Source organism: Amblyomma americanum, chromosome 7 (assembly GCF_052857255.1).
Source record: "Amblyomma americanum isolate KBUSLIRL-KWMA chromosome 7, ASM5285725v1, whole genome shotgun sequence".
NCBI classification, from domain to species: domain Eukaryota; kingdom Metazoa; phylum Arthropoda; class Arachnida; order Ixodida; family Ixodidae; genus Amblyomma; species Amblyomma americanum.
In genome coordinates, this window is record NC_135503.1 from 84,750,089 (window position 1) to 84,821,960 (window position 71,872).

Here is a 71,872-nt window from a genome sequence, read left to right on the forward strand (position 1 = left end):
GATGTGAAAGGCTTCCAAGAAAAGCCTCGCGTGCTTAATCTTCCTCCTGCCTAGAACCCTGGCCTTTTTCAATGTAGGTTCACACTTTCACGTGTTAACATGGCTGACCAAATTGCCATTTTTATCTTTTCTTTTTCTACATTTTTGCTATGTTCCCCAAGGCGTTTGTTGATGCACCTCCCCGTTTGCCCTATATAGGTCATTCAACATGTCAGGGGTATCTCGTACACCACTCCTTGCATAGAGAGGGTGAAGGTACGCTGATGTTTTATACTGCACCCAGGGCGCTCAGTGCCACAAATCTAAAGTATAAGCCTGTTCAACTTGTTTGGGGGTGAAAAAGCCAGCGGTATATTGTGTCTGTTGACCAACTTCTTCAGATAGCGTGACACTTTGTGCACATAAGGCATAACTTCAAGTTTTACCGCAGGACCCCCTTCTTCCGGACTCCTTGAACTGCTGCAGCGTTTTGTTTTTTGGAGGAGGATTTCAGCGACGGCAGTCAACACCACCGAGGGGAAGCCAGCAGCCAAAAGGCGGCCAATCTGATTTTTTAGGCCATCGTGCATTTGGTGCGGACAGGACTTTGAAAGCGAGTACTCAATGTATAAAGAGGCGATGGCGCGCTTCACAATTTTCGAATGCGCCGTATGTAAGGGCAGCAGTTCCTTGCTAGTAAGGGGAAATAACCCCAGCTTAAATGGACCTTTCAGAACGCTAAGGTTAGGTCTAAAATTGCAATTTTTTTCTTCCTTGGGAGGTAATGCGTAAAAACTAGGCCACAATCTTTCATGTTAAAAACAATTAAAATCTTGGACGCAATAGCTTCAAAATAATTGTCAAAACCAGTGTATAAAAGGATAAGAAAATCGTCACATATCGTCAACAGGCAGCTGTAAGAGTTAAAACAAAGTTTAATCATTTTTATAGGGACCTGCAACTGCCGAAGCTAGCGAATGATATAGCGAGAACTAAACGGTACTCTCCGTTTTCTTTACTGCTCAAAAACCCACAAACCTGACATACCGTTCCGGACTATAGGGAGCGAAATGGTTCCTGGCAGCATAATGTTAGCCGTTTCTTCCAAAGGAAGCTTAACTTTCTTAAACTGGGCGACCCGTTTCTAGTAAAGAACTCGTTGGAGGTTGTTCGTTATTCTAAACCCACCTAGAAATTAAATCCGCATTTTCTGTAGACATAGAGAATTTGTTTTATTCCATCCTGCATGCTGAGCTGCTGGCGTCTGTTATATCGTGTGTTGAAGGTACAGGTGAAATGGCTTTCCGGAATGCTGCCGGTGTATCTGTGGAAATATTTTTGAATTCATGAGAGCAATATATCTTAAGGTCGCTTTTATCGTTTTTAATCAGCAACCCTACTTGCAGAAAAAAAGGTGTATGTGTTGGTTCCTGTGTCACTCCTATATTAAGTGAAATTTTTTAGCTGCTTTGGACAAGGCACTAGCACAGTTGTTTCGTGTGAAGCTAATTCGTTTGAAGCTAATGTGTCCACGATTTTAAGGTGTTTTTAACCTCAAAGGTCGTGGTCTAGTGTTTATGCATGAATTCGTAAAGGGAGAAAAAATTTCACTTTTTAGATCTAAGCTTGGCGCTCCGGGAGGACTATTTATGCTGTGGTTACTTTCCCCCGCACCAGCAAGGAACTGCTGCCCTTCAATACGGCGCATTCAAAAATTGTGAAGCACGCCATCGCCTCTTTATGCATTGAGTCCTCGCTTTCAAAGTCCTATCCCCTCCAAATGCACGGTAGCCTAGAAAATCAGATTGGCCGCCATTTGAGGCCTTGGTTTCCCTCGGTGGTGTTGACTGCCGTCGGTGAAACCCTCCTCAAAAAAAAAAATGCTGCAGCAGTCCAAAGAATCTGGAAAAAGGGGGCCCAGTGGTAAAACCTGAAGTTTTGCCTTTTGTGCACGAAGTTACACACAATCTGAAGAAGGTGGCTAACAGACAAACGGTACCGCTGGTTTTTTCAGCCCCAAACAAGTTGAACAAACTTATATCCCAGATTTGTGGCACTGAGAGCCCTGGGTACAGTATAAAACATTAGCGTACCTTCAACCGCAGTATGGAAGGAGTGGTGTACAAGATACTTCTGCCCTGTGGAATGTCCTATACAGAGCAAACGGGGAGGTGCATCAACAAACGCATTGGTGCACATGGTAAGAAGGTAATAAAGATAAATATGCCAATTTGGTCAGCCGTGTTACACGTGCAAGTGTGAACCTTGACTGGAAAATGCGAGGATCCAAGGCAGGAGCAAGATTAATCACGCGAGGCTTTATTGGAAGCCTTTCACATAAATAATAAGTCAGCCTTGTGTGTTAGTGATACTTAGTTAAACTGTATGCGGCGGAGTACGACTTTCTCTGGAAAATTAATTATGCGAGGCGATAAGTTACGGCTGCGATAAGGCACGTGGAATGAAATAGGTGGGCGTAGTTTGAGGCTATAAATCTATGTGCTTTTCTTGTGCAATAAACAGTTGGAAGTTGTCGCCGTTCCGTGGTGTCCTTGTCTCTTTTGTCTGTGTGAATTTTATTTGCTCCAAGGTGTATTTTTTCAAGTTTCAAAATGCTAAACCAACTTTTCCAATCCCAGTCGTAGTCTCATTCTTTGCTAAAATCGGAAAAGCAAAGGCCAAATAAAAGCGGAACGAGAAAGTTACCTGCACTTACCCGGCATCAACAGGCTTAACTCAATCAAACAAAAAATGAACAGGGCCCATTCGGCAAAAAAAGTTAATTTCGTGTAAAAGGCCAATTGGAAAAATTAAGTTGGTCCTGGTAGCAATGTGTCCGAAGGGCTCAAAAGCGCACAGAGGGGTGACGATTCCGCGCAAAGCTCGTTTATTGATGAAAGAAAGATTTGTAATCGAGAGTGATGGAGGTGCCAAGAAACAAAAAAAGGAAAAAACAATGAGGATGAAGACAGCGGAAATAATCGTGTAGGAAAGGCATGAACAAATTATGGCAGTCATCGTGATACTCACGGTGCCCACGCACGTCCCACTGATACGCGCTGAGATATGCGCTATACCTTCCTTTCCCTTACCCAGTTGTGACATGCCATGTGACCATTCTGCCTGTATATATTGTGCGACGGAACATTAAAATGGGTCATTTCTTGGTCACCACCATGAGCGTCTGTCTTACTGGTCTGACACTGGGTGCTCACCACGTACCAGACACCGCCTTAACGTCGGGACGCCAGCCCTGTGCGCTTCGCACTGGAGGACTAGCCACCAGCTCACCAAGCCAGCCGACATCTCCACGGTGCGCAACCTGAGTTCGCGACCTTGCCGGACTAGACTCGACAACGAAAACACGCTGCAATGTCAACCATGGCGCCTCGTGACAGACCCCGTTCGTCCTGCAGCCGCACCGAATGTCGCCGACATTCAATGGCTCCCCAGGCGAAGACCCCACAGAATGCGTGGACCAATTAAAGCGCGCGGCATCATTCAACAGTTGGGATGATGCGACTAAAAGAGGACACGTCTTTTTTGTCACTGGAGGGCTCAACACTCACGTGGTATGAAAAGCACGAGTTTTCCCTGACAACATAGAGCCTACACAAGAGAGAACTTTTCAAGGCATTCACTGGTGTGGTAATGAAAGATGACCTGAATGACTTCTCGAGTCCATGATGAAGGTCCGGATCAAGCCCGTGCGTGGTTTTGTCGAACAAATGAAGCGCCGACTCAGCTATGACCGAGGAAAATAAAGCTCGGTTTTTAATGCGCGGCGTCAAAGAACATCTTTTTGCAGGCCTCACCCCCCCCCCCCCCCCCCAGCCGCCAAAAAACGGCCTAGTGCTTCATGCAATGAGCCTGTATCATCGAGAAGACCCTCGAAGTTCGAGACTCGGCAGTACAACCGCCCTGCTTATGTGTGTGGTATCCGTCCGGACACGATGACCACCACCACAGACAACTTGCAGGAAGTTATCCGCAAAAATGTACGCAAGGAGCTAAGACGACTGCTTCCATTCTCCCCCAGCCGCAAGCAGCGACTCTAATGGATGGGGTACGGGAATAAGTGCAACAGGCACATGACACCTCGACTCCGACGGCCACAGAACCACAAGCCATGACCTACGCCGTTGCAGTCCGCACTCCTCAGAACCGACGACATCCCTTACGTCCTCTTTGACACCAAACAGTTGTTCCAGAACGCTGCCTCTATGCACCCGCCCGCCCAGCCTGCAAGCCCCAGGAGACGAGACGCCTCGAGGACTTCCGAAAACTGGCCGCTGTGCTTCCTTTGCGGTGAGGCAGGCAATATTTTTCGGCACTGCTCTGAAGAATGGGTCTGCGTCGCTACTCAATTGACGCCCCACGACCCCGCCACTTTTCGCGCATCGCTGAAACACTCTGAACCAACTGACAAAGGCAGACTTGTCTTTTAAATGGGAACCGCCGCTAGCTTAAGCTTTCAAGGAACTTCAGTATTGTTTACAGTCTCCACCGATCCTAGTGCAATTCGGCGGAAACGCCGGTACTGAAATTTACACCGACGCAAACAACGTGGGCGCTATCCTCTTAAAGAAAACCGATTGACTGAAGAAAGTAATAGGCATACGCTAGGAGTTCTCGGCCCAAGGCTGCGGCTAACTATTCGACAACTAAGATAAAGTGCCTTTCCATCATCTGGGGTACATCGAAATTTCGCCCCTACCTGTACGGCCGACCGTTCAAGGTGGTCAGCGATCACCACGCGCTGTGCTGGCTTGCCAGTATTGAGGGCCCCTCCGGGCGCCTCACTCGATGGAGCCTTCTACTCCAGGAGTTTGACTTCACCATCGTTTACAAGTCCAGACACAAGCAATGCTCGGTCCCCGAATTAACACTTCTAATCGAGTGCTTCAAGGGCAAGGTTTCTTAACCCCCTACCCGTTCAAGCAACGATTGTCTGCATTCCTTGTACAGAATTATGTCATCGTGAATAAAAACTTCACAGCAATCAAAACAGCCTACCTCCTTGTTCTACGTGCCAGTCTTCGCGAAAATTTCTAGAGGCTGCACTCGGCGAAGCGCAGCTACACGTATCGAGATTTCTTCCACTCTCAGCCGCATTCAAGAAAAGGCCTTCTGTCCCTGACTGTCGGCCGATGTCGCAGATTAAGCGAAAAGTACCCGAGATTCTCAACGACGAAAGACCCCTCCCACCCGACCAGCAGGATTTCTGAAACCCATTGAAACCTCCTCAAGGCTCTTTCAGCAGATCGGCATGGCCTTGCTTGGCCCTTTCCCGAAGCCAACGTCTGGAAATAAGTGGATCATCCTAGCGACCGACTACCAGACCTGCTATGCCGACGCAAAAGCCCTACCGAACGGAACAGCAGCAAAAGTCGCAAAATTTTTCGTGCAGTGCATTTTTGTGTGGAACGGCTCCCCCGTGTGCTCACCATAAACAGAGGAATAGCGTTTAAGGCGGAACTGAGGCGTCATCCTGTGGTATAGCCATACAAGCCACCGGAGGACAACTGCATGCCATCCGCAGACCAACGGACTCACGGAGCGCCTGAAAAAAAAACATCTCTTACATGCTCGCCTCTTTGTCGATGCCTCGATGTCGGTGCCTTACATCGTCTACAACTCCGCAGAGCAAGAGAACAAACAGATGACACCATTTAGGATCGTCCGTGGCAGGCAGGCCATGACCACGCCAGGCGCCATGCTGCCCAGCGTTGCAGAAGATGATAACTTCGACTTCGATGCCTACCTTCAGCGCTCACAAGAAGCCCGAGGACTTTCCCGTTTACAAATCAAAGGCCAGCAGCGGACCGACGCCCGACGCTACGACCTACGAAGACGAAACGTGGAACACAAGCCAGGGGACCGACTCTGGGTTTGGACTCCCGTTCGCCGCCACGGGTTGAGTGAAAAACTTTTGCGCCACTTTTTCGGCCCGTACAAGGCTCTTCGTCGGCTACGGGAACTGGATTATGAAGTCATCCTTTACGCAATGACTGTATCCCAGCGACGCCGCGTGCGACCAGACGTTGTCCATGTCGTCCGTGTAAAGCCCTATTATGCGCGCTAAAGGACGCTGTGTTTCCGCCCTTGGTGTTTATTGTGCATAGTCCGTTCAGTTTGTTTCTAGTCACCTTATTTGTTTTAAAGCATTGGGTTGATTCTTCTTAAAGAGGTTCTGCTGCGGTGGCTCGGGTGACGCGGGTTCGATCCTGGCCGCGGCGGTCGAATTCCGATAGAGGCGAAATTCTATAGGCCTGTTTACTGCGCGTTGTAAGTGCACGTTAAAGAACCCCAGGCGATCGAAATTTCCGGAGTCCTCCACTAAGGCGCCCCCTGAGTCGCTTAGGGAAGTTAAACTCCATAAGGAGCCATAAGTCTTTTTGAGAGGGGAGTAACACCACGAACCTTCGCAGTGGTTGCTCATTATTGAAAGCTGCCGGCATGCCGCTTTATCGCATTGTTTGTGATCCAAGACGCGACCAGATTTATCTCGATTGATCGCATCAAGGCAAAGCCGATTCTACGTTTTTCCAGAATATTGTAACTTTGCGCGCGTGTCCCAAAAGTTTGCTATTAGCTTTAAATTGAGTGCAGCCCAGAGCGGCACACATTCTGTTCGACGAGCTCCGAGGACGCTTTTAGCTACGCCGCCGCCAAGTGATTCACTCCTTTGTGGGCGCAAGTAAGCCCAATAAAGAATGTTCTTTTAGAAACGCTTTTCGAGCGCATTAATCACTGCCTCGAATGCGGTCACCTCTACGTGACCATATCTCGAGACGCAACACTTTCTACAGAGCAAGTCAAGTTTTCCCTCCTCTCTTTCATTATCTCCGAGAAAAACTTCACAAACACAGGACGGCATTCTGTGTGTTTTGTGCGGCACAGAAATAAATCCATTTTATATCCACTGCCTGTATATTCACCTCTGGAAGTATATCTACTTTAACTAGTCACAGATGGACTAGCTTTTAGACCACATTCACAGGAAGTTTCTTACCAAAAGAAAATGCACACATTTTAGCATTTCGAGGGTATGAAAACAATACGACATTTATGCCACACAGAAGTAATAATTATTCCCCAATTGTATACTCATTATACATTCAAAAACTAAGCACTGTTTGTGTTCAATCCGGAACAAAGGTCTTTAGGACGCTCAGGAAACGATTTCACCCCATGGGCTCCATGTATGTCAGCGATTACATCGTGTCTCTAGGATAAATTAAGAATGAATTTGACTTTCACCTCCTTAAGCGTTGTCTGGATGCTGTGGCTATTAATAAAGCTGAGGCTCATGCATCCTAGGTACTTTTTTCCGCAGCTGTACATTCCCGCTTCAATGATTTTAAATTAATATTGGGCTCTCGTCTGGTCGATAAATTACGCAGTTTGTACGGTCATATCTGCAATCAACTAAGCGAAATCACACGGTTTCCCGCTGCAAAACATATTAATTACTTCAGCTGCATAAACTGGATGTTTTTATGTATGTAAATGATGAGGTATTATCTTATGCAAATGTAACATGCCCTTGGATCGTGCCATGCTTCCAGCCTCGCTGCTTCACGGTATGCGAGGCTTCCGTGCATCGAGGCTCTGTGTCATGCTTTCGTGTGTTCTTTTAATGAATGCTTAGTGCTTCAGACCTTTTGTTTCTTTTCTGGGTGGCTCTACATTAGTGCAGCAGTGCTGTAGTGCCCAGCCACGCTTACAAAAAAATTTTAGAAAGGCTGCTCAGTATGATGTATTTAACGTGATAAAAAACATTACAATATTAATACAATCTCGCTGTTTCACAAGCATTTCTTGTTTATTGTCATCTGCTGTTCCGAGTGAAACAACTCCAAAAAATCAGCTGTAGCTGCTGCACCACTTCATTATGACGCAAAATTCATGTTTGGCTTCACCACGTTTGTACTTTCTTCACCTGTCACTCGCTGTACTTCACCAGCTGTTAGCAAAACGAAACACCCTCGGAGGATCCATCGCTTTGTCTTCTTACTGAACTATCGGTGACGACTCTATCCGGGGTAACAATTCCGGACGCTTCCGTGGCTCAAAGAGGCCGCCGACTTGGTAATTTTGGAGAAAAAATGAGGTGGAACAAATACAAATGATTTCTTTTATATATATGTTTTCTGCTCTTTCTCTGGAGCTGAAACGGCCGGCCACACCTGTGAGCTTCACGAATCAGCCTTCTGGCACATGCACAGAAGCTGAATATATGCGCGCATATTTCAGACATAGCACTAAAAAGCGTGCAGTATATTTTTTTATCGCAGGAGAAAAAAGTTGTAGCGCGAACGTTTTATATAACATCGGTAATATCCAAAAACTTCATTACAAGCGTAAGAACAACCCTTTGCTGCCCAAACGTACAAGATAAGTCCCTGTTTATCTCCTTGCTTAGCATTCACCCTAATTTCGCTTCTCGTCTCAGCGGTGGCTAGTTCTTGAGAACCTTGAATGCTGCAACGAGAGTCCTTAGATACGTTCAAAATAACGCACTTTAGATCCATTTCGTGGAACCAATGAGCATATTTGTGTGCTCTGCATTGAGTAACTCTTTTGAGCGCAGTAAAAGTGACGCGTCCTTGGCCGCGCGCTTCTGTTTTCTTTGCTTTGTTAGCATTGGCTTATCTTTCTAATGGCTCGAACGAAGAGGGAAAACGGAGGGTGGAGGAATGTTGCCTTGGACAGAGTTTGGAGGAGGTAAAATAAAAAAAAATGCGTCCATCACGTTTTGAGAGAAAATGTGTCGTTTCGCTTGATCTACTTTCATTCGGAGAAAGTTACGAAAATGTTTAAGCTTCGCGGCACAGTGCGCAAGTCAGCAGAGCAATAATATTTAGATTCCCCTCTCGCTGACTAATTAGCGTAAGGTGACAGTGCCGAGTAGCATAAACGTCAGAGCCTCCACTATGAAAACGACATCTCTGCAGCACCCAGTAATGACGCAGACGCCGGATACGTCGAAATCAGTACTACATGGCTCATAAACGATTGAATTCACCGTTGAGGTGCCAAAAGTAGGTGGCATTTCCAGAAAGCCTCTAAGGAACAGATTTAATTCGTAGCGGCAAAAATGTAGCATCCGTTCGAAATACTCAACATGATGGAAAGAATAGCAGCAGCAAACTCGAGTAGAAATTTCCATGCCCACAAGTGGCTAGATTTATAACTTGCGGTGCGATGTAGAGTGTTGCATGACGGGTTAGAAATCGGAGGGCCATTGGTTTATGCCGTAGTCTTTACATTTTTAGCATTTTTAGTAGTACCTTTCTAATTCTATTTCATTTTAATAATCACTACTTATGCACTCTTTCCTTCTGGTGAGCTTGTATTTTTATCCGATTTTCTGGAATAATTTTGGAGGAAGTTGAAAAGAAATTCAAAGGACAAAATTTCAGATTGAATTCACGAGCAATGGCTAATTTTCGGTTGAAAGCAGATTCAAAGTAGTTGCTTCGTTTTGCCTTCAAGCAGTTGGCAAACCTGGTGGCACATTAGGAATAGTAATTCTCTAACAATGGTATAATAAGAGCTATGATAATGAGAGTTGGCAAAATATTGTGCAAATGCAGTTACTTCAAAAACACATAAAGAAAATTTGTGAAATCGATGTTTTAATTTTGTGCACAATAGTAGGTTTTTATCATAAACACTTGAAACATCGCTTTAAAATAAGCAGTGCGGAAAGACACTTTGTATCGCAGACCACGAATTAAAATCGTTCTACAAGAAAAACTCCAGATTTTAGAATTCTTTTTCTTTTAATTTGCGTTAATAAAGAATATATTCCAGACAATACCTGTTTTTTATTGCCAGCTTATAATTATTGTTCGAGGTATTTGACATAAACGAGCCTTTCACAACAGCTCATTTCATTGCTGTTTAAGTTGATTTTGGAGAAAAAGTTAGGCACAAATACGTAAAGATAACAAAATTGTAAATAAACACTCAGCACTTTGTTAGCCATAACATGTTATAATCTGAGCGCAGCTGTCAAATGCGCTTCACCGCATTCTTAATCTAATTACATGAAGGGGTTAAATAGCCAGACGAATCAGAATGTGGTGGAGGGCATTTGACGTGATGTAAGTATACCAGCGCCGGACAGCAAAAGAGACAATGAAGACACGAGGACACACAAGCGCTGAACTTCCAAGTGGTATTTAATGGGTGAAAGCAATATCCTTCACTAGAAATTTAAATTACAGCTGGATCTTAGCGGCACTCACCAAAGGGCAGGAACATGGATGCTGAAGAAAATGGCTCAACTCAAACTCAGGAAAAAGCAACGAGCTATGAAAACTAAAATGATAGATTTAACTTTAAAAGACAGGAAGAGAGCACGATGGGTCAGGGAAGTAATGCAGGTTAATGACAAGCTACTAGAAATAAAGAAGAAATGAGCTTGGTCAGGGCGTGTAATGCAAAGGCAAGTTAACAGATGATCTTCAAAGACAATGGACTAGATTCCCAGAGACGACATGCGTAGCAGAGGGAGGCATAAAGTTAGATGGGCGGATGAGGCTGGGAAGTTGGCGGGAATAAGGTCGCCGTGGCTGGCAAAGGACAGGGTTATTTGGAGAGACATGGGAAAGGATTTTGTCCTGCAGTGTGAGTAGTTAGGGCGTAGTTATTTAGTTAACTTATTTCAGACTTACTTGAAAGGACTCCTTGCGGTCATTATTTGTGCAAAAATTCTTTAAAGTAGTTTTTGTGACGGTGTAAATACAGCACATCTAATTGTTCTTAATTGTAAAGTATCATTCTACTTTAAATTCTAATTTAAACGCCATTGACCTTTATGCAAGGATATAAGCTCTGGAATCGATTGTGCCGTTCTTTGTCCTTTTGCGTGTTCGTAGCCAGGATTTGCATTGTAGCCAGGCTTTGGATTTCATATTTGCATAACATATGCTGAAGGTAAAAAATGTTCCCACTTCACCTAATATTTATCAAATGCCTTGAAAACACGTAAAAGCTCCGATCTTTCTGTCTTCATTTTACAAAAACATGATTTACTGAGAACTGAAAGCTTTTAAGAGTGGAACAACATTGCTAATGAATAGATGTGGTCCAAGCCAGAAAACAGGTACAACGAAGCTGTTGTCTACTCCCTGGCACACAATACACAGCGTGTTTGCGCATTTTAGACCATAGCAGAACGTTGTAAAAAAAAAAATAGTCATATGCGCAGTATACACCGCTATAGACGCTTCGAGTCTACCTCCGCCTTGTCGACTGCCGTTCAATACTCGGTCTCCCTTTTTTATGGGCGCGTGGTGCCTATGCAACTCGCGTTCATTTTTAGAAACTATCAATAAGTTTACTTATTTTTTTTTAATTTTCCCATTCTGGGCCTACATTCACGAGTCTTTATTACAATATTGAGTTCTCGTGGAACGGAGACTTTCCTTCCGCAACAGGTTCGTCACCTCGTTTTTTTGGGTTTCAATACTTGGAAGCCTCTTGCAAGATAAAACTCCGACATATTTGCCTTACTGGCACTAATACAATGCTCCACAAAAAAAGAAAAAAAGTCAAGCCTTGATGCGTGCGGCTACCAACCACATGCAGTGTTTACAGCAATTGGCAGTGTTCGTAGCGCGGGACCGCCATGGCAGTCAGCGTGCTTGAATACCGCACGCTGTTAAGTACACAAATATCACTACGCATTAGTACCCAAATTTTGACCTAAGACGGGTAAGGACTGAGTAGGAAGACACAGATTTGTTAATATCACAGTAATAGAACCGCTGTTTCCGGACTCAAAGAAGATGTGCTTGGCGGCAACTGCTGAGGAAGAATGAACGTACCCTTGCGTAAACCTGTCAATTTACATTCACCGACGCTGAACGGCGGAAACCTACTGCTCTGCGTTCTGGGCCAGCTCGAATATATATTTTACAGTTTATTGTTTTAGACTTCACATTCTTCTTCATTTCTATTATTTATCACCTATAGCAAGCCAAAAACGTGTTGTATGTGCTTCTAAAATCGCGATACGAAAAAAAGAATTGCTGTGATTGTGCTAATTATTTTTCGTTGGCCAACGCTCATACCAAACAAAATAGTAACTTGTTTCTAATGAGCAGGCAGGGGATGAGAGAGAGGTTGCATTTATCTCTTTTTCGGTAGCAAATCGATGTAAAGAGTTGACATATCTGATTTTCCGGGCTCCAAAATGCAGGACCGATGAGTTTCAGCTCATGTACTAATGCCCCAGTAGCATCACATCTAAACCCTTCCCTTTATGTGGGCCAAGTACATGCACTAAAATACTCAATGCCCATTGCAAGGATTCTCCCATGAAGGCAGCAATCCTACTGTATGTTCAGGAAAATTCCGTGAAGAAGGGGTAAACCCTCAAAAGAACTAAAATTTCACGCCGCTGAGGCGCGGGGTTTTCCGCTGCACAAGCATCCCGCAATAAACACGGCTACCTCCTCTCCCGCTCCCGGCCCAGTAAGGGTTTCCTCATTGAACAACCTAAGGCGGCACTCGGGCCAACGGGCTCACGTTTCCGGCGTCACCTTCCAAAGAATTATCTGGAGCACAGACGACGACGGCGATGATGACGGTGACGGCCTCCGGGTAATCGGAGGAGGCGCCCGCTAAGGGCACTAGGCAAGCGGGCGTCGCGACGTTTCACTTGTCCTTCCCTCCCTCCTGGACACACGGACGGCCCGCAGCGGGGCCGTCCGGCAAGCCAGCCAGCCGAAGCGGGCGGCCTGACCCGAAAGTACACAGCAAGAAGAGCGCGCGCTCAACAGGGACGGGCCCGGTTCGGTCGATGCACTGGCCTCCCCCCCTCACCGCTCGCTCCTTGCCCTTGCCAGCGAGTGCGCGAGGAGCAGGCGCGACCCGAGACGAGTCCGGCCGCCGTCTCCTGATCAGCGTCCCGACCAGCGCGGCCTTCCCTGCCTGCTGCTGTCGCCGCGTTCTCCTCCGGGGCTGGGCGCCACCGGCCCGACCCATGAGCGCCCGATGGTCGCCGCGTCGTCCACCCTCCGATCGGGAGGCTGGCCTGCCCTGCTCGCCCTTCTGCTCGCCGCAGCCGCTGGCCTCGGCGTCTGGTGGCTCGCGGTGTCGTCGAAGATGCCTGCCCTGGCGCAGGCGGTGGTTGCGCCAGAGACGTCCGGTGAGTCACGCTCCTTTAGCGGATCGCGTGATGCTCGCTTAGCGCGCACACCTTGACCTTCCCCCTCATGATGTGACGGGAAACCGGTTGCCACCCTCCGCCCTGGTAGCGGCTGCAGGGGGGCAAGGTCACGCCGTGAGGCCGCAACGACCCCGGGGGTCATTGCTCGCGGCGGTCCCGTATACGTGGCTGCACGGAAGGGAACATTTGTCTTGTGGTCGGCAGGAGATGACGCGATAAGCGTCCGTGAGCGCGCTTGCGTGCTGGCAGCTAAGCCAGTGAGCGCAAGCCGGTCGAAGGTGTGCGTTTACGGTCTTCATTTCGTGAGTGCAGCAGGTGCTTCTGCTGATACCGCCTCTGTGCCTGCTTGTTTTGACGCCTGTATGTGTTGACATTGTAACGTACCAAAAAGAAAGCAGTGCTTCGGTCACGGCATTTCGTGACTGTCCGGGCTGCTGATGGTGCCTCCGCTCCTTACGCATTGGCTAACAGCAATTTTTGTCGCGACCGTGGTTTTTGTGCTACCTAAAGAAACCATAACGACTCTTGTTGAAGTGTGAACTCTCGGCCAGGACTCGAACTTCCGAAAAAGCTTACCATCTGGTTAGTTATAGCTATTTGCATCTATGTGAGTTGCCGCAGGTTTTAAGACGTTCATCATTCTCAGAGCTTACGTAAAAGGGAGATGATGCTGTTATCCATATTTATTCCCTTCGGTGCTCTTTGGTGTGCTCACATGGAAGACACTTTCAACATGTATAACCTTTACTGGTCTCCGTCTTCTACTTGAAACAATTTTTTGCTAGAACAATCGAAACTGATTCAAGATGCAAGGCGGAAAAAACAGGTTTTAGCGTTTTATTTATGCGTAAAGCGCCATGGCTTTACGCTCATTTGACATCAACAAAAATGTGTTCCTCACCGAATTATTTTATTGAAAAAGAAACTGAACTTAGCGTATTTAGCACTTCGATGTTGTTACACCTCTTGTACTGCTACTGTCACGACGCAAGTGCATTCATACTTAGGTTTCATAAATCTGGTGATCAAGAATTCGATCCCTAAATGCAGGAACAATTAGAATAGGGCGCACTTGACCCTATCCACTGGTCTAGAGGTACAAGGTACAGAGCTTTCGCTGACGGCTAGGAGTTAAAGCAATCTTCGTCTTAAGTCCACACTATAGCCAATCAACCATGCCTCCCTAAAGCTGTCTTAATGCCAACCTGAAAGGCTAACTGATGACATCCGTGTCAAGCTACGTTAGTGCAGCGGTTTACGGGACAGCCCCGAGAGACGCAATTCATCAGGAGGAACAACTGCATGCGGTAATTGTTTACTGCTACTACTGCGCTTCAATTGGTTCTATGTATAGTTTTTCGTTGATTTCAATTCTTCTATCTTCTCATGGTTAAATAGCTTTATTCTTTTTGGTGCGTCTTGAACTGTTTATTTCATGTTTATTAATGCGACATGCTGAAGAGGATGTACAGGTGCTCACAAAAGTTTTCGAAACGCCGTAATCACAAAAAAAGATCAATTTTATTGCTACATAGAGGCACAGCTACGCATTCAGAAGTGCATTCTTCAGGTCGCATAGGAAAATACGACGCACATCTATCACTTTGTGACTGCATGCTTATACTGGCCAGAAATTAAGCCATCATGTAATTTTCGTGTTCCGAAAACATCTGTGGACCCCTGTACCTTCAAGTAAGTGTAACGGCGCCGCAGAAAAAGCATGAATTGTTCGGTTGTCAACAACATCGTCAGGTACTCGATGAAAGTAAGTATTGATGCAACATTCCACTGGCTTCGCGTTTTTTCATAGAAAAAATCAACGCTTGTCCGACAGAATTAGATGTCATTTTTTATTACCTGTTTCGTGTCCATTTGGACCTCTGTCATTGACTACTCAGATAAAGCCGCGGCTTTCAAGCGTCTGCGGGGAGCGACCCGGCCATTGGGCGCTTGGTGACCTGACCTCACCGTTTACTGCATATCGAAGCCAATGGCAGCTACTGCTCACGACCGGTCGCCTGCTGTTCATAGAGCGCTGCGATGGGCGTAACCGGTGGCTACATATCGTAGCCAATGGTGCGGTCCGGTGGCCAAGCACCCAAGGGACGGGTCGCTTCCAACAGACGCTTTAAAGTCACGCGTATATCTGAGTGGCCAATGACCGAACACGAAATGGACGCGAAATAGACAATGGAAAATGGACAGCTTATTGAATACGGCCTCTGGTTCGCAATGTGCGCCCCTAGTAAAAAAATTCATTGATTTGGCAGCTTGTTCCCAAGCGAACTGAAAATATTGTTCGAAGTACTCTGCCTTTCATAGGGGAAAAATTCTTAGACAAGGATTCAAGGCAGTTTACTTTCTTGCACTACGTTGGTTGCAACTTGAAATTTATAGGCTAATCTGCGAAGAGGAGGAAAAGTGATTATTCTATAGTTCTTTATGAAGCGATGACAAACACTACAGCTATTAGGCACACTTCTCTCCAACATAAAATGCAACAACCGGTTTATAAAAAAATATTGGCTGTGCAGTTCTCTCTGCACTATTGTTGAAAATGAGAATTGGATATCATACACCAATAGCAATACTAGTAATAAAAGCGAAAACATATACGGGCGACTAATAACTATAGGGGGACCAATAATTCAATGCTCGAACTTTGTTCCGTTTCATGTTCAGGAGGATCAGTGCAGGCCTACACGAGCATGAACCAAAGAGAAGTTCTGTTTATTTTAGGTTATATTTTTGCAAACTATGCACTTTTAGTAATTTTAGTGTATTTGTGTTCGATGTTTTGCATGTATGAAAAGCGCAATTATATTTCTTTTATTTATGATTGCTAGAAAAGCAGGCATTGTTTATTAAGGTATTTCCCAACCTGTTTGAGAGGTTTAAGAAAATTCACAGTATACCAATTATTCAATTGGTAGGAGTCGCAATATATAGAATTCGGCGAGCACGAGACCTGCAAACTCGCAGAAATTTTAATACTTTCCTCGATATTTCGCTGTGACTGGTTTACGCTGCATTTCATTCCTGTTAACAGTGACACTTTTTCAGTGAGCGCAGTATACTGTACGGGAAACCTGCTATGATTGCGTCCCTCACTGCGAGACTTTCCTGCAGCTGAACCATGTAATGAGCTTCTGCATGAAGAACAATGGGAAAGGGGCAGGAGGTGTACACTGCCCGATGAGCTTCTGGTGTAAACGCTGAGAGCCCTTACTCTTTATTTAGCGAGTACAGATGAGTAAACTTAGCTGCGCAGAAGCGGCGGTCCTTGATCTTTAATCTTGGAGAGAGAATATTTTAATGTAGGAGCGGTCACTCATTCATATGTGAAATTAACATTGAGATAATGTTTTCATTACGACAGATCTCATCTAGAATTTGATCATAGTTTAGGAGTCTTTTAGTGCCTAATCGCGGAGCCGTTCCCTAGCCCATCCTTTGCAGCCGTGAGTCACTACAGCACGACTCTTGACTTCTATGCCTTTATTCCTTCGGCTCAAAGTGCAAGTTTCGCCGCCAATTTATGCAGTCTCGTCAACCCTGAGAGTGATGTCAGTATACATGAAGTAAGCGCTCCACACTGATCGAAAGGCAACCGACATTAAAGCAAGGAATTGCATGGCAGTTCATCTTGACTTTGCTTTTGGTTGTGAAGAAATACATTCTTATAATACTCACTCAAGTTGTCCCTAAATGGCTCAAAACGCGCGTATGAGTGCTGTTGCATTAAATGCTATACTGGAATCACTGCCTTATAACATTATTGCATCGTTCTGAAACGCCACTGCTTGTAGAAAAAAAACTAATCACAACAAATGCGGTGCAACTATACAGCCCACAAACGGCATGAGACGAGTGAAATGCAATTAACGCTGCAATCCTGGCGAACGAAAAGAATGGCCAGCTAAACTGCAGTTTCTTGCACGTAATATCGCTAGTCCTTTATTGGCTATAAAAAGAAGCCTGGACGTAATTTTGCAATCGGACCTCGTGCGCTCTAGATCAGTGCAGATGCTCCCGTTTATATAACTAAACCTCCACGGACGTATCAGCCAGTCATGTTAGTAAATGTTGCGAAGCGGGTCGCAATTCTTTATACGAAGAGAATCAAACGGTGCACGCTGATACGCATGCATCCTGGCAACAAAACCCTCTCATCGATATCGCTGCCGTTAGAAAAATTTGAACAAACGAGAAGGTGACTACAACGCTTTCGCCCCTCTTTGCTCCGAAAGTAGGTCGGGACCCACGCGACGAGACGAGCGCAACTTCTTTCTGCGGTTAGCGATGTTTTCTGCAGTGTTCATTTGAAGGACAGGTAAAAAAAAACGCGTGATTTCAGCTGCTCGTGCTCTGGTAGCTTCCAACGAGTTTATTGCGTGACGGTGCATGCGCCCCGAAGTGTCGCCCTTGTTGTGCGGTCGAGATGTTGTAGAACTCCTCTTTTTTGTGTTTTCAAGGACGCGCATTGTGAATTGAGAGGGCCACAGCCCGTTTCTTGCGTAGTTAACGTTTCTCATGTCTCGGAAGCAAAGAGTGCCAGTGCTCGGCTGGCATCGGTAGCCGGCTACATGCCGTCGTTAAGAACGTCTTTGAGTAGAGAAGTTTCGGCGTTTATTCCCCATAAAGTCCAAATTACCTGCAGGCACTTTTTCCCCAATTTTTGTGTTTCTATTAATGCGATGACCACAAACCTCAGCCTTCGTTTCTGTGAGATTTGTTTGAAGCACCGCCGAAACAGGACTCACAATATCAAGTTAAAGAAAGCCGCTACGAGCTTTGTGAAAAGCGGCGGCAAGAGCATATGAAAAGTGAGCGGTGTTGTATTGGAGAAATACCTGCTGAAATTGCAAGCCACATTCACGCCACCTGTTAAGTAGCATTGCGCCAAATGGCTTAAATCATATTGACGCAAGCCATCCTGCATTAAAGCCAAACCAGCGACCGACTACCTTACCCCTCCGCTCAGGCAAAAGCCATACCGAACGGAACAGCAACAGAAGTAGCCAAATATTTCGTAGATTGCATTCTTCTTCGGGGCGGCGCCCTCGATGTGCTCATCGAAGAAAGAGGAACAGCATTCACGGCGTAACTAACGCAAGCCATCCTGCGTTACAATATAAGAAGCAACCCGCATATTTTTGGTTATCCGTATATTTTTGATTATTGGTTATTCGATACTGCCGTAGCGATCCTAAACATATTGGCTCAAGAAACTGCGGAACGTTGTAGCAGGCAAGCTTGTTCCTTTCGATCTGCGTGAATAGGACAAGGACATAGAAAAGAAAATGACCCTAAAAACTGCTCCCGAGATATCGTTTTTGTTTCTATGCCTCCTGTGATTGTCCTATTCGTGTGGTCTACCTTTCCTCAAGGCACGCTTCTGAAAACTCAAGAGCATCACAGAAACGTGTGCTTGCAAAGCAAATAAAATAAAAATAAGAAGCAGGACTTTGTCTGAAGAGCCTTGCAAGAAACTAACCATCCGTGCCTACTTCGATGATCACGCAAAAAGACAGCTGCGAGGCATGCGGGTTCGTGTAAGAGCAAGTTTTACTCTTCCTTCCTTCCATCCATCCTTTCTTTCTTCCTTCCTTTATGTTTCCTTAAACACAGTCTTAGAGAGGGCCGAGGCTAAAGGCGACAGAGCACCTGAGATGGACTCTGGCCTCCTTGTACAGTACATATAAACAAAAAATATCATGATATAAACTTCTCTCAAAGAGTTGGCCTAGCTAGGACCAGGCCAGTGGATTACTAAAACAGAAAGAAACAAGCCAAGACGAGAACAACATGCCATTACAAACATTTTTCTGTCTGTACGACTAGATGATCGGCAAAAAGTAAAACGATCATTTTTATATTTTTTAGTTTATGATTAAAAATTCCCTCAGTGCTATACGGCAATATACAGGGGAGTGGTTATACAGAGTAACAAAACGTAGAATTGTGGGAATAATTCTACAGAAGGTTGCTAGTTAAACAATGTTAGCTAATGCATTCTTGAAATAAACTGTGACCATGGATTAGCGCCAGTAGTGCGGGAAGGTTATTGCACTCGTAGGATGTCGGGGATAAAAACGAATGAAAGTAGGTTTTCGTTCTGCAGAATGGTATTTCAACCTTGTGAGTGTGATCCATGCGTGGCGACGCGTACTGTAGGGGTTAAACAAGTTCTTCGCGCAGGCAAGAATGGTGAAAAAGTTGATGAAAAAGGCGAAGTGTTCTACGAACAGACGCAAAGAATGGCTGACCGAGACTAGTTTTCATGCTGGTTATGCTTGCAGTTCTGTTGTAGTTAGAATGAATAGCGCAGCTGTATTTTGGACCATCTCGAGTAAGTGCGATAAGTCCTCATGATAAGGATCCAATATTGATGCTGCGTATTCGAGCTTAAGTAAAATGAGTGTTATGTATAAGAAGGTTTTTACGAAATTACGGTGAAGATATGCAAGACTTTTGTTGGCGTTGTTAACAACATGTGTAACATAAGCAATCCAGGTAAAGTCATTAGTAATATGAAATTCGAGTTATATATACGAGTGTACCGAGTCTATAAACAAGCCGTTAAGGTGGTAAGAGGGCAAGTTATTAGTCACTAGAGACGCACGCATTAATTTGCGCTTGTTAACAAAAAGGTTCATTAGCCAACATTTACACCAGGTTTTAGATGGAGTCGAGGTCGGATTTAGTGGTACATGAGGAACACTGTGTCTACAGCAATCGAATGCACAACACACAAGTTTTGCATCACCAGTTTTTGCACCATAAGGAATATCTATGACATTAATTGCTCAGAGAAGACACTAGCACGATTCGCCACACTAGGGCATAATTTGGAGTAAATGATGAAGCATGTGAAGAGAATATATAAAAAATATTTGCTAGAATATATACAGCAATCAACATTTAATATTGCCATTCACAAGAAACGTCCTACATCATTTCGCAACAATTTTTAGATCTTTAATGAAGTGTCTCTGATTATCTCTTCGTTCAGAGCATCATTCAGAGCTTCATTTACGTTCAGAGTTATCAGGAAAGCCTGATTATATAATGTACGATTACCTGTTACACAGTCATTTGATGGCAAACAGTTCCTGTGCTATGTGTTCAAGTTTTCTCATTAAAAATTTCTCTTTTAGACACTATACAATTTGCAATCAACCTCTTACTTTCTTTTCATATCCTGTACTCGCGTTTCACTGCTTTATAGCGATTTTAATTACCATGTATGGTTTTACTGCCTGCCAGGCACTGCCGCTCAGGCCTTCAATGGCTTTGGCAGGCCTGAATATATGTACTGTGGTACTGCACATTGTTTCATAGCAATAAAGTATTAATATTAATATTATTATTAACAATTATTTGAAAAGTTAAGGCTTGCCTTTCGTAGATAGTTCCAACTAGATGAATTTTTCGTTCGGGATTCAAATGTATGAATTGAACATATTAGTGGAGAAATATGTAGCCCGTATTTATAGATGCATTGAAAAATTTGAAAGAAATAAGACTGGTAAGCATTCAACACAATATATCTGACAAGTAATGTCTGGTGTGTTGGGTGAAAATGCAGTACAGGTAAATCATGACAGGTGCTTGTGTGCAATGTGCAGTGTAAGTATAGGGCATTTGTCAACACTTCTCCATTTGCTGAGCAAAACACAATGCTGCGGTAGAATTTTTGGCAATTTTCATCACTGTCTTAAAGAACAAAGGCATAGCGCTGCAGTAAAAGTTGATCGTGTTGGCACTTGTAACAATAAAGTAAGTAGCACTTTATATGTGTGGCAGCTGCGCTCCGAAAAGCGTTCGTATGAGGCTAAACACTCGGTTCTGGCCTGACATTGTAATTTTGTAGAAGTGCTGCTCACGCGTAAGTTTCCCTACACCACTCGTTAGTTTTATTAGTCTGGCGCTGCTATAACAATAATGCTGAAGGTAAAATGAATTTCACTGTCCCTCTCAGACATAAACATCTGGTTCTAAGCTCAATTTGCAAGGCACTTCAGGCAACACGACCCTTAATATTTTGAGTTCGTTTTTTTTGCCGTGGAAAGACAGACACTTAGCTGCACATTTTCTATCGGTGCAACTACTTCTCCACTTATATTGTGTGTTCACAGGCGGTCTGCACATGTTACTGATATTCTATTCACAGATAACAGCGATGCCCAGTATGACCAGCGATATCTATGTCTAATGTTGTTATTAAGATGCTCCTGTGTGCTTTGGCGAGGGTTTAATGCGGGCACCTGTTTTTCTTTTTCGAAGCAAAATCGAATTTCTCGGAAGATATAGAAGCACGTGCCTGCGCATTGACGACAGCGCTCAACGGCTTAAAAAAAAAAAAATGCGGGGAGGGGCCCAAAAGCTTCATTAAAATGTAAACGCACACGCGTTCGTGAAAACAAAAAAAATATTTCGTTGCAAGAAAAGCCAACCAGGGACCGAAGTTCCTGCGATGGGTTTCATTTTCATTTCGTTTGCACCTGACTTCCACGTCACGAAAGGCAGAGCACGTGGGACAGTCACAAACACTGCTGGTCTGGTTGCCACACGGCGCTTGCCTCCATCCTGCCACCGCATCCAGTACGGTTTAGTGACACGAACGACGCCATCTTCGATTTGCTTTCTCTGCCGACACTGAATAAGTGAGTATGAAGCTCGTTAGGCGTGTCCAATTCGTCGTCGTGCTGCGCCATTCGTCGCCGTCTGTCCGGCGCGGGACGCTTTTATGCAAGGAAATAGCATCAGAGACTTATCTCTCCTGCGGTTCATGCAACTTGGAGCAGCGGCCAGTGGTAGGGGAACAAATTAAGGAAAAGCGAAATAGATCAAAGAAAAAGTTTCCCCAACTATTTAGACCTTGGTTTACCATGTATATTTTTCTTTTTCAGGGTAAAATTGAATTGCTAAGGTTTATAGGCCGGTCCGCTAACTGATTAATAGTTATCAAAACGTTCCTAAGCATTCGCTGCTTTGAAAGGATACATGTTTTCTTGCTCACAACATGCGAGGCTTCTTTATCTATTGTCCCGCTATTGTCTGCCTCTCATGTCTTGATTCTAGAATGTTGGATAAAAAAAAAAAAGACGATTGCTTTGCGCTTGCTAAGATTGTACAACTCCTTGATTTATCGTGACCTTTAACATGTCTATATTAGTGGACAAGAATGACAAGAAGTTACATTCATCACAACTAGTGGCATCTTTTCCGGATAAAATATAATCAACTGATACCATCTCATCATCTTCTCTACTTACTTACTTAATAATGTGAGAAAAAAAAAACAGAAGTAGAAAGTATATAAGCTAGCTCTGGTACTTTTTCCCCAGAAGGTTCGAAACAGGGCGCGCGAGAAACCGGTTCCTTTTTACAGGATTCTGGTCGTGAAGTCATTCGGCACTATCTTTATAGCTATTACATGGTCCGTTCCAAGCATACGCCCTTGTTTATTTAATACATCCGTTCGTATGGCTGTTTGCGCTGTGCGTTGATTCCGTAAGTATCGAAGGAAAAAGTAACATAACATCACGAACAGTATACAGCACGCTTTATTGGACTGGCTCTTACTTGGCGTTCTTAAGCTGGTTTTAGAAGAAATTCTTTTAATGCCAAGGTAACGCCCAGGGTTGTCTTGAGCGTTTCCCTGTTTTTGGTGATGCCAAGCACAAAATAATTTGTTGACTGTACAGCATAAACCAGTGTAGAGTCACCGCAAGATTTACTTGAGGTTAAAAGGCGGGCTTTGAACTATGGAGGTAGTTATAGATGCTCACGTAGGGCAGGAAAATTTTCAAAATAAAAGTCTCAGTGTGATGGCACTAAGGCCCCCCCACTCATCGATTTCGCTGACGTTTTTATGAAACCGGCTTCTGGCAGTTGGGCAACCTGCACATCTGCAGTTTTGGATGACGTCAGCAAGTCACGTGACCTAGACGGCGGGTAGGCCACCTCCTGCCGCGCCCACAAAACCGCCGATGATGATGGGCTTTGTGCAGAACGGGAGTCGTGACTGATGTGCATGCATAGAAGGACCGTACTAAACATTTTGTCACGTATTTCCTGTACTTCAGCTACGCCACGAAAACACACAGAGCGCACAGAATTCATTTGATGTACCACTTTAACCACATAGAAATAACATGAACAACAAAACATCAACAAGGTAAAAAATACTCGTCACACTGTGCTAGCGCATCTTGTTTTCATTTCGTCTAACTACACAAATCAGTCGTCATTTTTCATGTTCTGTGCTTGCCGTTATTTTAAGAAAAATTCCACTTTCCCTCATTGGTCATGACGGCCAAACAATCATGCTGTGTAGGGGCATAATCAGAAATGTCGAGGGTGCTGGTAAATTCACGTTTACTGACGTACCAATGTAGCATACCTGTAATAACTTAATGTTGAAGCAAAAATAACGTAGAGACTAATTTCCTATCATAGCTGTCGCATATAAACTGCAAATTTCTCCAGAAGATAACAATAAAATATAGTCTCACAATGCAGCGTACCCCAGGGTCCCGAGAACAGACCCCTGAGGTACGCCAGAATGGACAGGTAAAGAATGTGAATCAAGGCTGTTGCCTATTACAAATTGTTAGCTGGACCTAAAACATTTCAGCCATGTAAATAGACTGGGGTCTATATTAAGATTACTTAATTTAAGAAAGAGAAGCTTGTTAGAGACCTTGTGAAACGCTTTGGAAAAGGCCAAAAATATGCAGTCTGCGTGATACCCGCAATCAAAGATACAATGAAGGTGATGTGTGAAGTATTAGCTGCGTTTCGCATCAAAATGACTTCCGGAATCTATGCTGGGCTATCTTGAAAAATAAATTCGATTCTAAAAACGTAATAAGATCGAAGTATGGGAACAGTTCCATGATTTCATTCGGAATACTAGTGAGCGATAGGGGACGAAATTTTTCGGAGCAATGTTTATTTGCAGACTTGTGCAGAGGAATCGCCTTGCCTTCTTTCCAACCATTGGGAATACAACCTGTTTCAAGTGACTGATCAAACAACTTAGTAAGGATTATGGAACAGGATGACTTAGGATTAATCAAGCGCTTAGTATTAATGTTGTCCACTCTGCGCGAAGAAGAAACCTTCAGATTTTCTATAATTCTCAGATTAACTGATGCCTCGAATACAAATAGATCTGTGGGCAGAGCATCAAAAACAGGACATTCGCGAAGGTCAAGAGAAACATTGCTAGAAAAGACGATGCAAAAACATTAAGAATAGAACCGCATTCGTAAGGTGGAAACGCAACACCGTCAAAAAATGTAAGGAGTATTGTGAAAGCGTCTGTCTCTTTGACTACGTTCCAGAATTGCTTAGGATTGTTGATTAGCTTAACAGGCAAAGTGTAGTTAAAGAATGAGTCCTTTGTACACTGCTTTGTGCAGCTTTGCACTCTGCTCCCGAAAGTAGGATTGCCATCGTTGTTTAGAATTTGAAACTTTAGAGAGCGAAACTGAAGCTTCTAATTAGAGGGTCTCTTTAACACATTATTAAACCAAAGCAGTTCCCTGTCACACTTCACGGACTTTAGCGCAGAAAAGTGTTAGTCAGACGTTCGACGGTATCCTTAAACACTTCCGACTTGTTTTCAACAAAGCGTTGTGGAAACTTCGGTAAGTACTTGTACAAAAAAGGAGTTATTCCGCGGTTGATTGCGTTAACGTCACCTCTAATGCGCTTCATCTGATTTAGGTGGATAGAACGAGGAATTTTTCCATCAAAATGCAGCAAGGAATGACCACTGAAGCCAGGTAGACGCAAGACCGAAGAGATAGGATGCGGTACGTTAGTTTGAACAAGATCTAAAACACTAAATGTGGATGAAGCACTCTGAGTAGACTTACAAACTAGCTGTGACAGGTAGAAGCCTAAACATGTCGTTAAAAAAAGAAAGAGCCAAGGAAAGAGCTAAGGAAAGGCAATGTGTTGGTTTGCAAGATACTAGGGTACTAAAGTCGCCAGCTGACAGCATAGGCATGGTCAGAAAACGCATATTCATTAGGTTAAGGGCGTCATGCAATTCGTCAACGAAAGTGTGGCTCGAAGACGGGAGACGGAAACATATGTCCAAAATCGTCCTACTGAAACCAGTGCAAAATTCCACCAAAACTTGTTCCAGGCTGCATGGAATATTGATAACCGATGGAACAAAATTATCTGCGACAGCTAATAAAACACCTCCGCCGCATCATCGACATCTATCAAATCGAAATACATTATAACGCTGTTTACAATCAAACAGTTCCTTGTTCTCTATTCTGGAATAATTTCACGATTCCGTTATTAAAACAACATCAGGATGATATAAATAAATTTTAGAATTAAGTTCATCGCGCTTAGGCTATAACCTTCTTATGTTGGTAAAAAGAATAGAAAGCAAGTTTACTTTTCGAGGCGACGGCCCACTGCCCCTGGCGCATCCCTACGACGCAGGATGTTTCTGTTCAGATAAATCGTGACTTGACTACTTATTGTGGAGCGGCGAAGCAGAAACTCGATCGGTGTGCTTAGTATGCGGAGAGCCAGAAGTAACGGGACCAAGATTACTTTCAATGAAAACACAGTCGAGAGCAGGGCAATACCTGTAGCATTGACCATTCGTGAATTGAAGCAACTTTTCCTGGCCTGGCATGTTTCTAAAGAACATTATTCACTTACAGTGATAGTTTTACATTTGAGATTTACTGCCTGGAATAAGATTTGCTGCTTCGTTTGAAAGGAACGTAATTCCACGATAACTGAACGGTATTTTTCGTCTGATAATGCACCATTCCTATGAGCACGTTCAGACACATCCTTCGTAAGAACCGGGGTAAAGCAACTAGAAATCATGTTTAACAGCTTTTGTTCCGTATCTTGTTATGTTTCAGAGAAGCTCTCACGCAAGACGAAAAACAGTAGGTTTTCCCTACGCTGCCTGTCTTCCAGCTGAGATTGACCAAGGTGCAATCTGGCATTTTCACAAACCCGGTTATCAGCGAGCTGCCACAAGATTAGCAGCTCTTGCTGGCCCACGTCAAGGGTGCACATTTCAGTTAGAACAGCTGACAGCCTCGCATCGATATCATAGATGTTCTTCGTAGTTTCTTCACTTTCTTTTATTTCAGTAACGGAAGTAATTCAACGCGACGGCTGCGTTTCCATTCTAGCGGTGCATCAGTTGACACTTTGTATTAAAGTTAACATATCAACGAGCTTTTCCTGTAAGGCTTCATCTATTTCATTTTTTTAGAGCGCGTAGCAACACCAGAACCACCAGAACCTGGGCCAGGGTTCAACTCTACCTGTCCTGACTGCAAGAGGAGATGACCACACCCATCAAATGGCTGCACAAGCAAGCCTAGTAGAACTCATGGGCTGTGGGAACAGCGCAAGAAAGGCATTGCTTATATCTTATCAAACATGGAAGTGTCATTACCGATCTCCGTGAACAAGCGCATGGTGTCTAACAACTGCAGAACGATGTTGTTCATACGCCCACTGCAAGCCGCGGCCGCTGGCGTCCGCTTCTATCCAGAGGAAATGTTGGCGTAGGCGATGAGATGTACTTGTGCGAGGGAGCAATGGTCCAGATGTGTTGCCTGAACAGGTGATATCCAGCGCACTCACCGAAACGGCCATCAACTTCAGGCGTAAACGGAGTAACGATGCCTTGAGCGTTTGATGCCGCGTAGATTTGAAGACATCCCGCTATCTGCATGAAGAATCTCATGTATCAAACAACCTCAGAACGATGCTGTTCACACGCACACACTAATATAACCACCGGTTGTATTTACGACTGAAATTATTGGCAGTTGTTCTTTCGACCAGACTTTTTCTATGTATATCAAGTTTGTTATAATAGAAACACGTGGTTCGGGTAATGGACAGAATGTAAATGCGAAAAGCCTATTTGGTGTTCATATATATTTACTTCATTTCGATAGTTGTTACCCTTTACCTCGTTTCACTTTAATATTTGCTGCACGCTTCTGCTTCCACCGTTTTTCCATAAAACCCCTCCCCAACGTACAGTATTAAGTCGGCACTGTTTCAACGTCGGCTAAACACTCTGGCTTTCAATAAATATCTCCATAAACGTTCGCATCAATATGGACAGCTATGGATAGAAGACCTCAATTTCTGAAATCAGGCACTCATTTCCTGGTTGGCGTCATAGAAAAGATGACAACACCTGATGACATTTTTTTTGGCTGTGTTATGCTTCACATTCATGGCTGACGCCACTTTTTATTATCCACGGCATACTTTTCGAATGCCCGTGATGAAAGCCCTCTACGCATCTTTTGATGCGTCCACGCGTTCTCCATCTTTCGGCTGTCGCAGTGCGTACATATACTAGCACTTCGTAATATCTGAACACCAGTAGTGCCACAGGAAGCGCCTGCGGACGCTTCATAGTTAAGGCAGAGACTGGTTAAGAACTGACCTAAAGAAGACGGGCAGCTATAGTAGTAGAATCGCCAGGCGCATGCCATGGCCGCGATGCGCTTCAAACTGCTGTGTATCTTTTTAAATAAGAGGGACAAACGTAATGACATCACGTTCGCAAAATTTTATCTACTTTGTCTTTCATCCAGAATTAATAGTTAAGTTCTCTTAATAAATATTACATTTTTACGATTAGTTGCTTTAGGGGACGTGCTTTATGGACGCTGTTAGTTGAGAACCGGTGAAACATATTTAAGAACTTTTTACTGCGCCTCATATGCTACTCGTCGTCTTTTCACAAGCGATCACGCTGAAAACTTAAGCGCGTTCGTTCGTCCACGTTTAAAACTTCAGAAATTATATACTCTTGGCTCAAAGTTGCCTTCATTATAACAGAAACTGTTTTTTGCGTTTATAGATGAATAAAATATACGCACAAAATTCCTTTTTGGTGGAATTTCCAAATAATGAGAAAATAAGTTATGATGAGTATGTAATTAAAAAACTAGTCTGCAGCATCGAGCACGGTGGTCCATACCTTCATTCACTCAAAAGACAGGTTAAGTTGCCTTTCAGTAACAAGTACGCGAACTGACCGGAGATCCACGCACGGCTCTTTATCGAAACCATCCCCAATCTCCTTGCACCCAAAAACCACATCCTGAAACAGATTGAACCGGCCACGGCAGTGTCCGCTCCTTCTTGTTCGTTTTAAGGCCTAGTTTGTCTTACTAGGGCAAGTTGCACACCTGTATTGAAATACGCTGCAATCCACTCTTGCATAAATCTAGGACGCGCACTCCAGGAAGCCGGCAAATAAAACTGCCTTTAGCGTCGTTTATCAAGGGAAGCTTCAGGTAAAGAGTAGAATACATTTTAGATATCCCTAAGCGTTCCTGCAATGAACGTTTCTGCAGCTGTGCCATTTTCTGAACATGTACACCAATTCAACGCAAGTACTGTGTACACGGACAGGTGAAAGGAACCAAGAGGGTACCTTACACTTGTTCGTGCATTATTATTAAGAATAATTTTGTCAAAAGTTGTCTAGTGCTTCCATTGCCTCGACAAAGCGTCCTCCCTTGCTAACATAATTTTCAATATCCCTATCATGATCTCAAGCCCAACAGTTAATGTAACGAGATTAGAAATATTGTTTTTTAATTATTTACGCAGAATTTTTTTTGAATATCGTTTTTTTAATTCTTTACGCAGAGTTTTTTTAAACCCGGCGAGAGATACGTCGGTGCAGTCTTTGCAGGTGGATTGCACAGCAAGGCTGACATGAGCGTGATAGAGCTCAGTGAATAAACAGTTACTTAACCAGAATTAACCGCTCAACTTTCTTACTTTTGATTTCAAGTGCCAACATTACAAAAAGAAATTTAAGGCTGGTAACATAGAAGCTCAATCAAGTTTTTAAAATTTTTTATCGGCAATGCATTTCGAAAATTCAACGTCAAAAATGTCCATTTTTTAGCTCGCAATGTTTGCTTCCCGCAATGAATGCACATTTTTAAGATGACGTCGCTGTGCGTGCGGAGAGACGGCCGAAGAGACCAAAGGAATGAGCGGCCCAGCGCCAGTTCACGCAGTTCGCTCACGTCGTTTTCAGCGCGCACGCACAGCACTTCCTCCGTGTCGTACTCCACTCCAGCGGAAGTGAAAATAATGTCTCCAAAGCTCCAAATTCAGGTGCAAAGCTTAGCTATGGCGTTTAAAAGAAGGATACATACTTCCAGCGGCTCCATATATATCGAAAAATTGTATAGAGGTTGACATTTGGGTTCGTTTTATAGGTTTAACGACAAAAAAGCGACTTACGCTTTGAGGGCCGCCGTAGTGGAGGCCTCCGTGTAAGTTGTACTATTGCTCATTAACTTGCTCTGACATCACGCACAACACAGATCTGTACCGTTTTGCCTCCACTGAAATCCAATTCCGCGAATTTTGTGCACCGTGCTATGTCAGCTTGTCGAAATTAAGACGAGTTATGGGACGTTAAACCCCCCAAACAAATTCCAAACCTAAGCCATATTTTCGAAGACTTGATTAAAAATGCATCAGTTTCAAGTTATCCAGCGTTTTTTGCGCATTTTTCCTATGCCTTTCTATTCATTTTGGCTGTAACTCCATTTTAGAGTGTGCTTTTCAGACCTTTGTTGCCTTTCATTTACCATCATTGTCACAGTATGTTCCTGTGTATCTTTTCGAGCTTTTTCTGACGTAGGAGCGCAGTTTTTTTTTTTCAGAAAGGCCTTGACAGTGGTTTAGTAAGTTATTTCATTTTTAAGTAATTTTTAGTTCCTGCTAGTGCCATGGAACCATTCTTACCGTATAACCTCCCCGCGAATGCTGCTTGAGCAGCCACTCCAAGTGCCGCGCAGCAACTTTAAAACGATGTCACACCAACTAAATGAACGAAACTTTATTTCCAAGTTACTCTTAACATTGTTCTTGATTTTCTAGTGTTTGTGTCATTGCTTTCTATGCACCTCGGTGAATGTACAGCGGTGATAAATATGTCATTGTTATCTTGCAGTTGGCATTGGCGAATCCTTTAAGACTATTCCTATGGTTTTCGACGACGAGCCGAGCCCCCACGAGATCTGGTCAGCGGTGGCGAGCTCTATCGTCAAATGGCGTCGTTTGCACGGCGCACGACGTCGAAGGAGCACCGAGGTGGCCACTGCTGAGCGAGGCATATGCTACGGGTCCCTGGGTTGTTACAGGTACTTCTAATTAGACCTTAGGACAGTGTCGTGCCCACCCAGCCAATGTATTTGCAAGTCCAGCAGAATCTCGAATAGAAGTCATCAACTCGAAACATTTGAAGTGCCCTGAGTCTTGCCCACTTTGTGTTGTCAAGAATCCTATCTACCTGCCCCATCCTTTGTAAGAAATAATGTAGTTTTTCTTTTTCAGTCGCTAGAGGGGAGAGGGCGATATACAGCTGGTTTACCGAAAACCTTATTTTTAGGCTGCAATAAAAATATGTCCCGCACCTTTACACTCACGTGCGGAGTCTCAGTGCAAGTGAAAAAGTCAAGCATGAATATAAACTATCTGCAACAAGCTGTTCCTTAACATGATTTACAATACTGGAATAATGGCAGATGCGACAGAAACGAAAACGGATGGGCTAAGCGGTCTTCCCGTCTCTTTTTATCTTTGCCACGTCAGCCCCTTTTACGCGCCTTCACTATCTTGTGAGCGTTAATTTCTTTTAAGGTTAAAGTATACCCGTCGATTATTGGGAACTTCAAGCTATGATCACCCTTCGAGCAAATAGGACCTCTCATACACGCTCAAAATAACAGATTATTTTTATTATAATAATGTGCTTTTTAAAAACATTCAAGTTCAATCCTTTTCCGGAAGACTTTGCGCAGATTAACACAGGATGGGAGGGAGCAACATGCACACACACGCGAGCACCCTACTGTGTGCGTGCGTGTTTCCCTCTCCCGTCCTGTGCTAATCTGCGCAAAGTTTTCCTGAATATGTCGCTACGCCAGCTGGCCCAACGTTTTGCTCTACTAAGCTTCAATCCGTTTATGTCTGCCATCTATGGTTTCCTTAATGACTCCTAAATTTTGTGTGCATTGGAACAGATTGCATTAGGACGGACACAAAAATCAAGAAGAATACAAACGGCGCACTTATAGCGAAGGTAAAACGAGTGAACTAAATATCTACTGCCAGTGCTCGGAAACTTTCCCTTTTTGTGTTCAAGTAGCACAGACTTCAACGGAAACAAGCCTTGGAACAGGGACGCCAGATATTTGGTCTCGCTAGAAAGGACACATTGAAACTCGTCGGACTAAATAGAGATCGCAGAGGGCGAGTGCGAAGTGCCCAGTAACAGCTTTATTCGAAAGAAGCTAGATATTCTCAAGGAACGAAGAAAAGGAAGGTAAAAGGGGGCAGGGACATATACAAGAAGATAGTGAGCTGCTCCACTTGTTCTTTAGAGAAACTTATTCTGTGTCCATAGCCTTTCATTGAAGATACAGCGCATGCGCATGAAATGTCAAAAAGCTTCGCCGACAGTGTACGATGACTTTTATCCCTGGGCAGGAATAGAAACACTGCAGCACAAAGGATTTGTGCACATTCACATATAAGACTAATACTATTGCGGTCTTATTTCGAAGCCGTTAAAATACTTTCGTACGAAAGTGCGTATCGAGGCAACGGCTGGCTTGTCCAGACTACATATCTGCGCTCGTTTACAGAATGTGGTGGAGGGCAGCCAAGCAGTAGTGTAAAGATGTGAGCGCGCTGTCCAGAGCCAGGGCACAAAGCTAGCAGAAAGGCAAAAACTGAGAAAGATGGCCACAAGCAGCTCTGGTATTTGTCTTTTTTTATGTGTGTTTTTGTGGGGTGGGGCTTATGATTCAACAAGCCCAAGCATCTACCGTTTTACCCAGAGCGCTCGAATGGTGTGCTCCTGAGCAAACGAAACATAAATGCAGCTGCTTTGGAAACTGTACGGCTCTTTTTCTTGCATAATCTGTGCATTTATCCGGCTGCGCTAGAGCGCAAGTTTTATCTGTAAAACTCATGCTCCGCTTTAAAATTCCGCTTGTTTCCCCCGCGGGGCACCGCTCGAGCGCTCTAGACATACCTACTCACACCTGTACGTACTGGATGCAATGTTACATAGTTTAGCCTGCGCTCTACTGCGTTGCTCGTCTGCTTTTCTTAGTAGAGAGCTGCATAAACTGCTGCCGTGGTGAAGCGGTGACTCGGGTTTGAACCCTGGACCTGGATGAATTTTTATTTAACTACGAAGTTTCTGAGAAAGCCATGAAGCTTTCGTTTTTAGCCGTATAACTAAAAATACGGAATGAGTAACACTATCGCCCTATCAAAGAGCCGGTTTCCTTCCCCCACCTTCCTACCTAATTCACTGCCCGGCAAAATGCGCTTCCAGCAAGAAGAAGGTTCAAAGGTGCGCTTTCGTGGGCTCCATTGATACTTCCCTCCTTTCAGGGAGGACACGGGTACGGGACAGCCGAACGCTCTGCCCGAGGAGCCCGGCAGCATCGGCACACGCTTCTACCTGAGCTCGCGCCGGAGTCGTGAGCCACGACTGCTGGGGGAGTCGGCCTTCAACGCCTCAAAGCCGGTCAAGCTCATCATCCACGGATTCGGCAGCAGCGGCAAGCGCTCGTGGGTGCGGCGCATGGTGGACGCCCTTCTCGCCGCTGTTAGTGTGCACGCCCCCCGGCTTTATGCTTGTCTGCACACTCTCAGGGCTCTCGCACTAGCATTATTTGAGCTCTTTAGGTGGGGTAATGCGCGTGTACTCATCGAGCTCTAAAAAAACAGTAACGGCCGTTTCAGATAGAACTAAACATTATTTCTACAGCTTCCATTTCTTTTCACGGGGCTCTGCAACACAGGCTCGACGTAAATGCGTAGTGTCATCAAGAGTGATAATGATCGTGATAATAGTCAAGAGTGAGAATGCTCGGCTTTCCAGCGTCGCGCTTTAGCCTTATGATCTTTTATCGTATGTACACTTTTATTCTTTCCCTACAACCTCTGCCGTATACAGGGTGACGTGAACGTGGTGGTGGTAGACTGGGAGAAAGGTGCCACCCTGCCCAACTACGTACAGGCCGCTGCCAACACCCGCCTTGTGGGCCGCCAGGTGGCGCAAGCAGTGCGGCGCCTCTTCCGCATGGGAGCGCGGCCGCGCGACGTCCACCTGGTGGGATTCTCCCTCGGCGCCCACGTGGCCGGCTTCGCGGGCGCCGAGATCAGGAACCTGTCGCGCATCACCGGTGGGTGGCAGCACCGCGCGACATGCAGATCTAGCCGCTGCAGGGTTTCCAGCGTCACGTCACTTCCCCGGTACAGGAAGGCAGAGCTGGATGAAGTCGTTGCATCGTTAAGTATAGCGAGAGAAGCGGCTCAGAAGCAAAGCGTTTCGGTGTGTCAGCACCTGCCCCTTTCTTCGTGCTGTCTACCTTCAGTGATGGATTACAGATTGATACAGTCAACAGGCACTGAAACCTATTTAAGCCCAGGGGTATATTTTTGTAAATATTTTTTATTTTGTTGCATTCATCAATAGGAAATAATCAATGTAACCATTGCTTATTAACAGCAACAGCTGTTAAGCGCCCACTACTTGGTTTCGCGTTGTCGTGGTCTTCGTCGTCGTCCTAGTAGTAGTAGTAGCAAAGTAGTGGAATCTTAAAGTCGACGGCGTAACCGATGAGTTTGTTGCCATGGGCACCACTCGAATGGCGGTTACCGTGGGAGGAGCAGTTCATGGCGTGAGCAGAAGAATGCCTAGCCGGTTTGTGGTTACGGTATAATGAGGAGAGTATCTCGAGAGCGTAAGAAGGCGCAACTGGTATTTGGTTGCCACAGGAACCACCCGGAAGGTGTTTACGCTGTCAGGAGGAGGATAGTATGTAGAGAACGTAGGGAGGCATAACCAGAGGCCGGTTACTACTGGAAACATCCGGTAGATGGTTATTCTGGAAGAAGGAGCATGAGGAATGGGCTAAGGAATTGCCAACTGGAGGATGGTTACCGTGGAAGAAAGAAGGTATGGCTAGAACCATAGAAAAGGTTGATTGGTTTTGCCAATTAGTCCTAAATAATAAATTACAAAACAAAATGACAAAACCTTACTGAAGAAGCGAAAGGCGTGCCATGAAGCTGCCTTCAATAACTTGCTACGCTCCGTGTTTTTGAATACCTTGGTTATATTCACTTCACACACCGCATACAATAAAATTATATTCCCTGGCGGGTAATTCTGAAGCAGGAGCTATGAAGTGCGCCGAAAAGGAGGGCTTTAGGTTAACGTCGAGCACTGCGTGCTGGTTAACATGCTTCGGAAAAGTAGAGGCGTAGGCAATTCTTAGCCTTTGAAATACGGCCCCCGCAAAGCCATGTGCGTGAACAGAGCGCCATAGTCCTAGATTCTCCACGGTTGCTCTGAGGGCTCGCTGGAGCAATTGTATTTATTGTAACAATGTTGTAAAGATATCTTTTTCTACACCTACAGCAAGGGGCATTAGTGGACAGTGGAGTAGCGGAATGTGTGACGGCTTCCCAAGATCAAACCGGGCGACCCTCCATTGAAGCAACAGGCAGTTTTATCAGAGCCTTTTTACGCTTCCGCAAGTAATCGCGTGGGCGCTCAAAATGCACATGCCAAGAAAAATAGTCTACTGTCAAGAAAGCTGGCCAGCCTGTCTGGTTCGGTGCCTTTCCGTTTGAAATAAGCACGCTGTCCTGTGATTATCTCCTACCGTTTCCCACTTACTTTTTTCTTTAATTCACCTCTCGCAAGACCTACCAGACATATCTTTAGCATATTGTTTTGGCAATAAGCACTACAATCATAACGGGAAACTGAACGCGAAAGATTTGCGACGATGCTCGCCGTTGTTCTCATGAGTTCACTGAAACGTAGTTCGAAGTTGAGCGTGTGACGGAATGCTATCTGGCCGGGAGCGTACATTTGAAAGCCTGTGAACAAGGCTTCCGCATGAAAGCCGAAATGTCAAGAACGAACCTTTTTTCACTGGTCGGCGTCTCTTATTTTTCAAACGAAACGTAGTTCGCGCGGAGAAGCGAGAGCGACATTTAAGTTCGTTTAAAAGACCATGTCGTCCTTTTCCGAACACAAATTGTTTGAGTTAAAAGCGATCTCCTGCTTTTTATTTAATATTGATACTAATTTTTCCTTGGTTAATCAAATAAAAGTTACTTCTTGCTCGATGGCGTTGCACCGAATGATATCGGTATCCGCCCAACTGTTCCGAATGAACGGTTTCGTTAGTAATTGCTGGTTCATAGTAACAATTACGATGAGCAGATAAGCGTAAGCAGAGAACACAGAAACGCCCAGCTAAGGGCGCCCACAAAGAGCTTTGCAAGGTGGTAAAGGTAGCACTTCTGTCTTATTTCGTGGACGGTTTTAGAAGATGTGCTTTGAAATACAAGTTTGTCACAAATCACAAATGCCTGAGAGTATCTTTTGAAGATCATCGCCCGTATATTGCTTACTCAAGACGCAGCCGAACCAGCAGGAGTGCAGTTGATCCTAGCACCAGGAGCCACCAATTTATGGGTTCATCTTTTGAGAAAGTGCAATAAGGGGCCCGAAAAATGTATATCTCCGAAAGAATGGCGCATCGACTTCATTTGTTTTTCAGGGCTGGACCCGGCGGCGCCACTATTCGAAGGATATGACCATGCGGCACGCTTGGACCCTACGGACGCGACACTGGTCGACGTGATACACTCCAATGGCGATAGCTTTCTACGCGGTGGCTTGGGCGCCTTCGAGCCGCTGGGACACGTCGACTATTATCCAAACGGTGGCAAGGCGCAGCTGGGCTGCAACAGCGTCTTCGTCGGAGCCTTAAGCGACATTTTTTGTGAGTAGTCATTCGCCAGTATCGTTATCTCCTCTTTTCCACGCTTTAATGAATAAAAATGCTGCACAAAAAGGTTAAGGACTACTGGAAAAGTATACATTATATACTGGACAAGAGTTCATTTAACTACAGTGTCGTACGCTGTCCACGATAAATGTCACTTTTTCCCCGCAAAATCAAGATAAACAAGGGTCGAAATGGTAGCCTCAGTTCGCTGGCAAGCGCTTCGACAAGGAGAGTTTCCTTCGTCTGGGCAAAGACATTTATTTCGCTTGCGTGCAGATAATATAGAATAAGTGCTTATGTAATTATTTAAACGCTTATATCTAACTAAATAACATTTTCTGATTTACATTGTCTTTCCTCTACGTAGAATAACTGTTGGCAACAATGTCGTCAAGAACATTTCAACCTCTCTCTACAAGTAGGTAACAAGGCACGAGCAGGTTATTCCGCAGAATGCCCGCACCGGACTCGAGATTTCCCTTATGCCTCACACTCCCTTAATTTAAGCATCCACTTGCATTATGAAAAATCTAGGCGCTAACAAACAACAACGCCGGGATATTTTATAATGAACGTATGCCAACTAACTCAGTTTTCTGCCGTTGCATCCACTTGCAGTACGATGCTTGTATTTATGTCAGGCAGTTAAATCCAGAGACGAAAAAAATTGACCCCGTTTCGAGCTTTCCATAACTATTAATTGATGGTTATGCAAATGCATTACCTCTTGGAAAGTGTACCCATATGAGAGTACGGTTGTGACAGACTGTTTCTCAGTATAATCGGAAGTGCGTTCTGCGAGCGTCTGTACCATCTCTAACTTAAACAGAAGCCTTCCTTCAGTTCACAGTCAGGGCTGTGTTCGTTCTCATTCTCCATCCCACTCAGCGTGTGTTTTAAATTGCGCTGTTTAGTTCATGATGCTCCATGATGCTTCATGATGACTAATCGTCACGTCTTAAAGGAACGAAAAGCCACATATCTACTACATTATGACCACTGGTAATTATTTAGTTGTGCATACTTAATGCGAATAAAGCTAAGCACCGATGTGCTTACACTTTTTACCTCAAATGGCTTATGTTCATTCCAAATTTCTTTATCCTAGTCTCATAGGAGGCCCACACAACGCAACAGTTCTGTACTGCACTGGGACTAGGTAATGCACTATAAACATCTGTTCAGTGGCGTTATTTTTGTCCAGAAATGTTCTTTAGGACGTCAGCGTTCGAGATTTCCCATTGTATTCGCTTACGACGTATAAATATTTTATAATTGCATTCATTGCTGAGGCTGTTCTGATTGCACCCCCGGAACGTTGTCTGTAACGTGAAAGAAGCGTTAAAGTCGCATGACGAATGAAAACAACTGCAATATAAACCGTCAGAGCGGTTTATAAACCCGGCGTCAGCGTTGACCAGCAGCAGAAGCTCCGAAAATCTCAGACGGCGTCACCCCGTTATCAAAGAAAAACAAGAATTTCTTCCGAAGGCGCGGGGCAATGAACTCAGGGCTATCAGAATGAGAGGCGAGCCCGCAACCTTCGGGCCAAAAAATTACTGTTTTCTGGCGAATAAAGGGGAACCTACTTATGAGTTGTCTTGGGACTGTATGCTAATGAGTAGGTTTGTCATTAGAAAGGAAAACAAAATCGAAACGAACGATAACTTAAGAGGCAAATAAAAATAAGTGCTTTTTTAGCTAAAAACGCTACTATTCTACTATTCTTAAGTACCCGCGGCAATTTTTCAGCAGCGATGCACTGCACCGCCGCCGTTTAGTGCGAAGAAAATCTCTTTCTCAGTTAGCGTGGTTATCTAAAGGGGCTCCGAAAATGGAATGAAAAAATACAGCAGCGTCTTTCAGCCAATCACTTCAGGTGCCAATCATTTTGTTGTGTGTATCCTCCACAGGGGGTCACTGGCAGAGCCTTTGTCACCACAGACGCGCCCTGCAGCTCTTCACAGAGTCGGCGAACCCGCAATGCCCGTTCCCGGCTTTCACGTGCGCAAGCTACGAGAGCTTCCTACGCGGCGATTGCTTCCCCTGCGAGCGGCCAAGTGACTGCAGCTACATGGGCTATTTTGCGGACCGGTCCAGGGCCCGCGGACGCATGTTCCTCATGACGCGCCAGGAGCCGCCATTCTGTGGTCAGTTGTGAACTCTATTTTCAGACACCAATATAGCGCCGGAGTTTTGCTGCCCTGAAATTTGAGAGAAAAGCCATTTGCACTGCGAGCTCTCGACAATTTGCCATCGGTGTAAACAAAGGGAGAGAATTGCATCGACGGAAAGGGAACACATGGCTACTACCGCCTTCAGAGAAAAAGTAAAAGCACGAAGCACAGAAACGTGCATGGTGGCAGTTAGGAATAAAAAAGAATAAAAGTTCAAAAAATTTTACCTTACAAGTACCACTGGCACTGAACCTGCGGCTTAGAAGATTTGTATACAATTGAAGCCTTTAGCGTAGAGCAACGCAAAAAAAAATCGCATGTCCTTTCTCCACATATAAACGAAATCTCTCCACACTATTACGCCCTTTCCAAGCGACACTTGTTGCTATATTTGATCGATGGCTTTTTATTTCAGCAAGTCAGTACAAGCTACTTGTGAATAGCTCGATGGGCCAAGAGCCTTCCTGGGGCAAGATCGAGCTTGAACTATTCGCCGAGTCGGGTGCCAACGAGACTTTCAGCATAACAACGTGAGTGGATGACCAAGCAGAACATTACGAAGTTCAGAAAACACTGTTCCACTGGCCACGTCCAGTGCCTGCAGTAGTATTGGAAAAAAATAAAATGCTACCTTTCCGTCCAGTTTCAAATTAGGCCGACTAGTTTTATATCAAAAAGGTGTTAAATGGATTGCACTTAGCAGAATTAAGCTTCGACACTAATCGATGCTGCAGCTAGTGAGGCTAATGCACTTCATGCAGCAGAATATTGCAACAATAGTACCACCTCCCTTTAGGCAATAGTGGGCGGAGGTTCCCTTCGCATTGCTTTTTTCAACGTGGAGCTTCTACAGAGGATAGTGTCTTCAAGGCATTCTACGGCGCTTTTAAATCCATGGCAGCTTCTATTTTGTACATTCAAGTTCAGACGAACTTCAGTATCCGGACTGGTGCAGATCTAACGTGAGTTAAGTTTGAACATGTGCCTAAGTGTATTTGAGGAAATAGATGAAGGAAAAAAATATTGGCCAGGGCAACACGTGAAAGAGAAGTGAAAATATATATTATACAACGCGTTGTCTCTGTTTTTGCTCGATATTGATATAGGGCCACAAACTCCTAAAGCGGGCATTTTAGCTTTTCATCTGTGGCTAGTCTACAAATAGTTGGATTAAAGTTATACATAATAAACAAGAAACGAGGCGTATACTAAGGTGTGCACTGGGACGTAATGTGAGATGCTTGTTGTAAACTACCTGGCATTTGTATTATTATTATATACTGTACAAACAAGAAGAAATCCGCGTAGTTCAGGAGTTGAACATTTTTTTTCTCGTTGATGTTATTATATCTGAGAATGAATTGTGTCCTCCAACCTAGCTAAAAGCACACAGAGAAAAAAAGAGAATTCCGTCGGTAGAAAGTAATTTTGTAGCAGAGGGTGCATGCGTGATCGCTATCCCTAAGACGTTGATTGCCTCCACCATTAGAAACAGCACATTGACAAGAATTTAGAAAACAAATATGCGCTAAATGCACTGGGACAGCACGCAGTACGAAGTGACACAAACAAGCTTCGACTAGCAAGCGAATGTTTATTGACCGTGCAAAGTGCAGGCTGCCGGGGACAAAGGTAGTTGACCCAAGCTCTGAACACCGCTGCTTAGGGGCGCCACCTGATGATGCATACCCTCGTGTCGAGCCCGGATCATAGCATAACCAGATTGTTCCGGCGCGCAGGGAGGTATTAGGGCGGCACGGCTCGAGACTTGCAGGGGTGGGGGACTAACTTTGTCCCCGACAGCATATATGCATGGAGTGCCAAGGGATGAAGCAATAAAATGCAAAATGGTCATAGGTAAACGATCATGGCGCGGCAAAATTTATTCAGGGGCAATATACGCCCACCTCATTTAGATAGACAGTGATCGATGAAATGCTAATACAGTTTCGCCCTTCTCTTTAACTTCAAGGGGTTTGAAAATCTCTCTTCCTCCTTGGTTCCGATATGCGAGGTGTTTCAGGGAAACCAGCCACTATATTTTAAATGTAAAGGTTTGGAGGTTTAAGGAAGCTTTCTGCGGCATATTATTACTTGTGTTGGCGTACATAGAAAAACAGGCGAATCCTCTTAGCTAGTAAAGGTATTAACTATATTCTAATATTTGCCTTTAAGTCTCCAAGGGGCTGATTTTTTTTTCTTCTCTACCGGCGGCATCGTTATTCTGCCGTTAAAATTTTTCCTTATTAAAATTCCAAGGCGAAGCTCTTCTGCTAAACTAATTACCGTTATTTTCTTTTTTTCCCAAGCGATTCGCAAGAATTACGAGGGGGCCAAGCTGAGAAAGTTCTTGTCGCTGCTCACCCGGCTGTTGTGAACATCACAAGAGTAGTGATCAAATACACCAAATATCGCGGATGGATCTATGGAGGAAAAGACTCCTGGTTCATTGACAAGGTGGCCGTCCTTGACAGCTTTGGGTATACGTGAGTACTGTTCAACCCTGTTGTTAGTTTCGGCAAACTGCACCGAGAAGAAGGGAGCCTCTCGCTGTGATGTTATGATTGATGGGCGGAATGAAGTGGAGAAGCGACGGAGTATGCGTTGGGCATATAACCTAGAAGCGTGAGGTAACGTTAGCCATGGCGACATGTGAACAGGCCCCTCTGGTACCACATGCATCCCCATCACGATAGGGGCGTGAATAAAATCGTAACAAAAGGGACTGAGGAAATTGTGCAAGAGAGAACAGACTAAGAATCGCTGGAGTATTTTATTAACACGTACTCTGATGCATGCTGCTAGCAAGGACACAGGACAATGTACGCGAAACGTACTTTAAGAGATTTGGTACAGGCCTCAATCTTTATTCTTGACATGAAGAGCAAATTGACGCCCATCCACTGAACTTTTCACACAGCAATTCTTTGTTTCTTTCTCATATTCGCATTTCGCGTTCTCCCGTATCATTACAATAACTAATGTGTTTGTTCTGAATTTCTGCTTTCTGTATTTAATTTTTAGGGGAAAATAGGGCAGCATTCAACGAAGGTTTTGTGGGTTGATATGTTACACTTTTTAATGCACAGTAGTTCTCCGGGCCGCTATCTGTGAAGACACATCTGGGCTTTCAAACTAAAATTATGAGGTTCTTATCATTGGCTCCTGCCTTGCCTGTGAATCGAAATTATTAAAAATACGAATGAAGGAAATTAGCTGTATGGTGTTTTTAGAAAGCCGGTTTAAGGCCTGAAACTGCACTCGAAAAACTCCTAATTAAACTCGGCCCGGAACAGCAGTTTTGTTTAAGTGTTCTATCAAGGGTGAGGGGGATAGCAACAGAATTTTTTATCAAAAGAAATTATAAGCAACGAAAATTAAGCAACACTCGATCAGCAATACCATGCGAAGAGTGATATAACAAGCGTTAAAATTGATGTGAGAAGAAAAAAATGAGAAAAGCTTATACGCTATACACAAGAAACTAAACATATTTTTATTGCACAAGTAGCAATAAATTTTACCTGGGCAAATGTCCGCTACTTTAACGTAGAGCTGTGATGACATCAGTGTAAGAGCATAGAACTGTGGAAGCATTAATTTTCTTAGTGGAAGTTTGTGCGGCGAGCAAAACTCGATCCTGGAAGGCCCTAGTTTGGCGTCACGTGCTCTTCTTAGATTTGATAAAACAAATAAGGCATACTTTTAAACCTATCTCTCTTACAGAGTCTCGTACTGTGGCCTACGCACCCGGCTCACAGACGGCCGGCCGCTGAAGCTTCGTGTGCGGGCCGAAGACTGCAAACCGCCACCTGCGCAGCGAGTGGCTCGCCTGGTGTGGCAGGTTCTCAGTGATCCGATAGCCGGCAGCCAGCCAAGGCCGCCTCGGCTTGTGTGGACTCTCAGGCTAGAAGATGCCGAGATTGCCTCGTCAGCTGTGTCTGGCACTCCTGTCAACACCCGTCCGCCAGCAGCTCTCACGCCACCCAGGAATCCCTGAGCTTGACCCAGGCTCAGCATTTCCATTTTGTGCACATCCAGTGAAGAGGACTGCAGTCGGCTCAGGGTAGGCTAATATCTAAGGATCTTGAGTGGAATTACGTTGCGTGTAGCAAACCGTTCCTTATAAAGCGTAGTAAAAAATTTGCGCATGTTAATCGATTTTATAAACAAAGAGCTTGTTAATTGTCTCATGTGTCTCCTCTGTTGCCCTTTGTCTTTGTTTTTCGCGTTAATTTCTTTACTGAATGTTGCAATTACATTTCAACGAAAGTCAACGCCGGGGTATTGCTATTTTCTATGGACAAAACTAGCACCACAGATCTAAGAAGCAGGAATTTGAAACGTGGTTGCGAATTTCAGTGGTATGGATAATTTGATAACAATTGTCATTCGAGTATTATTGCCGTAGGGATTAAAGCTTGGGGGCTTCTTCGAAATGTAGATTTTCAGTTTAAAAGTGGGGTGTGTTTCTAGAAGTTGAAATGAAAGGTTCTGCGTTCAATCTCGAGCATTGATACAATGTGCGCACTCCAGGAATATCTAAAAAAAACCTATTGTCGTCGTCATATTTGCTTTTCACAGAATGCTGGGGAAAATTTAAAATAGTAGGATTAATAAAACAAACTACGTAGCCAATGCCCAAAGCAGATTTAAGTGCTAGCAAATCATCAGTGGCGCGGTTTGTAGAACATACGGATTTATTCGTGGCACTGAATTCCGCAAACAATCTGCTTATGCCCTGCAGAGGCGTTTGTGCAGGGCGTTTACTTGCGTAATTTTATCTGTAAATCATTATTTTCTTCCATGTCCGCTACCTGAGTTGCTTACAGACCGGGTCAAACGCAGCTAAAGGTAAAAAATGAAAAGGAATGACTGGGATGCTGGTCTTTGCTGAGATATTAGGTTTTATAATTATGGAAACGTCTCAAAAGTACCTTTTTGCACTATTCCTTGCAGTGTGCCGAGCGAATTAAGAGCCGCATACAACATCGCAAGGACAGCGTCCTGGTCCTATGCGATTAGTTGCAGTCCTCGAGGCGCCAAACATAAATTATCAGGTCGGTGAACACCTTTGTCTCGTATTCTATTGCCGATTTCTTACATAGCCGAACGAGGAGGTGAGTGCAAGCAAAACACACACCATGGAAAGGGACAGCCACATGCGCTGCTATGAGAGCTACAACGCATTAATGAGGGCTTCGGTAAACATACAAGAACAGTAACGAACAATGAAGAGAACTGCACACATTCAGTGTCCCATCTCAACGCTTGTTGCGGGTGTGCACCACGTTTGGAAGAGACGTCGATTGTCGGAAGAAGGAAAAAATCAGCACACGCGGCCGGCCTGGGAAGCGCTTTATGTGTTGAAAAAAATGTTAAAGACAGTATTAGCACTTCTTTTCTTCTCTCTACAGCGCCGAGTAAGATTTTTTGAGTTGACAAGCGCCTTAGCTTTCAAAGTGGTTACAAGCGGTTTTTGCTTGTGCTTGAGCATGGGGGGTAAAGTGTGAACAAATTACATTATCAGGAGGAGGCAAGCACTTATCACTAGTAGCGCCAAACAAAAGAAGATGGCGCTTGTGGTTTTCCCCTCTTAGTGGTTTGTCTTTTGCTTATGCTCTTGTTTTTCCAGAAAAAACCATATGCGAGCTAGCGACAACAAAACTTCTTTTATTCAATTCCTTTGATAGGCCTGTGGTGGCGTCCATGCACTCGCTATCATTAAATAAGCATCCAGGGCTCGCGCTATAGTACCGGAATATATTCTTATGCCCGGACGGCATTAGTTCATTCGGAGTTCTTGCATGAGAGGACGATTACTCTTTCCTAGCACACCTAGAGTACCTTTTTATGTGACTCTTGGGTGTCACAAATTAAAAAAAAAATACATTGTTCGTCAAGCAAGAACCTACTAAGACTTAAAACGCCGAAGCACGCTGAGGTATTCGAATAGCAACGTGGGCAATCAGGCGTGAAATGATGACTGACAGGGGCAGTGCCATAGAGGAGGGAGGCTGTCTGGCGAGAAAACCTGGCGACAGCGGGTGACACCGCCCAGTGTTGCAAGTCAACGTCATACTGTTTACACATAGTGCATTCATACTGCCGCAAACTTTGATGCAAAGTTTGATGTCAGCGTGCTCTCAGCAGCAAGCGCTTTCCAGTACACATGTTTGTCTTCACTGTACGCAAGATGAGTGCAGAAAGAAGAGCGAGAGAATGTGCTGCTTGCAGCGAGCGTCTAACAATTACTTACGTCTCATTCAGTGACAAGCTATGGGGCATACAGGAAGACATTTATTAGATAAGTCATCCTCTTATGGGTCTACGCGTTCGAGTTGGTTTAAAGCCTTCGAGGTCGGCTTTGAAACATAGTAGCTGAAATTCCCGGGTTCGAACACTACCACGGCGGCCGCGTTTGCGTGGAGGCAAAATGCAAAAGGCACTCGTGTGCTGTGCGATTTCAGTCCACGTTCAAGATCACTAGTATTTCCAAGTTATTCGGCATCCGTTTAGTGCAGCCCCTTTCTACTTACTGTTTGCCCCGCCGCGGTGGCTTAGTGGTTAGGGCGCTCGACTACTGATCCGGAGTTCCCGGGTTCGAACCCGACCGCGGCGGCTGCGTTTTTATGGAGGAAAAACGCTAAGGCGCCCGTGTGCTGTGCGATGTCAGTGCACGTTAAAGATCCCCAGGTGGTCGAAATTATTCCGGAGTCCTCCACTACGGACCTATTTGTTCCTCTCTTCTTTCACTCCCTCCTTTATCCCTTCCCTTAAGGCGCGGTTCAGGTGTCCAACGATATATGAGACAGATACTACGCCATTTCCTTTCCACCAAAAACCAATTAATAATACTTACTGTTTCTCTCCCACCTTCCTCCAGTACCTTACGGCACGGATGTAAGGACCATGGAGAAATGAGACAATTACCCTGATTTTAATTTCTTGGCAACTATTTATTTTTTTTAATATATCTAAGACTGACTACAAATTATGGACGAAATGCTATGTACTGTTAATTAACGACAGCCGTACTTCTCAAAGTTCAGTGGCGCGAGCAAAGTTTTGGCGTCGGCTGATTGTTGTTCTACGATTATTTTGAAGTAATATTTCAAGAGCGTTAGCTCTTACTAGTTACGTTTGTGAAAGACGCGTCTCTCGGGAATGAAGGTCAAATTGACAAAGACAATACCCACGTGACCACACTATATTACATAGTAACAGCGAGCGCGTAGCGCCTCAGTTGATGCCTACGCTTTCGGGCCGTTATATATGTGCCAGTATAGCGGGCATCGAAGTGGAAACCCCTGGGACCACCATTTGCATAAAATTTGGGGGCCACCCGTTTTACGCGGAATGTTCGAAGGGACGTCGAATGACTTTGTATGCGCTGGGGATAAAATAACTAATAGTGATGAAGCCCATAATATGTGTGGGATACGCACCGACGACCTCTCCGCCCCCAAACCGTGCATTCCAAGGACCTTCAGACGGCCATTACGGCGAAACCGATTGCAGGGGAGGGGGTGTGGGGGGGGGGCTGGGCTCGGAGTAAGGCGTATTGATGGCGTCAATCGATTTGTCGTGTTGTGATGCACCCGCTTATACAATTTAATAACTGACATAACGGGGCAATTCTCCGGATATAGCGAAGGTGGCTGCAAATCGCAATTATAACGCAAAATCTATGATGTAGATGTTGCTGCTTGTGTCTTAGAAAGAACGTTTCGGCAAAGGAAACATCCGCCGATATTTGGATTTGGTTTTCTCCACGTTTCATGAGCACACCGATTTAAAAACTTGGGGGTCCCGTAGCAAATGCCGTAGTCATTCAAGGACTATGCTAAGGCGCTTAGGTGGAACACTGAGGCAGTGTTGGCAGAGATTTTTTCTTTATTTTATTAATTCATAACCTCAACATTGAAGGGATTGAGCGTTCTCGTTAAGAGACTCCATTTCGAAAAAAAAGCGCGGAGGAACTGAAAATGATAGCGGTACGATCGCCAACCTTTTTCTGGTGATGTACGAATGCCAGAACGGCTAACCCGACTCGTAACTAGCCTCAGGTAGCGAACAAAAGGAGGATAACGCGAGGTGTCACCGATGATAAAAAGAGCAAGACCTCAAGGAAACCGACAAAGCACTCGTTGCAATTCCCCTCGGCTCAAAGAGGCGTTAGAGCTCGTTAGAGATCGAAATGCAGTCGATATGTATCAACAGCGCCAACATGATCACAAAAAAGATGCAGATAGCTCGTGTTCGCGCTGCTGGCAGATATGGATCACCATGAACTAGCCCGCCAGACCGTGTTATTCGAAATGCAGGAGCCGGCCGCTACGGCCACCTCTGATGCTTTTCTCAAGGTGCGGTACTTTACAACTTTGGCAAAACATTGCCATGTCGTATTTTTATGTAAATAATGTGCTACGCTAGTTCTGAGTGGAGAATAAACTGTCAAAAACTTTCAGTAAAATAAATGTGCAGGAAATGCTGCCTAGTTCCCAAGGTTTAGAATGAGAATCTGCATGGAAGTAGAGAGCATGCGCATGCAAGGCACAAAACTTAGATTGGCTTCAGTAATGCCTTCTTTGCGTGTTTATATTTCAGTTACAGTAGTCTGAGGCAACCCGACTTCTCAGAAGTAGATTTGTGCTTTTGACTGAAAACAAACTTGTATAGAAATACAGCGCCTGCCGTAAGAAAATTAGGAATATAGCGTTACCTTCACCGCATTGCATCGCTCAAGTATAGAAAAAATATGAATCTAAACTTTGATAAGTCTAGTTTTTTTTTCTTTATTATCATGCGTAAGTTGGCTGTCGAAGCCCGAATGAGGTGGGTACTGGTGTAAAACGAACGTCCATTTGCACCGCAAGTATGGCTCATTAATGAACAGAGTAATGTCTGCTACTATTTTCACCGAAGCACAGGTAAAGAACTAACATTTTCTCGCTGACGTTGCGCAGTGATTAAGGAAAAGCTAGAACAAAACACAAATAAAATATTGACGTGTTTTTTAGAAATGCGGACTTTTTGGCCAACGGTGTACAGTTCAACTACACAGCAAGACGATGCTGCATTTACCTCACCACACTGCAATATCATAGCTGCATGTGGTAACTTGCCTCTAGTTATACTTTCTGAAGATTTGTTTCCTGCTTGCAATGGTGCAGTGGAGCATTGCAGTGATTCCGTGCGGCTTGGTTGCTGCAGTCTAATTCAGTCAGCGGAACGAGTAGGTAGCAGAGCGCAAGAATGTGCAGATTTCATGACGAAGTTTTCTTTCTTCTCCCACAGGCATTCATAGGGCGCCACTCTTCACTGCGCTTCTCTTCACATCGTTTCCCAAAACAAGATAGAAAATTACGCACCTCACGGACACCATTCCATTTGAACGAGGAGCACTGGCACTGTACACAAGACAGGGTATTGCATTCTTTAGAGACACAAATTTTATCCTGTTCGCATTTATTATGTTAATTGTCACGCCCGGCGACACATTCTCGTCAGCTTCATTTCTGTGTATGCCTTACATAATAGATAATTTTTTTTATTTCACAGTTTGTAGTGGTCGGCGGTGCCGAGAGCTGTGATACTAATCCTGCCTTACGAAGCTCATTGCACGTCAAAAGTACAGCATTATTCGCGAAGAAGAATCGGGCTAATTAATTTGGTTTCGTTTTTCCCAATTATAGGCAGAGCGCGGTGTGATGCAGAGGTAAGTAGAAAGCGGAAGTAATATTTCGTGGAATTTCACTGCCACAGGCCTTTAAAAGCGTTCTAGCAGTTCTAGGACGCAGCTGTTTGTACGCAAAATGGCATGCATTGAACTCCAGGACATAAAGGAATGCGAGAATTAGGGGAAATCGTTGAACTGTCAGAACAGCCGGGAAAGTACTTTATCATTAGGCATCCTAAACAGTTTTCTTGTGTTTAAATACAAAAAAAAAACATGCTTACCGTTGTTACTACAGGATAGGGCGGTAGACGTGCTTGGACAGTCATTCTGCTCGGCGAAATAATTTTATGTTTTTTTTTATATTTCAGACTCAGAACTGTGTGATTTGCAGTTTGGACCATTGTATGAGTATTTCATATCTTTTCACAACTCACATTGTACTGTGAATACAATTTCTCTGTCATTTAAGCTGCTGGCAGCTATGTACATAGAAGATATTTTATGTGTAAAAATTTCGGTGAACTTTAGTTGGTCGCAAGTTTTTCGAACCGGTTCTCATGTTCCTCAGCTGGCTGCGGCAATTACCCGCAGCTCTGCTTTTAGGTTGGTAGACATGTTTTTGAAAGATAACCGCAGAAAATAATAAAGCTTGTGAGCCTATCATTGACTAAGACTGAATTATTCCTATCTACCTAAAGAAGAAAAATTATTTCATGCCGTGATAAAGTGCGTAAGTAAAAGCTCTGCCTCACTAGAGGTGTAGGATCAAACCGGGTGAAACACTCAGCGTGGCGAGGAAGAAGAGACCATGGAGGCGACGATGCCCTGCTCTTCGCATCATCGCTTTTGAACTGTTGCACTTGGGGATGAAAAGAAGTTTGGTCTTCACTTTGACCTGGCTCGCAAGCAAGGCCTTCGTATTCACATTGATACAACATACTAAGATAACGTTTGCTTTCTGAGATTGAGTATACCCCTGCTATTTTGGCACTGAGGATGCAGGCTTTAATCAATGTAACAAAAAGGATCGTTTTGCGCGTGCCTTCAGCGACGGTGCATTAAAAATAAAAGCACTACCACGGTTTTTTTTTTCTACCTTTCATATAACAAGCTAATATATTACATAATTTGATTTCTTTTTTTTATTCTGCTTATTTTATGCAGTATAGCATAGAGCCAGCTCCGAAATAATTAGCTGTGATGACGCGATGCATCGCGAGGTGGGGCAGTAGGGAACATACAAAACAGGTTAGTACGAAAACCATAAGCGAAATTTCGTGGGAAAGTTGTGTGCCTCTTTCAATAGCTCATCTCCTTTTTCCCGTTACGAAACGAGAGCCACAGTTCACCACGGAATGTATTCGACCAGCCTTAGAATTTTTATTTCTTGGAAACAGGGGATGAGCGTGTTTACCGTTATATGTGCCATATTCGAAACAAAAGAGCCAAACCGTCGCCGATTCTTTTCCCTTTGACTGCGTGCGTGCGCATTTTTATTTACGGCTTTTCGAAGGATTGCATTACGAAGAGCAGAGAGGGAGCATTAGTGGCAATGAAACTGCACCTTAAACAGCAGGTGTTGTGCCTTTCTTTCATATTTAGGGGAGATTTACCGGGCATGTATTAAAAAGAATTACGTAGAACCGCTAACAAAAGTAGACGGATCACGTTATTGAAATTTGACATATTTCCCGCGTTAAAAACGTAAACTGCCAGCTGTGATAGGTGAATACTGCAGCTGACGGTGCTGCGCGCCCTTATAGACAAAAAATGTTTCTTAAATTGCGATAGGGAAGGCCGGACTGCACTTTGAACAGAATAACGTGTAGCGTTTTCTTATGTCTGCGCATTTAGGAGGCATGTAAACCATGGTGCACGGTTTCCTTGGCCAGAAAATTAATATATTTAAGCACAAGTTCTTATAATATATTCTCAAGCAGTGCGAGTATGCACAGGAGAACCAGAGGCCACAATTACGAGTTTAGCCAGCGTATTGAGTAATGTTCAGCTCAGGGGACTTAGAATACCATATAAAAGTATTCAGCAAAATTCAAGAATGACCTGAAAGAGAAAATTCTGGAGACCTTTTGGACGCCTAAGCCTTTTGATACAGTAAGCTAAGGTGTATTACAAGTGAATTACTTCCTTTGTTAGCGGACAGGTGTGTCGTCCGCAGTTTGTTGGAACAGTCTTTAAAGGCTCTAAAATAAGTAGACTGCAAATTTATTAAATGCCAAATAAAGTTATTTTGAGGCACAAATTTTATTGGTAAAACAGATAGCTTAGTGCGCAGAATAATGGTATTCGCAACAAGTTTCTGAGAAAGGTAGCTCTGCATACTTACCGAAAGTTTTGCGATTGATGGATGGCGGAAACCATTGTCAACGTTTGCGATTGAACGTCGGCCGATGTCAGGACACTAAATAAAGTGTGGCCCATTGAATCTTTCTGCTTTTCTTTGAACAAAAAAAAAATAGACAGGTGAACACATGATTTGATTTGACAATGCTAAGTTAGCAGTGTCTGTTGTACGTTGCGGTTCTACTATGATCGCCTTCCAACTGCGTCTTCGAAATCCATTTCGCCGTCGATATTTCATTCGAGTGCTACGTCGACTTTTTATGTGTAGAGGTGTCTAGAGGGAAGAAGTAAGTGGATGTTGGCGGTTTCTAGAGGGTTGGGTGATGCTTGGTGGTGGGTACATCTTCCGTTGGACGAAGGTGGAACTGATTGTGGAGGGAGGCGGAGTCTCGACGGTGAAGTTCTGTGGAGAGCAAACGTGGGTGGGTGAATGACGGCCTTCTGAAAGGTGAAAGTGGGTGGATGTTTGCGGGAGGCCCTCTGGCACGGAGCAAGACTATTTAGGAGGTGAAACTTCCGTCAGCGCGAGCGAGCGCAGGCGACCAGATATCACAATTGTGGGCGCCGACGGGGCCGTATGCAGTGGCGGCGCCATGCGGCGCGTCGTAGAAGCCGCAGCGGAAAAAAATGCAGCGCCCGGGCAGGCGGCTCCGGCCAACACCACCTAGAAGACAGAAGACTGATGGTGACTTCCAATCGCAGAGGTGGAGCACTTCGGGAGCAACACTTTCTGCTATTTTCGGAGCAACTGTCTTCCAAACGCAGATCTGAGGCACGGATCGCGTCTTCCAATCGTAGACAGGGAGCGGTTGCCGAGCCGAGATTGCTCCGTGGAGCAGTCAGGACTGCTCCGCCGAAATCGGCGGATCCGACCGGAAGTTTGCGTAACGTTCTTATTCAGCGGCGGTAGCGGCGCCTTACATGCTCTGGCCTGCTTGCTCTGGCCAGAGCAAGTGTATTCCAATCGCAATTTCAGGTCGCGCGCTCTGCGCCGGATTCAGGCGCTCTGTCACAAAGCGTGCAGACCGCTCCGGGCATGCGGTTGGAATTCCCCATGAGTCTTCTAGGTGGCGTTGCTCTGACGCGCTCTCTGGCGGCGCGCGCTCAAAGCAGATGACAAGCAGACGACACGGGTGTTTGCTTCAGCGGGCACTCCGTGACGTTGTATTTCTACGCCCTTAAGTCAAACAGCAACAGCTCTTCTCGGTGTCTGCTCGAGGGCCGTAATACTAAGAGCGCTGCTACGCGCAGTGCGGCCTCCTTTGGAATTTTCTAGACAAAGATGGGACCCAGGTGTCTTGTTCGAAATTGCAAAAGCGGTTACAAGTGCTGCAGGGAGAAGGTGAGCAAGATGAGAAGTTGTTGCCTTCTCGGCTGACGTGTAGTCATGAACGCTGTGCCGTACGACGCTCGCGTTCTCCTCCAACAGATGAAACTTAGCGTGGTCACATGCTCGACAAATGTGAAGGCATGTTTGCCTTCGACGAATGCCAGCAGCGCTTACCCCCATCCAATCAAAGTCATCGCGCGGATGTCAAACAAAAGCCCTGCGTACAACCAGAAGCTACAGATCATCTTATAGCGGTCATAGAAAAGAACGCGTTTTGTTTTTTACTGTGCTCAAATGGTTGAAGCGTAGCACCAGTTGCTCTTTGGACTACCAGCGGAAAAGAAGCGCGCGAGAGTGCCCTCAATAGAAGTCAGGCGCGCGCGGCCGAACGGGCGCAGCACGCTCGAACGGTTGCCTTGGCCACCGAAACGGCTGTAATTTCTTTCCAGGCTGCCAGGCGCCGCCAGCGTGATAGTGGCTCCGCTGGCTTGTGACCTTTTCAGGTCGCCGCAAACAGCGGAGTTTCCACTCCTAAATAGTCTTCCTACGTGCCCTCTGGTTATTAACGTCGGTTGTTAAGCGATGAGTGGAGGATTCTGGCGTGTGGAGGGCAAAGGCGAGTGGTTAGTGAGCGAAGCCCTTTGAATAGTGGAAGCAGCATCACACAACATGAGACAGATTTTGTTAAAGGGGCACTGGTCTAACCAGGAGAGCAGATAAACTAACTCAATCACTTCATTCTGTGTCCATGAACATTTGAGCCAAATGGTACACTTCTACACGCAGCAGATAACGCACAATCACACGAAAAAGTTGGCGGCCCTTTTCCGGCGTCTTTTTCATGCTAGTGCTCTCTCCCGTCGCATGCTCCTGCGCATAGCAGTTCAGAGATGGCTGTCGGTTACATTCACGCAGCTATCATGGCCGCGGCCAGTAAGCCGCGTAGCTCCCCCGATGGGGATCCGGCGCAAGAGTGCTGAACTTTCAGCGCGCAAAAAAGGGACGAGAGGAGAGTGAAAGGCGCGTGAACGCTGAAATTCAATTTATGACTACATAACTACTGGTCAGGCGGGCCTCTGTGTTAATAACCACGCAACGGAGCAAACACTGGTTATATCTATGGCTATAAAAGTACTATGGCTACAAAAGGGACCGAGCTTGCCCGCCTCCTGCAATTAATGCTTATGTTGCCAGTCATTACTAGTGAACATGAAGTTTGTAGGCAGGAGCCGCAGCACAATAGCATGTAGGCTCTTGGAGGCTTTCCACATAAATAGAACCGATGATGCCTTCGTGAGTAATACATCGGTTTCTGTGCATTATTTGAAAACAAAATTTCTCGAGTATTTCGCACGGCAGGAGCCCTGACTTGGCTTGCATCCCTCTTCTCAAGAGGTAAGCTTTGCTGAAGTTTATTTTACCTGATTTTTAACATTAACTGCATAAGCTTTTGCTTTGAAGGCAATAAAATCTGTTGCAAGTTAGTTGCACGCCCGTTTACCTCATCTCATGTGTATGTCTTGTCTTACCATGATTTGCTGTCTATATGAAACCTTGTACCTCTTAACGTGATTTCTTAGAGATGACTGCAACTGTTTCTAGCGCATCGAGGTCACGGATTGCCAATAAGACGCCTTCTCAGACGAAAATTCTTCAACTTCAAAGTCTTTCGAATGACGGACATATTTTCGATGCAATCCAAAAAATTTATTAAATGCTGCAAGTTCGCGCCTTGGAGCTGTCTTATCTGACAGACAAATAATTTTAATAGAGTTAACACCTAACTCATGAACATAGCAGAATTTTGAGTTAGGCGAGATGGCAAAGGTTCATACGGACTAAACAGCGCGAAAAGACAGACACGACCTGTGCCCATCTTTCTTCGTGTCTGTCGTCTTTTGCGTTGTTCCGCTTGTATGAACCTCAACAACACCTTAAGCACGCTGCGTGTGAACTGCTTTTCTGATCTTGTTCTTCATTACTTGTGCCCCTCTTTTAAGCCGTATTTCAAGATGGTCTGATGACTTGGCTACGCCTTAAACAGCTGAAGAGAAGTAAGGTTTGTCTCGATTTCGATAAGCTAGGCTTGAAGGCTTTTTATACCTTTTTTTTAACTGAGTTTCGTCTGTGATAATCTCGGAGGCACTGTTCCAAATTAAATCATGTTTACCGTTACAACATCCGGGAATTTTTTTTGGCGCCTCCACAGCAATTTCATACTAAAAAAATTGGAGTACACTTAAGCTTCACGTTTAAGAGTGGTACGTGAGTGCGTGTTTCAGCGCTGCCAGGAAGTCCACTGAAAGCCACCTCCCGTTCGGCGCGACCCCTTGTCCGTCGGACAAATCGCTCGGAGTCTCAAGGAGGCCTCTCAAAACAGCCCATTCCCCACCCGAAGAGATCACGAACAGGCTGCAGTGACGCTGCTTCCTGAATTGGTCGTAGTGCGTCTTCATTGTGATTGTGATTTTACAGGAAAGGAAATGCGCAGTAACTGTCTCACATGTAAGTGAACACCTCAACTACGCCGTGAGAAGAGAGAGGAAGTTTGGAGTGAAACGGAAAAGACAGTGGCACAGTGGTTAGCGCACTCGGCTAATGATACGGATTACCCGGTGTCACAAATTTCGGCGCATTTTCGAAACAAAACGGCGCTGCGCCTTAGCAATCGCGCCCGCGCGTGGCAAAATAAAACAAAAACAGCGAGGAAGGACCCCCGGAGAGTGCGTAGTTTTTAGTACTGCTGCAACTCAGCTCGCCGGCGCGGCGCCGAGGGGGGCATGGCCGCGCGCGGCATCGATTTTCCTCGAATGTCGGAGATTTTCCTCGTTGTCGACGGAAAGCGAGTAATCTTGAGCGCGCTAAAGTTATACCCCCCTACCCTTTGCTCCTGCGCCGGTGACTCAGCGTGCCGAGAATGACCTAGATTTTTTCCGGGCGGTGGTTTCCGCGCTCGACCAATGGGGTCGCGCGCCTGGAGCAAGAAGGAAAACGAGTTTGTGCATTTGAAGCGGCATGTATGTGCGCGCCTGCCCTGGCGCGAAGAAGAAACAGACGCGGACTGCGCCTATAAATGAGGGGCTTCAACCGCTGTCTGCTAGACCGAGCCGCCGTTCAAGCTTCCGAGAAGCGCGCCCGCTCGACTCCCGGGAGAACACCCCTCGCCCAGCCCGGACCAGCGAGACAACTTGCGCCAACCTGCGGAACGGCCCCGTCGAGCTCCGCAGGTCGTCGGACTGTCGCAGTGCCCGGTGAACAAAATGTGCTTTGTTTTGTTTGTCTCTGTTAGTGCACTATAGGTGCAACAATTTTCTTGAATTGTTATTTCTCTGTATTGTTACTTACCACGAGTTGCATTGTATTTGTGAATCACCTTGCATGTGCTCGTACGAGTGATTTTTAATTCCTCTGTATTGTCTCTTAGCTGTATAAACATTGTTTTGTTTTGTGAACATTTGGATCCGACCCATTCTCTGGCTTGCGACCAGTTAAAGCTGGCCATCAAGCGAACAACCCCCTTGTCACTTGGTAGCTGGTCTCCGACTGAGCTTGCCACGCTGAGTCGAGGGCATCTCCTCTGTGACCGAGACCGCTACCCCCACACGCTCTAGGAGTGTCTGGGAGCTCACGCAAAAGTGCGCGAAGTGGTGAAATATTCTGGCGTCCACGACAGGACGTTTGGTGCTTTCTGAGCTCAGAGAACGCAGGAAGACTCGGAAGGAGTTTACGAAGAGGTCGTAAACGAGTGTTTAGCAGCAGAGCGATATTGTGAGGTGCCGCGCAGAGGCCGTTTGATAGGGCTGCCAGAGTTGAGCGGTGCTTGGGGCTTGAACCGCTGGGACTTCAAAATGGATCTAAGAGATATTCTTAAGTTGGGTCGTCAGCGGGGCCTGGAAGAATCCGAGATTGCGGATTGGGTGAAGCAGGAAATAGAAGGGGGAGAGTGAGAACGAAAAGAAAAATGGAAACAGAGAAAGATGGCTAGAGAAGCCGCCGAGAGAGAAAGAGAAATGGCTCCAGAAGCTAAGAAAGCGCAAGAAGAAGCGCACAGAGAAAGGAGAAGAGCACGTTATGGTGCCGAAGAAAGAGAAGGTGCCGAAAGAGAGGCAGTGAAATTCGAAGTGAAACCAGGAGGAGAATTTCAACGAGGTAAAGAGATTCCCGTTATGAGGAATAATGAAGAGAGGAGTAAGAGCGAGCTTCAGCTCATAGCTCAAGGCAAAAGAAGAGGCAGGAGCGCAAGAGTCTACGCCTCGGATTGCCGTAGCAACGTAGCCAGCAAATGGCTGTTTGTTTCAAGTGTGGAGATATGGGACACAAAGCTGCGGCGTGTCCAAATCTAGGGAAACCACTCCAAACGGTATCGCATGCCTGTGCCTCTTCGTACGACATAGAGGAGGAAAATGTTAGCGCCGACCACGTAGAACAGGTGTACTGGGAGTAACGTCCAGTGTTATGCACCATTTCGCGCTTCAGATCAAGGTCTGTCACTGAGGGAATGCCGGTTCTGACCGGAAAAATTTGGGGAAATTCGGTTTCTGTTCTGAGAAGCACAGGAAGCACCGGTGTTTTCATCAAACGATAAATGGTTACCAATGAAGAACACACTGGAGAGATGAGCCCTGTGTATTTCGTGGATGGTTCCGCTAAACTGTTCCCTGAAGCCATAGTGCACCTGATAACTCCGTACTTCACCGGAGAAGTGACAGCGCTATGCATGGAGTTCCCACTTTATGACGTAATCCTGGGTAACATCAAGGGCGAGATCGTCGAACGACCCAGAGATATGGTCAACCGACGTGGTTGACGAAACTCTCACTCCCAGAACGGAAGAAAGGTCGCCAGAGAAGAGGTCTACACTAGAAGCGGCGACGCAAGTACAAGTGAAGGCTGAGAACACGGAGTCCTATTTTTTAGCCCCTGGCGAGAACATGTGCAGGAATAACGAGCCTGATCCACCCGCAGACATAGAAGGTGTTGTAGCTAGCTCCACTGGTCACAGTTTGGTTGAACAGCCTGTTCCCGCTGCCGAAATTAAAGAGACTGAGGACCAGACGAGAGTGTCACTTCCTCAGGAAAGTGATAGTGTAGCTACTACCGAGATAGTAGGCACTGAAGAGACGGCCAGCCTGGCGATTCAATCAGAGGGCACCTCAGGGAAGGCACCTGAAGTTGAGGAAGAAAGCAGAAGCTTCACCAAGAAGTCAGAGTGCTGCATGCCCGATTCTTGTAGTAGCGACCGTGAGAAAGGAGAAAGTGCAGTACAAACACTGAAGCACGATTGCACTGAAACCGACGAGCCCTAGAACGAGTCACCGGAAGCTGAATTGAAAACAAAGAGAATGCGTCTCCAATGGTTAAAGATTTGTGCTCCGAGCACTTGGCACGAGGAAAAAGCCAACAAGAGAAAACAGAAGGAATCGAGAAGTGGAAATTCAGTCCATGAAGAACAAAAGTTAACTGAAACAGTGGCTTCATCACAAGAACGTAGCTCGAATGATGCAAATGAAAACGAAACGGGCTTGCCCCGAAGAAAAATTAGGAAGGAAGTACAAAGAAGAAGCGTGCCGGACACCACCGAAGCGGGTAAATACGAGAAGCAGGAGCACTGGAGAAAATTCAGGAAGAAACTGGAAAGAAACAGAACAAAGGTGAAGACACCTCAGTTGGGTGCAATCAAGCTGAACGAACGTCGCAGCAAAGTGGAAAAGAACCTGAGACGAACGAGCCTAACTTTCAGAAGGGACTCTGTGTGGAAGCGTAAGCGCATACAGAAAAGCGCGCGCATGCAAGAAGAAACACACGACAACTATAGCCGTCATGAGCGAACTGGCGTAAAATCTTTTCACAACAGACGCGCTAGCCGAAGGAAAAGAGGAAGTGCTCGAAATCTGAGCAGAAACACACAGAGGAGTACCAGTAGGAAGCAGAGCCAGCACCGCGTTAGGAATACGAACCTCTGTAGAAAGAGGAAAACGAGCAGAACGCGCGTGCGGAAGAAAATGCAGAGTCGCGTTCGAAAGCAAGCCACAAAGGTTTCCGAAATCTCGGGCGGGGCAACTTTATCCCGAACCGACTCCATACGCCGAATGTGAAAATATAGGCGCAGGAATACCTTGAACTTGTGCGCTTCCTCCCTGTGTTATGCTGATGCGTTGCCGAGCTGCGGCATGTATTAAAGTGAATATTGACAGTTGTCAAGTTTTATGTGCGTCGAGACATCGTTTTAGTGATGGCTGTATATTGGCATTCTCCATTGAGTTTGTGAGCGCAAGTATGTGGGCACGAATTTTGTGTTTTGTGAATACTGTTGCGCAGTATTCTTAAAGGAAGAGGCAGTGTCACAAAATTCGGCCCGTTATCGAAAAATACCGGCGCTGCGCCTGAGAAATCGCGCCCGCGCGCGGTAAAATAAAACAAAACAGCCTGGAAGGACCTCTGGAGAGAGCGTAGCTTTGTGTACTGCTGCTACTCAGCTCGCCGGCGCGGCGCCGAGAGGGGCATGGCCGCGCGCCGCGTCGATTTAACTCGAATGTCGGAGAAGTTTTTGCTCGTTGTCGACAGAAAGAAGGTAACCTTGAGCGCGCTAAAGTGATAACCCTCCCCTTCGCTCCTGCGCCGGTGACTCAGCGCCCCGAGAATGACCTAGATGTTTCTGGACGGTGGTTTCCGCGCTTGACAAATGGGGTCGCGCGCACGGCGCAAGAAGGAGAATGAGTTTGTGCATTTGAAGCGGCGTGTATGTGCGCGCCTGCCCTGGCGCGGATAACAAACAGACGCGGACTGCGCCTGTAAATGAGGGGCTTCAGCCGCTGTCTGTTAGCCTGAGCCGCCGTTCAAGCTTCCGAGAAGCGCGCCCGCTCGACTTCCGGGAGAACACCACTCGCCCAGCCCGGCCCAGCGAGGAAACGTGTGCCAACCTGCGGGACGGCCCCGTCGAGCTCCGCAGGTCGTCGGACTGTCGCAGTGCCCGGTGAACAAATTGTGTTTTGTTTTCTCTGTATCTCTCTGTTAGTGCACTAGCGGTGCAAAGATTTTGTTGAATTGTTATCTCTCTCTATTGTTACTTTGCACGAGTGGCATTGTATTTGTGAATCACTTTGTATGTGCTCCTAGGAGTGATTGTAAATTTCTCTGTATCGTCTCTTAGCTGTATAAACCTTGTTTTTTTGTGAACCTTTGGCTCCGTCCCATTTTCTGACTTGCGACCGGCGAAAGCTGGGCACCAAACGACCAACCCTTTTCTCACTGGGTAGCTGGTCTCCGGCTGAGCTTGCCACGCTGAGTCGAGGGCATCTCCTCTGACCGAGATCACTACCCCCACACGCTCTAATGGCGTCTGGGAGCGCACGCAAAAGTGCGCGAAGTGGTGACACCCGGGTGCGAACCTGACCGTGGTGGTCGCATTTCGATGGAGGCGATACGCAAAGGCGCCCGTGTGCCGTACTATGTCAGTGCATGTTAAAGAACACTAGGTGATCGAAATTACTCCGGAGCCCTCAACTACGGCTCCTTTTTCTTCCTATATTCTCTCAGTCCCTCCTTTATACCTTCCCTTACGGCGCGGTTCAGGCGTCCGCCGAGATGTGACACAGATACTGCGCCATTTCTTTTCCCGAAAATTATAATTTGAGGCAGAGAGGCTGTAATGAAGTTCTGCATCTACGTTGGCGTCACAATCGTTGACCATAACAGCTCAAGAATGCGCACGTCACCGGCGCTCAGGCGGTACGTGCTCCATGCCATCGCAATGGTTGGCAACCACACAAAACATGACGCATACAGGTGCGATCGCCGCTGCTTGCCCGTCCGAAGTCCGAAGAGGACGCGAATGGTTGCGCCCGCGCTGCAGCCCACATGGACGGAACCATCATGTTGTTGGGCTCTGCGTTCGGAGCAGTTGATTTCTTGAAAGGTTTCTTCTGCCGGTCCTATAAATTCAAATCCACAACCCCTGTGAGGTGTCGGTGCACGTTAAAGAACATCATGTCGCCGAATTTACCGAAACCCTCCACTGCGGAGTCCTTCATAGCCTGAGTTGCTTTGCAACGTAGAAATCCATAAACCCAGTCTCATAAAGAACACAGCCATTATACCACGTATCGTATTTGAATACGATACGCTATTTGAATTTACTTTCTTCTCTGCAACATAGATAGCGCTGCTTTACGACAGCTCATGGCAGTCAATTGAAATGCTTTTTATAGATGAACGCGATTTCTATCGGGTCTTAATAATAATAATAATAATAATAATAATAATAATAATAATAATAATAATAATAATAATAATATTAATAATAATAATTGGATTTGTGGGAAAGGAAATGGCGCAGTACCTGTCTCATATATCGTTGGACACCTAAACCGCGCAGTAAGGGAAATGATAAAGGAGGGAGTGAAAGAAGAAATGAAGAAAGAGGTGCTGTAGTGGAGGGCTCCGGAATAATTTCGACCACCTGGGGATCTTTAACGTGCGCTGACATCGCACAGCACACGGGCGCCTTAGCGTTTTACCTCCATAAAAACGCATCCGCCGCGGTAGGGTTCGGCTGCGTTTTTATGGAGGCGAAACGCTAAGGCGCCCGTGTACTCTTTTCAAAATTCACATACTCAAAAATACTCATGTGCGCATCAATCAAAGGGACACTTCACGAAGTCATAGACCTCAACGCGTTCAATAGGTCCACTTTCATTCAGTTCGCACCAACCAGCCCTCGTAACGTGTTCTGCGCGTGGTGCTAGCCACGCAGTCTGAAAGACTTCTGTTTGGTTGCCCGTATCTTCACAAGATTCTTATGTCGAAGTTTTCGTGTTACAACGCCGAGACCGGATTTTCTGCGACATGAGCGCGTTAACGCTTTCGCGTTAAAATAACTTGTGACCTCCCACAACAACATGGAAAAAAAACTGTGGGGACCGAACTTCACCAATAACCCACGCGAGTTACTTTTAAAAATTGCAGTGTTAAGTACTACATTCGAAAACATGAATATAATCACGGGGTGCCAGGCGCGGCTGCAAAGTCCACTCATGAGCGATCACCGGCGATGCAGTCTTTTTAGCAGTTCTGATTGTGCTGACACAAGGCTACAAAGTCATTTTAAGGCGAAAGGTTTTAATGGTCAAGTTCTCGTCCGTCAGTCCGTCCGTTGAGCTCTTCAACTCGACAAGAAAAAACTTTGGCGTGATGGGAGTCGAACCACCATCCTTTGGTTCCGCAGCCGAGCGATCATGCTAACGACTACGCAACCTCCAGCCAACGCATATGTTGTTCTCCTTGTCTAGGGCGATGGACCGTATTAGCAGAAAGGCGTTGAATCAGACCTCCAAAACGCCTCCCAAATTAAATGCCTCCTAAACGCCCTCCACTGTGTCCAGAATTTTAGGTTCACAAACAATTGTGTGATTAATTAACATCTTAACCACATATCAGTGACACAAGCAGCAGCACCGCGCTAAAGGATTTCGCCTCACCGCACATTAGGTCCGCAAAGTACCCCGTAAATATTTTCATTATATTTCGTTTTACCTACCCTTAATTGCGATGGGTTCGCAAGGAGGCGGTGGAAAAAAATGCAAAAACAAGAAAACACGCAAAGGACGAAATTACAAGCACTATTTTGAATGCAACGTAAAACACCATATCACCAAAAGAGTGCCATGCAAATCTTCGGAAATACGACCATTAATAACTCACGCAATGTCAAGTGTAATGTGAGTATTCGTAGCGCGATAAGGCACACGCGGACCAAACAGGATGGTTGCCTTCCGGAGACGTTGGATTACAGTGTGGTGCGACTTAGCTCTTTCAGCGCGTTGAGTGACAGTGGTTCGTGCCGCAGTTCGGTGCGCGATGGACTCCTCTTTCACAGACGGGCCACGTCTGTCTATAGTTTAACCCCTAGCAGTGCCACGTACGAGCACAAATCTAACAGCGCGAAAAGCTTCTGAACCCCTCGTCAATTCGCACGTCGTGACGGCACTACAGCTTTCGCGCGATAAGAAGAATGAATCGTGGTAACCGGCACCTCGCGGTCTTCCGAGATTTTTCGAAAAACCTGCGCGGGGCACTTATGCTTCCATCACTTAAATTCATAAGCTTGCGCCAAGGTGTATACCATAAGGACGTAAAGTTTCGAGAGTCTGGTTCAGTCAGGTTATGTTCAGCGCCATGCCGGTCAACAACTTTCAGTGGCATTCTGATAGATCACGTTTTCGGTTGGAGAGAGACGACGAACCTAGTGTTGCAAATGGGTTGCAAGCCCCAAGGGTAGCGTTGGCCTGGCGGCCTGGGGCAAAGCTGGAAACATCCGAAGGTCCCGGCAAAGGATGAGTCGACTGGCAACAGAACAACTTGTTTATTCTGGCATCGCAAAAGAGCAGCCGGTCAGGGCGACCACGTTACTCGAAGGAAGGAATCGAAGTCTCTCTCGGCGTTCGGGGGAGCGGGGTTTTATACCCTCGGAGTCGAGGGCAAGAGGAACAGCTTGGGAAGAGGCGTCCGATACGGCGACGCTTGAACATGTCCAGACGTGACGGGCGCGTCCGCCAGGCCGGCGCCGGTCAGACCTCCTCGCCTCCCAGTTGGGGAGCTCCTCTCCCCGGCTGCCGCGCTTTGACAAGCGTGGGCACCAACATGCACACACACACACGCGCACGCACGACGACACGTGGCACTGAAACCTGCCTGGACGCGCTTGGCGGGAGGCGTTGCGGCAGCGATGAACGAAGCCGCGGCGTCCGTTGCATCCGCGCCGGCTATACCGCGCGCCGTAGGCGAGACGTAACAGACCGCCCCGCCGGGAGAAGGAGATCCCGATGGTCAGGGGACTGCATCCGCTGTCCAGAGGGATGTCGCTCGATGATGCTCGTAATCGAAACCGATCGTCCCTCGACGTTGCTCGAGCGCAGCGCACAGAGAAGGCCTCGTTCTCGGGTTCAGGATCACACAGGACACTGCAAAGTCACTTCGGGAGAGTTGCCATTTTTGTGCTCGTTCCCAGCAAGAGTTAGAACTACGCCGAAACGCAACCGCTCAGTCAGCAAGCACGAGACAACCCTCACTAAGCTCTGCCAGGCTCTTTCCCCTTTTATACTACTGCCTAGTTCCTTAAAGTAGTCAAGCAGCACTCAGAACGCGTCCACAAATTGGAAAATTGCACTAGAAAGCACATAATCACTTTGAAACACTAAACAAAAGCAATATGTTAAAAATCCTGCCTCAGGAAGAAAACATCAGTAACCAACAACTTTGAGGCGGATTCCTACGTTAGGGGCTTCGACTTAAGCCATCGGCGTTACCGTTGAGACTCCCCTTTTTGTAACGCACCTCAAAGGAATATTGTTGCAAAGCGAGGCTCCAGCGCAGGAGGCGGCCATTTTTGGGAGATATGGTCTGCAGCCATTGGAGAGGGCAGTGATCCGTCTCAATGATAAACCTCGAACCGGCTAGGTAGCATGACAATTTCTGAACGGCCCACACGAGACACGCACACTCTTTCTCAGTGGCGCTGTACGCCTGCTCACGACAGGTCAGCTTACGACTAGCATACAGGACGGGTTGTTCCACTTCTCCATTGTCCCTTTGGCACAGTACAACGCCCATGCCTCGCTCACTAGCATCGCACTGAACAACGAACCCTTTGGTATAGTCTGGCGATCGTAGCACAGGCTGGCTTGTTAGGGCGCTCTTTAGAGCGCTAAAAGCTCTCTCCTTTGTCTCGCTCCAGACGACTGTTTGGGGCTCTGTTTTTCTTAGAGCATCCGTCAGGGGAGCCGCGATATCGGAGTACCTGGGGATGTACCTCTGATAGTAGCCGGCGACACCTAAGAACGATCGAATATCGGTCTTCGTGCGCGGTTGCGGGAAGTCTCGCACAGCGGCCACCTTTATTTCAGAGGGGCGGCGACGACCCTGTCCAATCACGTGACCGAGGTAGACAACCTCGGCCTGTGCTAATTGGCACTTGGGAGCCTTGACTGTCAAGCCCGCTTCGCGCAGGCGGGTTAGCACTGCCCGCAAGTGTGCCATATGCTCAGACCAGGATGCGGAGAATATCGCTACGTCGTCTAAATACGGTAAAGCAAATTCTTCCTGTCCCCGCAACACTTTGTCCATGAGGCTTGAAAAGCAGTATGGCGCGTTCTTCAAACCAAAACTCAAAACTTTAGGACGGAATGTTCCCATTGGTGAAATGAACGCCGCATACCTACTAGCCTCTTCTGTAAGTGGAACCTGCCAATAACCCCTGACAAGATCTAGGGTGGAAATAAACTGAGCGCTACTAACTTTCTCAAGGCGCTCCTCGATGTTAGGGATCGGATAAATTTGATATTTAGTAATGGAATTAAGCCTGCGGTAGTCGACGCAAGGACGAGGTTCCTTGCCCGGTACCTCAACTAAAATCAAAGGGGAGGTATAATCACTCTCACCCGCCTCAATAACACCGAGCTGTAGCATTTTCTTTACCTCAGCCTCCATAATATCGCGCTGGCGGGGTGACACCCGGTACGCCTTGGATCGTACTGGCTCTGGGGAGGTAAGTTCTATATCATGAGTAAGGACAGAAGTCCTACCAGACCTCTCAGAGAACTGACCTTGAAACTCTTGTAAGAGTTGGTGTAATTCGGTTTTCTGCTCAGCCGACAGCGGTGCTTTAATGATTAAGTCACTAATGACCTGATCAGTGTCTTCCCTGTTCGTCACTGAGCTTAGTCCCGGAAGCTCGACCGGAAGCTCTTCTAACTTTCCCGTGCCGGGCATTTCCTCTCCAGTACCTGGTGCCTTCAACGCTACAGGCTCAATTTTATTCAGTTCGGACGTGCTCCGAGTATCAGCTTGCTGCGCCTCCGACCCTTTCTCATTGTTCGACAACGTCGGCCCCGCAACTACCGCCTTTGCAGCGAGCTCCCGAACTCTCGGTCTGGTTAAGGCCTGAACGCTAGCCTCACCAAACAAAAGCCCCTTCTCGCGCAGGAGGTGATCGGACCTGTTCGAAAATAGGTACGGGTACTGGGGGGGCAGCCTAGATGACAATACGGCCTCCGTCTCAAGTGCTCCGAAAGGTCCTTCAATAAGCACCTTTGCTACGGGCAGACACACGCTGCGAGCTTCCACGGCTTGCTTGATCCATGCGCACTCGCCCGTGAACATATCCGGTTCTACGTAAGAGGGGCGAACTACATCCATTGTAGCTGCGGAATCACGAAGCACTCGGCACTCTTTCCCGTTCACGAGGAAGTCTCGCATGTAAGGCTCGAGAAGCTTCATGTTCTCGTCAGTGCTACATAATGACAAACACACGACTTCTCTTTTTGTTTCTGGACACTGTGCCGAAAAGTGACCCGGCTTCTGGCACGTATAACACACGCGCGCTTGCCTCCTCTCGAACCGCTTTCTGCGTTCGGCTTCGGCTGCTGCCGTCTCCTTACGTTCGGTCGAACTGCTTTCACTCGCATCCGCACTACGTGTGTCCCCCCTTGCTCTCATGGGTGTGAACTTCGGCCTCTCAGACTTGGAGCCAAATTCACCCTTTTGACCGTCCTTAGCTCCGCGAGCCCGACGCGTCACAAACTCCTCGGCTAGCTCGGCGGCTTTAGCCACTGTACTAACGTCTGGCCTATCCAAGACCCAATACCGCACGTTCTCAGGTAACCGACTATAAAACTGTTCCAGCCCGAAACACTGCAGAATTTTCTCGTGGTCACCAAACGCTTTCTCTTCTTTGAGCCACTCCTGCATGTTTGACATAAGCCTGTAGGCAAACTTTGTATATGACTCATTTCTGCCTTTTTCATTTTCCCGAAACTTCCGACGGAACGCCTCCGCTGACAGCCTGTACTTTTTTAGCAGACTTGATTTCACTTGGTCGAAATCCTCTGCCTCCTCTCTCTTCAAGCGAGCGACTACGTCGGCCGCCTCGGCGGGTAACAAAGTGAGCAAGCGCTGTGGCCACGTTTCCCGAGAGAACCCCTGCTTCTCGCACGTTCGCTCAAAGTTAACCAGGAACAAACCAATGTCCTCTCCAAGCTTAAACGGCCGCATCAGGTCAGTCATTTTGAACGATACCCGTTCTCCTGCACCGTGTGCCTGACTTCCATTACGAGCGCGTTCCATCTCTACCTCGAGACGCTTCATTTCCAAAGCGTGTTGACGGTCGCGCTCTTCTTTCTCTTTTTGTTCTTTACGTTCGCGCTCGTCTTTCTCTTTCTCTTTTTGTTCTTTACGTTCGCGCTCGTCTTTCTCTTTTTGTTCTTTACGTTCGCGCTCCTCTTTTTGCTCTTTACGTTCGCGCTCGTCTTTCTCTTTTTGCTCCCTCTCCTCAATGGTCTCAAGGCATTCCGACAGCTCGTCATCATCAGCCTCCAACTCAAGAATAGCCCTTAGCAGTTCTGGTTTTCTGAGTTTGTCTGAGACATCCAGACCCAACTCTCTTGCAAGCTCCAGCAATTTCGGTTTGCGCAACGACTTCAAATCCATGGCTGCTCCGAATGCTGCTTTCTCTACTGCCTACTATTGTCTTGCCGCAAACTAACCCGGCAGCAACGACAACCACAACTACCAGCTCTGTTTCTGACACTAACAAAAGCCTGGCAAAACTCAGAAGAAGTCCCGCACTCACCAAACCTCGCAGCCAAGAATTCAGCGCAGTCGTTCCGCTGCAGGCAACCAGTCATCACACAGGGCTCGTTGCACTGCTCCCGGACGGTCATTGTGCTGCTCAGCATAGAGTTGACCGCATATCTTCGCTGCTGGCCTCCGTTGTCGGGATCCCACCGCTGGCAACCAGTTGTTGCAAATGGGTTGCAAGCCCCAAGGGTAGCGTTGGCCTGGCGGCCTGGGGCAAAGCTGGAAACATCCGAAGGTCCCGGCAAAGGATGAGTCGACTGGCAACAGAACAACTTGTTTATTCTGGCATCGCAAAAGAGCAGCCGGTCAGGGCGACCACGTTACTCGAAGGAAGGAATCGAAGTCTCTCTCGGCGTTCGGGGGAGCGGGGTTTTATACCCTCGGAGTCGAGGGCAAGAGGAACGGCTTGGGAAGAGGCGTCCGATACGGCGACGCTTGAACATGTCCAGACGTGACGGGCGCGTCCGCCAGGCCGGCGCCGGTCAGACCTCCTCGCCTCCCAGTTGGGGAGCTCCTCTCCCCGGCTGCCGCGCTTTGACAAGCGTGGGCACCAACATGCACACACACACACACACGCACGCACGACGACACGTGGCACTGAAACCTGCCTGGACGCGCTTGGCGGGAGGCGTTGCGGCAGCGATGAACGAAGCCGCGGCGTCCGTTGCATCCGCGCCGGCTATACCGCGCGCCGTAGGCGAGACATAACACTAGCCTATATGCCTCATGTGAATAAGACCAAATACTCCAAGTAGCGTGATTCTGTTCTGTGAACGCGACATACATACATACATACATACATACATACATACATACATACATACATACATACATACATACATACATACATACATACATACATACATACATACATACATACATACATACATACATACATACATACATACATACATACATACATACATACACACACACACACACACACACACCTACATACATACAACATACACACACACACACACACACACACACACCTACATACATACATACATACATACATACATACATACATACATCATTGACGCACCGTTTGAATCTTGGCGCGGTTGACGCTCCTTATTGCGTGCGTTGTGTCTAATGTGAGGGTGCTTTGTTGTGCCTGACTTGTTCAGGTGCGCAGGACCCGCACCCCATTGATTCGTTAAAGGAATAACGGGAAGGCAGCGAAACGACTGTACAGTTTATTTACATATCTACACTAGCTGGAATAAGAACCCGACAGCACTTCACCCGGCTAGTTTTAAAGCGTTGGTGATTCACGGTTCCCAAGCTGGGCAAAATAGCTCATCGAAAAAAGTGCAGTCAGCTGGGCCAGACTCCTTGGGGAGCGACCCGCAGCAGGAAGCGTAATCAGTGCGCTCTCGCTGCTGTCCGATGGTGAGCAGGAACTTTTCTGGTGTTGACGACTATCAGGACACCACCTCGGAACTTCTGCGGCGGAGGTGGAGATATTCAGCTAGGAAAACAGGCCTCGCTGGATCAAATGACAACCGGAGTCAGCTTGAAACATCAGTTCTAAAAACGTCCTTGCCTTCAGATCCCCAGTACTCTGTGGAAACGGCATGCGTTCACCGCAGTCATTAATCAATACAGGCAAGACGGCAGGATGGGTTTCGCAGAAACATGACAGTCTTCAGACCTATGTGCTTCGTCGGAACAGGCTGGCTAATACCCTATTTAACGAACGAAAAAAAAAACACCAGAGACACAGGGCAGAGGCGGGGTTTTCGCAGCTGTAATGCCTTACCATATGACCTAGGACTATAGCCTTCAACTAATTCTCGTTTACCGCCGCCGTTCTGGACATGAGAGAAAAGAATCTTTGTCCTTCCCCAATGGCGGCATAGCCGAGTGTGTCACGATTTTGCGTCCACCGTCACCGGAAATGCTGGTCGGGGCGCCTTTTTGCCCGCGATAAAAGGGCAGACGCTGCTGCTGTCGCCACTTCTGCCACCAGTCGGCGTTGTTGAATTCATTGCTGGAAACACAAGAGTGGCCGTGAAGAATTCCTCTGGTAATCAGGGAGGCGCACTATTTCCATTGTCGTAAATAATATTTTTAATACAATAGCGTTCAGAAGCCTGTGGCGCAGAAAAGCCAGCATCCTTTGGCGGCGTCATTGACTCTGAGAGAAAAATGCACGAAAAATCTTCTGAGAAGCAACCTAGGTAGGTGGCCCACCCACGCCCGCCTGTCACCTACATCAGGTGAACTTGTGGCGTCATGACAACCTGCCCATAGGATTGTGACAAAACTGTCCATCATGGCAGGAGGCGGTTAAATTGATGATTGGTCGCCCACAAGCCCCACAGTGGCAGCACCTGCCGTCCCAGGGCACTGGCTCACCGCTTAACCTCTGCACCACTGCGCCAGAAGTGGTATGAGGGCTCGCAGCGATCTGTTAAACTCGAGAATGACCAATTTCTCACATATTAGGACTTTATCAATTAGCACTGCCGCGTAATTCACTTAAGATGGAGCTGAAAGGTGCCATGACAGCCTATTTTAACGCATACCCTACTTATCGCATTTAGTTCTCAACCTGTTAAATTTAAATTCTCCCAGGTTTCAGTTCATTCTGTGCGTTAAATATTTTTAAAACAGATTTTTTTCGTTTCTTCCGCGAACCGCTTGCTGGACTGGCAACCTCTGATCAGTGACGTCAGAGGGGTATACACGCCACGCGTCGTCTGCTGCGCGCTGTTGAGGTGCGTGCAGGCACACCGTAGACGGCAGCCGCTCAAAAAGTTTTCTTTTTTTAGCTTATCGAAATAAAATACATTTGCAGTGTTTTCGTTTCGGAAGTCGTCAGCTTAGTACGCGACCTGAGTGGTCCTTAAGAAAGTGGACTTGCTCGAGGTGCCCCTTTTCTGATTGTTGAAGAAAAAGAATTCGATGGACCCCTGCTTTATTATTTACGCTCATAAACATGTTATTTTTATGTTATGAGTGTGGTTTATTTTGAGCAGTCAAGTGCTCCCGTATATGAAAAGCGGCACGTGCCGTGCATGCCTTCGCTGATGCGCGCCGTGAAAGCAGCAGCGTGTGGTTGCTGGCTACCAATTTCTTGTCCGCTATTCATCGGCTCGATAATTAAACTCAAATTATCACAAGGTGGCACTAGAGTAACCTTGAGGCACGAAAGGAACAGAGAAAAGTGCCGAATGAGGCGACTTCCCCGCTGCATGTGTGCATTTGTAATTCGAACATATATTCCTTTCGGCTCGTAGAACCCTTTTGCACGAACCAAGCCGCTTGCAAAACCCTATTCGACTTGAATGCTTTCACTGCCCGCACCGAGGAATAGTCGCCGCCGTCTAAATGAGTGCTTGAAAATAATAGTACAACATTTAGATTTTACTCTGCGTGCGCATTGTGGCCTAGGAATGCGACGATCACGACAACTGCAGCCCCGCTCTGGGGTTGTTTACATAGCTGTGCGCAAACAGTACTGCTCGTTTCCTTGGCATAAAACTGAAGGTGGGCTCTCCTTATCTTAAATATTACGTAGTATTGCTCACAAATTGTTGTTCTACTCATTCACTCGCTATATGTTAACACTGCAATAAGCGCGGCTGATGCTGTATCGCCTGCTTGGTAAACGCTTCGCGTAGGACCGGCGCTTCCCACTAATTCTACCGGCTTCCTCTTATGTGATCAGTATTAGATTTTAAAGCGCTGTAGCTAAAAATACGTTCGGACATTACTATAATTAATGAAAACAACCAGGTTTGTTGTCCACGGTGGACGCCGACGGCTGCTGCCGGCTGCCTTCATTCAGCACATGCTGTGCAGACCGGGCACATATCGGCCCTTCCCCCTTATTGTACTCGCGCCCTGCGATGTAGGCAATCGTCGCTTTGGGGGCACTGTGGCCAAAACTACGCTCGACAGCTATTTTCAGGCGCTAAAACTTGCGAATTCGCTCTCGCCGATATCGTCCAAAACGCACACACGAATCCTGCGTACTCGCTAGGCCTCGTCACTAAAGGGGCCGGCGGTCCACCGTCGGCCGAAATTCGAACATCTTGCAGGAGTCCCCGCTGATTAGTAAAAAAGTGTGAAGAGATGAAATGCAGCCGCTAGAATCGCTGTTTTCGATACGGGCAGTTTTTTGGGCCGTCTATTCACCGGGCGTGACGCTTTCGCTCGGCCGCACAAGCGCAGGCGACGGCCGCGAGCGACGAGCGGCACCGTCGTGCGGTGTTTCTGCCCGTATCGCTCAATTGCCTCGCTAATAGGTTCTATATGCGCCGGCACCGAATGAAAGCACATCTTCGCTGGTGCACGCACATCGCTTACGTCGCGGTGGCTAGCAGATGAGTCTAATAAGTTTTCAAATTCTTAAGTTTATAGAATGTCAAACCAACTTGTCACACACCACCCCACTCTGCCAGTTCTCACTAAGTTCACTCTTTACACTACTGCGATACGGGGTCGTTGGTCGTGCTGGCGTCGTCGTCGGTCTAGCTTGACAGACCAGTGCGTCAGCGATGGCATTTGCATACCGACCAGCCAACCGACCTCTGATCGCCGTCCCATCGGCCTAGTGTAACCGGACCCTATACCTATAGCGAATAAAAACTGCGTTACCGTTATTAAGACCTTCGAGGCACCACTCGCTCATATATGGGGCACAACTGCTACTTCGATCACCCGCGGAAGTACAAGGAACAAGAGACCTGGCTGCGCACATTGCAGCAACAAGAGCAGACGACGTTGCTCCGTGTATGCCCTGGTGACGTCCCGATAGCATTCAATATGGCAGTCGCTTCCGGTGTTAGGAGTTTGCCGTTCTCAATTTCGATCGCATTTTTTGGAAGATAGAGCGCGTCCAGGGCAGCCAAATTTCGGGAACTGAATCATAAGCTCCTGTGTTAGTTACTGAAGCACAAAACTGCAATATGAAGAACGACCATGTGATGGCACCTTTAAGTTGGAGCTGCTTAAGTATCCTCTCTATTTTATATATTTGGTAGCTACTTAAGTTCACTCCTATTCTTGTTTTTAACGCGATAGCCTTAAGGAGCAGATAATCCGGCGTCGTTGGCCATCAGCGAGGAGGTGGGCCACCTAGCTCACGTGACTTTGCCGCATTATCACAACCTTTCCACCCAATTGTGAAGCAAACTTTGGGAGCTAAATTGGGAGTTAAATTAATGTTTAGTCGCTCGGAAAGAGAAGCCTGTGCCGCAAAAGATCTAATGTTGGGCGCACCCTACCGCGGCGGCCGCGTTCCGATGGAGGAGAAACGCAAAGGCGCCCTTGTGCTGTGCGATGTCGGTGCACGTTAATGATTTCCAGGTGGTCGAAATTATTCTGGAGCCGTCCAATACTGCACCTCTTTACTCTTTCACTTCCTCCTTTATCCCTTCCTATACAGTGCGGTTGAGGTGTCGGCCGAGATGTGAGATAGACACAATACCATTTCCTTTCTAAAAAAAAATTGAATTTCAATTTCACATGGCATTGCAGGGCAAGGTGTTATCGCTTAACCGCTGCACCACTGCTCCAGGAGCGGTACGAAGGCTCCCAGGCATTTAGCATGTAGAGAATGACCAATTCTGCATGTATGGGAATTAACCGATTACGCTA

General features: G+C 46.2%; 1 protein-coding gene across 1 annotated transcript; it reads left to right on the forward strand.

Annotated features, from left to right (window-relative positions):
* The first annotated feature begins 12,637 nt into the window (after positions 1–12,637).
* On the forward strand, positions 12,638–42,312 carry LOC144097298 (pancreatic lipase-related protein 2-like). Its single transcript, XM_077630044.1, has 9 exons — positions 12,638–13,147; positions 30,195–30,384; positions 32,651–32,867; positions 33,219–33,447; positions 35,845–36,069; positions 37,989–38,225; positions 38,668–38,782; positions 40,562–40,738; positions 41,979–42,312. Exons 1-9 carry the CDS (start codon positions 12,994–12,996, stop codon positions 42,250–42,252), a joined length of 1,818 nt encoding a protein of 605 aa, XP_077486170.1. The 5' UTR covers positions 12,638–12,993; the 3' UTR covers positions 42,253–42,312.
* Positions 42,313–71,872: the final 29,560 nt, after the last annotated feature.

Excerpts from the sequence above, each read along its gene's own strand:
- LOC144097298 (XM_077630044.1), top strand. The coding sequence starts at position 12,994 with ATGGTCGCCGCGTCGTCCACCCTCCGATCGGGAGGCTGGCCTGCCCTG. Across the intron at positions 33,448-35,844 it reads GAACCTGTCGCGCATCACCG|GGCTGGACCCGGCGGCGCCA; the intron begins GTGGGTGGCAGC and ends TTTGTTTTTCAG. Across the intron at positions 38,226-38,667 it reads CCAGGAGCCGCCATTCTGTG|CAAGTCAGTACAAGCTACTT; the intron begins GTCAGTTGTGAA and ends TTTTTATTTCAG.